This window comes from Phyllobates terribilis, unplaced genomic scaffold (genome assembly GCF_046119375.1).
Source record: "Phyllobates terribilis strain yellow unplaced genomic scaffold, ASM4611937v1 Scaffold_11__3_contigs__length_659146591, whole genome shotgun sequence".
NCBI lineage: Eukaryota > Metazoa > Chordata > Amphibia > Anura > Dendrobatidae > Phyllobates > Phyllobates terribilis.
Window position 1 is genome coordinate 33,428,580 of NW_027362771.1, and position 72,089 is coordinate 33,500,668.

The following is a 72,089-nucleotide window of genomic DNA, read 5'->3' on the forward strand; positions in this document are numbered from 1 at the left end:
TAAATCCTCAAATAAAGAGAGAGTACATATTGTGAGTTTGTAAAGACAAATGCAGACACTATTTTTTAGAACAGCCTAATGTTAATTTTGTTATTTTCTGTGAAGTAGTTAAAAATTACATTTCTCTTGATGTTTTGAATTAGAAAACAGTGTGCAATGTTCCCAATCCATGGAAATAAAAACTAGTATAAAGATTTTGTGCTTAACTCATGATTTTGAAAACACTGCTATTACTTTGAACATTACTGTACCAGAAAAATTATTGCCTTTTGATTTTTTTTTCTCTTCACCAATCAAGTTTATGAATTTTATATTTTGATAAACTAGATTTTTACAAATGCGCCGATAATAAAGACATTAAAAATTATCTTATTAATGAAGGTAAAAGATTGAGCGATTTACATTTTTTTAAACTTTTCATTTTTTTTTAACTTTATTTTTTATTCTCATTAAAGGACTTGAGCCTGCGATCATCTGATCACTTATGCTACAGTGCCTTGTGAAAGTATTTGGCCCCCATGAACTTTTCTACCTTTTGCCACATTTCTGGCTTCAAACATAAAGATATAAAATTCTAATATATTTGTGAAGAATCAACAAGTGGGACACAATCGTGAAGTGGAACGAAATTTATTGGATATTTTAAACTTTAACAAACTAAAAACTGAAAAGTGGGGCGTACAATATTATTCGGCCCCCTTGAGTTAATACTTTGTAGCGCCACCTTTTGCTGCAATTACAGCTGCAAGTCGCTTGGGGTATGTCTCTATCAGTTTTGCACATCGAGAGGCTGAAATTCTTGCCCATTCTTCCTTGCAAAACAGCTCGAGCTCATTGAGGTTGGATGGAGGGCGTTTGTGAACAGCAGTTTTCAGCTCTTTCCACAGATTCGCGATTGGATTCAGGTCTGGACTTTGACTTGGCCATTCTAACACCTGGATACGTTTATTTTTGAATCATTCCATTGTAGATTTTGCTTTATGTTTGGGATCATTGTCTTGTGGGAAGATAAATCTCCGTCCCAGTCTCAGGTCTTTTGCAGACTCCAACAGGTTTTCTTCCAGAATGGTCCTGTATTTGGCTCCGTCCATCTTCCCATCAATTTTAACCATCTTCCCTGTCCCTACTGAAGAAAAGCAGGCCCAAACCATGATGCTGCCACCACGTTTGACAGTGGGGATGGTGTGTTGAGGGTGATGAGCTGTGTTGCTTTTACGCCAAAAATATAGTTTTGCATTGTGGCCATAAAGTTTGATAATGGTTTCATGCGACCAGAGCACCTTATTCCACATGTTTGGTGTGTCTCCCAGGTGGCTTGTGGCAAACTTCAAACAAGACTTTTTATGGATATCTTTGAGAAATGGCTTTCTTCTTGCCACTCTTCCATAAAGGCTAGATTTGTGCAGTGTACGACTGATTGTTGTCCTATGGACAGACTCTCCCACCTCAGCTGTAGATCTCTGCAGTTCATCCAGAGTGATCATGGGCCTTTTGGCTGCATCTCTGATCAGTCTTCTCCTTGTTCGAGATGAAAAGTTTAGAGGGACGGCCAGGTCTTGGTAGATTTGCAGTGGTCTGACACTCCTTCCATTTCAATATGATCGCTTGTACAGTGCTCCTTGAGATGTTTAAAACTTGGGAAATCTTTTTGTATCCAAACCCGGCTTTAAACTTCGCCACAACAGTATCTCGGACCTGCCTGGTGTGTTCCTTGGTCTTCATGATGCTCTCTGAACTTAAAACAGAACCCTGAGACTATCACAGAGCAGGTGCATTTATACGAGACTTGATTACACACAGGTGGATTCTATTTATCATTACCAGTCATTTAGGACAACATTGGATCATTCAGAGATCCTCACTGAACTTCTGCACTGAAAGTAAAGGGGCCAAATAATATTGCACGCCCCACTTTTCAGTTTAAAAATATCCAATAAATTTCGCTCCACTTCACGACTGTGTCCCACTTGTTGTTGATTCTTCCCCCCAAAAATTTGAATTTTATATCTTTATGTTTGAAGCCAGAAATGTGGCAAAAGGTAAAAAAGTACAAAGGGGGCCAAATACTTTCACAAGGCACTGTATATACTGCAATATCAAAATATTGCGGTATATAAGAAAAATCACGATCTCCCATGAAGCTCAGTCTGTGGCACATGAGAGTCTAGATGGTAGCGTTGGCAGCCTTCACATATAACGATTTAATGCCCTTAACATAAATACAGATTGTAGTGACACTTAACTTGTCAGTTATGGATTTGTACATGAGAACATGATCAGAACTAAGAATGGTAAATGAATAGAGAACCAGAGCCAATCACCAGAACAACCATCAGTAAATGAATACATCACCCAAACCACCAACAGTACATGAATACAATACTAGAACCATCATCAACATGGCTTCGTTGAAAAGAACAGTGTCATTATAATGCCTCTGAATAAAAATAAAAAATATCTGCCCTTACTGTGCTGCTGAATAAATAATTGCTACTCACTGTGCTCCTTGCACAAAATATGTGCCCACATTGCCTCTATACCATCTCTCCTTATAACTGCCTTCCCTATAAAATATTGCCTACACGCTTTCCACCTTTACAAATTTAAACCTTCACCCCATACACCTACAAAATACATCTGCCACGCTGCTTCTCCTTTATTAACTATAATTGTTACACTATGAATATTATGTTATTGTTGTTATTATGAAGTATAATTGCCACAATGTCCGCCTTTATGAGCGGTCCATTCATATGAACTATGGCCTCCACACCGTTTCCACTTCACATTGTTCCTATCTCCACACTGTCTCCCCCACAGTGCCTCCTCTTCTCACTGTGCTCTCACATTGGGCCCCCTATGTTGTCCCCTCTTCACAATGTCAACCATATGTACACTAACATCCCAACACTTCTACGAAAAAGCCCCCTATAATCTCAACTTCATGGAGCACTTAAAGGGGTTTTCCCATGAACAAAAGTTCATTTTTAACAATAGATCTTGGAATAATAATTTCCACAATTGGATGTGTTTAAATAAAATGTTCCTGTGCTGAGATAATCTTATACATGTGCCCCTGCTGTGTACTGTGTAATGGCTGTGTCTGACTGTGTACAGAACACGGTTTGATCATACCACACCACATCTCCTGGGCAGGGGAAGAAGCAAAAGAGTATTCAGACATTACAACAGAGGATCACAGCGGATTCTTTTTGTGAGATAAAACATTTCCCTACCTATTTTTAAGCAATGTTTTACTTCAAAGAGAGAATAATTTGCAATTCCGTGCTGTAATGTCTGTATACTTTTTTTTCTTCCCTGTCCAATTGGGAACAGCAACACCGTCTTTGTTGGAATAATGCAGCGACAGGAGTAGAGTATATATTGCTTTTATTTTAATTAGAGTCCTGAATTTATTAAGCTGAGGATATTCAGTAGTGGACCACTCTCTTGCCTTGTCATATTTCTATTGTGCAACAAAATGTCATAGTCAAGAATACCCTAGCCAGTCCAGTTACTTGATGTTTTTTTCTCATGATTAGTTGTATCAGTTGCTTTAGAAAACACCTGATTTACAAATGCCACATTAGGCCACATTCACACGTTCAGCATTTGGTCAGTATTTCACATCAGTATTTCTAAGCCAAAACCAGGAGTGAGTGAAAAATGTAGAAGTGTTTCTATTATACTTTTCCTCTGATTGTTCCAGTCCTGGTTTTGGCTTACAAATACTTCTGCAAAATACTGACCAAATACTGAACGTGTGAATGTGGACTTACGAGGGATTCCATGTTTGTTGGTTGGATTGTTTATGATTGCATGAAAATGATTGCTGTCAGCCATTTAACCAGGAAAGATGCTGCCAACAGTGTATATATAGTGTATAGAAACCAATTATAGCAGGCTATGTGAATGACTTGTATGCAGTCGATTGTCGCTTGATTATGGGCGGGAAAACAGCTCATCTAACTTTTAGTTTTTATGGTGGTGTGTTTTCTTACAAATCAAGTCCAGTGGTGTAAGATATACCAAATTAAAAATTAAATGTAGTGCCTCCTGAGACTGTCCCTATGAAAGAATCAGAAATAGACTCCATCCGTGAGCTGGAGAATTCTGCACTGATTTACACCCTGTGCAGCATTGATTATGCTGGGTCAGAGTTCGCCATGCCATCAGTTTCTAAATGTGTAAATTAATGTTCACCTTCTGATCTGTGTTGTATGTTCTGCTTTGACTAAAATATGGCTATAAGAGATTCCCAAATCGTTGCATTCTTGTTTTCCTTATATTTTACACAACGTCCCACTTTTTTGGAATTGGAGTTGTATGAAACAATGTATATTTATTATGTCTAATAAAATATATTGTTGCTTCTTGTTATTGACCTTCTAATCTTACAGAAATGGCAATACTCTAGCCTTGGTTCTTTAAAGATTTCCTCCCAAGGGGTTTTCCTCTTCTGAGCAATGATTCTTTGTGAATCGGGAGGTTTGCCTTTTATTCGTGTGTTTTTCATAGAAGTTGGTCGGATTATACATTTCAGGCACTAAATGAAATGACAGGAATATGACTTGCAAAAAAATTTGGTATAAGAAAGTTTCTGTGCCTTGGTTTCACAATTATTGGTTTGTTTGATTTTACTTGGGAATCCATATCAAACACATATGACCTAGTAAGGTTTACATGGAAGATAATCATGAAATGAGTGGTCTTAAAGGAAACTTGTCACCAGAAATAACACTGTTAACTTGCAGATAAACGGTTAATCTGCAGGTTAACAGTGTTATTATGCTGCCCAGCGTCTACATGCAGCGGTGAGAAAATGAACTTAAATCCTCCCCACCAGCATTCGGTTTCAGCCATGGAGACGGGGGCGGCCCTGGTTCAGTCATCAATGAGAGAATACAGAGCAGCCGCTATAACTACTCCCCCACACTAACTGACAATCCCGCTGGATTGGGGCTCAGCTGTCAGTCAGGGCCGGAGGCACGGTTACAAAAGGCACTGAACCAGCACTGCCCCCGCCTCCATGATTGAAACTAAATGCGGGCAGGGAGAATAGAGCTCATTTTCTCTCCACTGCATTCGGCAGCATGCAGGCGCCGGGCAGCATAATAACCGCATATCTGCAAGTTAAGTGTCATTTTTTGTGACAGGTTCCCTTTAAGAACGCTCATTCACAATAGTTTGTCAGTATAAATGCAGCTTAACACACTGTTCAAATTAGCATTGTGGTTTTCGTCTATACCAGAAACAACAAATCCGTGCCAGAGCCACCGCAGAGCAAATACCAGCTACATTAACTTACAGACGGTTGGGTTCCATCAAAGTGTCCATAGTTTCCTAGGAGAAATCTCCCATGTGCAGCAGCTATTTTTTGTTTGACAGTGAAAACACTATTTTAGGAGACAGTGGCCCGGACACATCAAGCCTGGAGTTTTGCACACTTGTCCTGAGGACGTGTGCTCTGGAGTAATGTGCGCCTCTTAATGAATTTAGAGCATCTTTCAGCTGCCGTGCACTAAAGACACATATATACTAGCCAGCGACTAGCCAGTACAGTTCTGTTATGATTCTTTGGGTGCGGTTGGCCATGTGGACCTTTCAAAAAGTTGTCATAACTGGCATAAAAACCGCCCAACGTTGCAAATTTTCTGTGCAACTGCAAGTTGTGTTTACATTTTGCGACATTTCAAGTAGTTTTATACCAGAAAACTGACTATAAACAGGTTCATGATTCGGGGCCACTGTGTATTGTATTATTATTTGAAGGGCACAAGATATTGCACCATCTATAATATAACGGTAGATGAGTCCCTCTGTCCGAAGCCTCTATAGACTGCACAAGCGCGACGCGTCTGCGCAGTCTGGCTCCAGACAATAGAACGCATCCAGCTGTTACAGGTAAGAGAAGTATATGGTAACAGAGATCGCGGTACGCGTAGACACTGAATGCATACCGAGAGCTCCGGCGCCATAAGTACATACCTGACCCGAAGAAATGTTGCCGCGGTACCTCTGTTTTGGCCGGAGTCCGGGGGAGGAGTAAGGCATCGGAACCGGCACATGCGCATAGCGCGCTATCCGGCGCCATTTTAGTGAAGACACATTGGCGCCGGACAGCGTGGTATGGGCACACGTGTACTCTGGCGCCACACTTCTCCCCGGCCTCCGGATGGGGGCAGCACATACCAATAAAAATGCTCGACACCCAGGCATAGAACAGGTTCAGTAGCTAGCTACAGTGGTGGCCAAAAGTATTGGCACCCCTGCAATTCTGTCAGATATTACTCCGTTTCTTCTTGAAAATGAATGCAATCACAAATTCTTTGGTATTATTATCTTCATTTAATTTGCTTGCAAGGAAAAACCACAAAAGAGAATGAAGCAAAAATCACATCATTGATCATTTCACACACAACTCCAAAAATGGGCCAGACAAAAGTATTGGCACCCTCAGCCTAATACTTGGTTGCACAATCTTTAGCCAAAATAACTGCGAACAACCGCTTCCGGTAACCATCAATGAGTTTCTTACAATGCTCTGCTGGAATTGTAGACCATTCTTCTTTGGCAAACTGCTCCAGGTCCCTGATATTTGAAGGGTGCCTTCTCCAAACTGCCATTTTGAGATCTCTCCACAGGTGTTCTATGGGATTCAGGTCTGGACTCGTTGCTGGCCACCTTAGAAGTCTCCAGTGCTTTCTCTCAAACGATTTTATAGTGCTTTTGGAAGTGTGTTTTGGGTCATTGTCCTGCTGGAAGACCCATGACCTCTGAGGGAGACCCAGCTTTCTCACACTGGGTCCTACATTATGCTGCAAAATTTGTTGGTAGTCTTCAGACTTCATAATGCCATGCACACGGTCAAGCAGTCCAGTGCCAGAGGCAGCAAAGCAACCCCAAAACATCAGGGAACCTCCGCCATGTTTGACTGTAGGGACCGTGTTCTTTTCTTTGAATACCTCTTTTTTTTTATTCCTGTACACTCTATGTTGATGCTTTTTCCCAAAAAGCTCTACTTTTGTCTCATCTGACCAGAGAACATTCTTCCAAAACGTTTTAGGCTTTCTCGGGTAAGTTTTGGCAAACTCCAGCCTGGCTTTTTTATGTCTCGGGGTAAGAAGTGGGGTCTTCCTGGGTATCCTACCATACAGTCCCTTTTCATTCAGACGCCGACAGATAGTACGGGTTGACACTGTTGTACCCTCGGACTGCAGGGCAGCTTGAACTTGTTTGGATGTTAGTCGAGGTTCTTTATCCACCATCTGCACAATCTTGCGTTGAAATCTCTCGTCAATTTTTCTTTTCCGTCCACATCTAGGGAGGTTAGCCACAGTGCCATGGGCTTTTAACTTCTTGATGACACTGCGCACGGAAGACACAGGAACATTCAGGCCTTTGTGAGGAATCATGAGCAATCTCAAGGCTACAAGTCCATCTCCAATTTGGGTTCTCAAGTCCTCAGACAGTTCTTTGGTCTTTCTTTTCTCCGTGCTCAATGTGGTACACACAAGGACACAGGACAGAGGTTGAGTCCAGTTTAATCCATGTTAACTGGCTGCAAGTGTGATTTAGTTATTGCCAACACCTGTTAGGTGCCACAGGTAAGTTACAGGTGCTGTTAATTACACGAATTAGAGAAGCATCACATGATTTTTCAAACAGTGCCAATACTTTTGTCCACCCCCTTTTTTAGGTTTGGTGTGGAATTATATCCAATTTGGCTTTAGGACAATTCTTTTTGTGTTTTTTCATTGAAGACAAATTAAATGAAGATAATGATACCAAAGAATTTGTGATTGCAATCATTTTCAGGAAGAAACTGAGTATTATCTGACAGAATTGCAGGGGTGCCAATACTTTTGGCCACCACTGTTATATATAAAGTACAGAGTTTGTGGTCACAATCTGTTATATGTTAAAGCGTTAGTAAAAGATTGGCCATAATTATTTTCAGTTTGCTGCTGTAAAATACATAATGGCAGGAATATTTTAATCCAGGCACAAACAATGGAGGTGGCGCTATAGAAAGAGCCACGTTTCCGTAACTCCACTCCCGGTTGTTTCCATAGCCCCATCTCCAGTGATCAGCATCTGAATGGAGTGATTTTTGTCCAAGCTTGAAATGAACCACTAAGGTTTTAAAAAAAAAAAAAAAACACAAGCTCATCAGGTTCAGCCTTTTGCAATATGGATACAAAGAAGGCAAATACCTTTATGTAGCATAAATAAAGTTCCACAGCTTACGGGAAAAAAATATTTACCAAATCCAAATGTCAAATTAGATATCTGGATCAACAACCCATTTCCAGAAATTTGATAACCATCACTTTTAATATTTCTAAAATCATACAATGCATCCAGGCTGCTTTTAAACTGTTTTACTAAATTCAACTCATGAAGAATGTTCCATGGACTTACTGCTCTTACAGTAAAGAATCCCTGTCTATGCAGGTAGTAGAATCCCATTAAGCCATGTTATATTTCCAGTGTGGTAGTTTGATCTTGTCTATTGTACCACAATTACCATTTACAGAGATATTTAAAGAGACAATGCACAAACTGCCCACACAGTATAACAAAAATCTTGGCTAGAAAGTTCTATACTAATATTGTGAAATAGACAATGATTCTAATAATCTAAGAAGACTGTCCCAAATTACAGGGCTCTGCAAGGACCAGTCAGAATGGAACGGTGTCCAGCTATTATTGTCTGTAGGGCTGCTGAAGGGGGTGCGAGGTTATGGCTGGCAGTCTGATAGACAATAAACAGCAAAGTGACACGTATGTGCTCCCACCACTCCTTTCTGTCATTTTAAAGACCAAACGGACAGAACACTTGCAATCACAGTATTATCAACTATCCTAGCTGGTAATCGGCAGAGATGAGATAAACCATTTAGTTTAAAGCACTAGTCCAGTGTTTTTTTTTTTTATTACAGCGCTGGAGTGGTGCCACCTATCTAAGTTCCCTGCACGTAGTATTATACTTACCAGTCGCCGTCTTCATCTTTAGTCCGCGCCGTTTCGGTCAGTCTCCAGCAGTTTGTGACCTGCCGGATTGCTCCAGTGCTTGCTGGAGCGATTTTAAAGTCACTTCTCAATTTACCGTATTTTTTGACTTATATGACAATTTTTTTCACACAAATTTGGGAGGAAAATGGGGATGCGTCTCATAATCTGAAGGTAGCTTAGCGGGTAAGTGGAGCAGTTGCGGTGGAGCGGGCTCACATCAGGCAGGGTCGCAGCTTCAGGATGGCGGCGGCAGGAGTGAGACAATCTCAATCTGCGCCTCCGGCAGCCATTTTCCCGAAGCCCACCACAGGGAAGCCAATGGGAAGGGGACTCCAATCACCGCCGACCTCTTACGAGAGCCCAGGGCCCGCAGCCTTGTACCGCAGCATCACCCCACTCCTGCCGCCACCGGCCTCCTGAAGCAGTGACCCTGCCTCCTGTGACCCTGGATCACCGTCCCCCAAGCTACCGTAAAATGGGACTATAAAATGCACCACCATTTTATTTTAAAAAAAACTTTCTTATTTTCCTTCCCAAAGTTTGGGGCACAACTTATGGTCCGGTGCGTCTTATAGTCAGCAAAATACGGTAAGTCTACCAGAGCCAGAACGAGGCTCACTTACATTGAAAGCTTGTGACCGTTACCTCTGACTTCCAGTTAGTCAGGAGCTGCACTTACAAGATGGCGGTGTGGGACTGACATGGAGTAGTGAAAAATGAAAGACGGCGACTGGTAAGTATAATACTGGGGGCAGGGAACATAGATTAGTAGCACCCCTCCAGTGTTGAAATAAAAAAAAAAAAAAAAACGCTGGAGTGGTGCCATAAATTATACAGAAAAAAGAGGACCATAACATCAGCACAAATTTGATGACTTTCTTCGGTAAAAACATTAGACAAGGCAATGATGGATGAACATGACAGCACCTAAAAAAGCGTCAAACAAGATTATCTACTGCCATGCCAGTTTTTGGAAAGATATATTTTCTACTCCTTTTATATTTTCAGAGATAAAGGGTTTCACAGAAACCTGAGATTTTGCCCCCCTGTAGAGTAGAGGCAAAGAATTAGCATATTGCAGTCACGGTTTTGAATCCAACCCAGTTCCACATGTAAAGTTCTTCCTTTAAAAGTCCATGGAACTGGTGGCCAAGTAGTCCTTCCTTCCAATGGTGCTGACTTGTTTAGTCTGCATAGCCTCCAACTTAGGACAGTCTGTAATACGATGGCCCAAACCTCCACAAAATGCACAGCCTCGTTCACCTAGGAAAAGAGAAGACACAATTACAACCTAACCACATCACAGATCACACAGCACCTCACTGTCCTGACTGGGAAACCAGGACGGTCCATTATCTAGTCCTTGTATTTACAAGACAGTCCTGAAAAACCTAAACACTTTTTCCAGTCCTTTCTGAGTAGGCACAGAGCTCCAACATACCACATTCACATCTTCTATGACACCACCCTTTATCATAATGGGTTCATATCCTCAGGGCACTCATTAAGAGGAATCAGTTACAAACCTTAATCTTTAAAATTCAGTTCCTCTCATTTGTGTGAAAATCCCTAAACAATGAGTTACAAGTAGACACAACTAACCCATAAAATGACAGGGAGAGGCTTTGTATTACTCACCTCCAATGTCCAGCATGGTCTCGTCACTGCTATTGAGTACCTGCAAGACGGGGGGCACTCGTTGCTTCGCCTCCATAAGTAGAGCTTTCAAGTCCATTAATACAGACTCATCTGTGGGAGAAGGAAGGTTTATTACAGAAATCAGGCAGCATGGCCATACACTAATGCCACATACTATATCAAATCTGCATGAACACCTACCACATGCCTTGTTAATGAAAGTGGTAGCGATTCCTGTGTTACCAGATCGTCCTGTACGTCCTATTCTGTGAACTAGATATGAAGAGATGTAGTTAGCTGAAGCTGCCACATATCAGTGGAGAATCAGTATCACAGGGACAGACCACATAAAGCCCCATACACATGAGAAAGCATGACTGTCTTATCAGGATGGAAGATTTGAGAGATCACCTGAATTATGTGCGAAATACGATGTGTGCGATTCATAGATCCTAAAATACACAGTAATCACTAGATATCCAAAACTCACCATAGTTCTCAATTTCTTCAGGCATATCATAGTTGACAACATGCTGGATAGCAGGAAAGTCTAAACCTTTGGAAGCAACATCTGTAGCGACCAAGACATCTTTTTTTTCTTCCCTGAAAGCCTCAATAGCTTTGGTTCGCTCCTCCTGGTCTAGAAAAGAATAAAACACAGTTAACACATAAATGACCCCACAGTCCAGCACGAGAGCCGGACCCCTAAACACCTGTGGAAAGGCTGTAGAGCAGACCTGGGCAGAGAGCGGCCTGCGGACCACATCCGGCCCTCTGGCTGTTTCAGTCAAGCCCACACTTTGCCCAGGTCTGCTCTACAGCCTTTCCACAGGTATTTAGGGGGTATTCATGCAGTTTGCGGTAATGCACAACATTTAATCGAGAGATTGATAACACAGGTTATGATTCAGTTATAACTCCAGCTTTCTTTTTTACCTGGAGACTTTAGATAGCAGAAGATAATGATGTGTAGATTCCTGGAAGCTTAAGTGATATGATATATGCTTCTATTAATTAGAGAAAATGAGAGAACCAAGCCACATGCCTAACTAATGACCAAAAAATAATAATTCATTCCTCCATTTGAGGTCCATGTGCTTATACTTACGGGCAGTTTAAGCAAGGTACAGCAAAAGATTTTACTAACCTTTGCCTCCGTGTATAGCTACTGCCTCCACTCCCTTTAATAGGAGATACTCATGGATGGCATCTACATCAGCTTTCTTTTCTGCAAAGATCAGCACCTGGCACAAAGATGTACAAATTACATGAGAAGGAAAGTTAGAGAAACAATCTATGGCCATACTCAACCTTGTTACACTAACATTGTAGCCGTTGATAACCTTTCTATCTAGTGATTTGAGAAACTGCAACTACTTGTTAAAAAAAGAGGCATAAAATAAGGCATCCCATCTCTAAAGACAATTGATGACTGTCAAATTGGTCATTCTAAAGACCTTATTGACTTCTAGCATGTTAATAAAATAACATTTTTAACAAATGAAAAAATTTTTCATTATTACTGATCAGGGGTGCAGCTAGGCTCATGGTGCCTTCTGCAAAATCTTGCCCCCCCTCACCCAGATCAACTTCTCAGCAGAGCACTAGGCTGCTGCCCTCCTGTAACCAAATTACATTGGTGTTTCACTTAAACCCCCTTCACACCTGAGCCTGTTTTCACCTTCATGACCAGGCCAATTTTTACAGTTCTGACCAGTGTCACTTTATAAGGTAATAACTGTGGAACCCTTCAATCGATCCCACTGAATCTAAGACTTTTTTTCATGACATATTGTACTTCATGAGAGTGCTAAAAATTTCTTAGATATGACTTGCCTTAACTTGTGCAAAAAAAATGGAAATTAGGCAAAAAGGTTTAAAATTTTGCAATTTTCAAACTTTTAATTAAAATGCCCTTAAATCAGGGAGAGATGTCACACAAAATAATAAATAACATTTCACATGTGTACTTTACATCAGCACAATTTTTGAAACACAACAACAAAAAAAAAAAAGTTAGGAAGTTCTAAGGGTTAAAAGTTGACTAGCCATTTCTAATTTTTCCAACAAAATTTTCAAAACTTTTTTTTTGGGGGGACCACATCACATTTGAAGTGACTTTGAGGGGTCTATTTGACAGAAAATAACCAAAAGTAAGACCATTCTAAAAACTGCACCCCTCAAGGTGCTCAAAACCACATTTAAGAAGTTTATTAACCCTTTAGGTGCTTCACAGGAATTTAATAGAATGTGGAAGGAAAAAAATTAACATTTAACTTTTTTCACAAATTTTTACAAGGGTAACAGGAGAAATTACACAAAAAATGTTGGGGTCTATTTTCTCCTGAGCATGCCAATACCCCATTTGCGGGGGAAAACCACTGTTGGGGCGCACAGCAGGGCTCGGAAGGAGCACCATTTGGCTTTTTGAATGCAAAATTTGCTGGAATTATCAGCAGTCGCCATGTTGCATTTGGATAGCCCCTGATGTGCCTAACAGTGGAAACCCCACAAGTGACAACATCTTGGAAACTAGACCCTTCAGGGAACTTATCTAGATGTGTGGCGAGCACTTTGAATCCCCAGTTGTTTCACAGAAGTTAATAACGTAGAGCCGTGAAAATAATATATATAAAATATATACATATATATATATATAATTTTCCCACAAAAATGTTTTTAGCCCCATTTTTTTTTATTTTTACAAGGGTAACAGGAGAAAATGGACCACAAAATCTGTTGTGCAATTTCTCCTGTGTATGCAGATACCCCATATGTGGTCGAAAGATCCTAGTTACTTACCGGTAACGGGATTTTACAGAGCCCATGACAGCACCACCTGAGAGAGGGTATCCGCCCACCAAGGACAGGAACCTACTGAATAAAAAGGCGGTACCTCTCCTCCGCATCAGTTTTTTGTTTCAGAGCATGAGAGGGCCTCCGAAGACAGGTTAATACATAACCACCACCTCAACATATGTACTAAACACCTTAAAAAAAGTGCACACCACAGTGATAAAGGGGAGGGAATTAATAGGGTGCTGTCATGGGCTCTGTAAAATCCCGTTACCGGTAAGTAACTAGGATCTTTTCCCCTTCTCCCATGACAGCACCACCTGAGAGATTTATAGAGATTAAATACCAGAGGGAGGGATCACCGCTTGCAACACCCTTCTACCAAAGGACAGATCAGTAGAAGAGGAAAGGTCAAGACGGTAATGTTTGTAAAATGTAGCAGGGGATGACCAAGTTGCCGCCTTACATATAATGTCGATGGGCACATCCGCCTTCTCAGCCCAGGAAGCAGCTACCGCTCTGGTGGAATGGGCCTTCAGGTTCTCAGGAACCGGCAGATTGCTAGAAGAGTAGGCTAAGGTAATAGTATCCCTGACCCATCTAGCTATGGTCCCCCTTGTAACCTTAAGTCCTTTCCTAGCCCCCTGAAAGGATATAAATAAAGCGTCACTCTTTCTCCAGGCTTTTGTCACTTCCAAATACTGGACTAACACCCTCCTAACATCTAAGGTGTGAAGCTTATATTCCTCAGAATCCCTAGGATTAGGATAGAAGGAAGGGAGAGTGATTACTTGAGTCCTATGGAACTTGGAGGCTACCTTTGGAAGATAGGCCGGGTCTGGTCTTAAGATTACTCTATCCATACATACTTGAGTGAATGGATGGTTAATGGATAGTGCGTGTAAGTCACTGACTCTACGAGCTGATGTCAGGGCCACCAATAGCGCAGTCTTTAAAGTTAAGATTTTTTCTGAAACCTTCTCTAAGGGCTCGAAGGGAGGTTTGGTTAATGCTTCCAGAACTAAATTAAGGTCCCAAGGAGGCATTCTTGGAACAGGAATAGGTCTGGATCTATGACAGGCTTTAATAAATCTAATGATCCATCTATTTGCTGCCAAGTCATAATTATACAGTGCCCCCAGAGCAGATACCTGTACCTTAAGAGTACTGGTGGCTAGTCCCATGTTTAACCCCTTCTGGAGGAATTCTAGTATGGCCTCAATAGGAACCCTCCCTTTGGCAGACTGACCCGAGGTAGACAAGAACTTAGCCCAGGTTCTACCATAGATTCTAGTTGTTATCGGCTTTCTACTTGCTAGAAGGGTAGTAACAAGATCTGGAGAAAACCCCCTTTGCGTCAATAGCGACCTCTCAAAATCCAAGCCGTCAAATGCAGGCCCGCTCTTTGGGGATGACAGACTGGGCCCTGCCTGAGGAGATCCGGGATGTCCGGAAGAACCCATGGATCTGCTTGGGACATTCTCTTCATCCAAGTGAACCATGGTCTCTTGGGCCAGAACGGGGCAATCAATATAACCCTCGCCCGTTCCTCTCGGATCTTCCTCAGGATAGTAGGGATCAGTACTAAAGGGGGAAAGGCATAAGCTAGAGTGAAATCCCACTGAATCTGCAGCGCGTCCACCGCAAACGCCCCCTCTTTTGGATTCAGGGAGCAAAAGGTTTCGGTCTTCCGATTGTGTCTGTTTGCAAACAGATCTATCTGGGGCTGTCCCCACCGATCCACAATCTGCTGAAAAACAGCTGGATTCAACTCCCACTCTCCTTGTTTCAAGATGTGACGACTCAAGAAATCGGCCTTTATGTTCTCTTCCCCTTTTATATGCAGTGCCGAGAGCGTAACCAGCCGACTCTCGGCAAACCTGAAGATCTGATCCGCTATTAACATCAGAGGGAGAGACCTGGTACCCCCCTGATGATTGATGTAGGCGACTGTTGATCTGTTGTCTGACATTATCCTGACGTGAGGACCCTGAAGAACAGAACTGAATTCTTTTAGCGCGTTTCTGGCTGCTAACAGCTCTTTCATGTTGGAAGAGAGGCTTGTCTCGCTGTCCGACCAGAGGCCTTGTACAGAACGATACCTTAGGTGAGCTCCCCAACCTTCCGCACTTGCGTCTGTTGTAATTGTATCCGACACCTGGAAGGTCCAAGGAACCCCCAAAGATAGGTTGACCGGAGATGTCCACCAGTCCAGGGAGTTGATCACAACATCTGGAAGAGATATTTTCCCATTCAGGCGACCTTTGAGCCGCCTGTCCGCTGCCAGAATCTCCTGTTGAAGACATCTGGAATGGTGCTGGGCCCACTGAACCGCCGGAATGCAAGACGTCATTGTACCCAACAGAGACATTGCACTCCTCAGGGTGATGGTCGGATTGCTGACAATCTGAGATGTTAGGGATCTGATCTTCAGTTTCTTTTCCTCTGGCAGAAGACAGGTTTGGTTTTCCGAGTCCAGAATGAGACCCAGGAAAGACTGAACCCTCTTTGGTTCCAGCCTTGACTTCTCCAGATTTAACAGCCAACCTAGGCGTCTTAGACTGGCCATGACGTCCGCCAGGGCTAGAGCACAGAGTTGACTTGATCTGCCCACTACTAAGAAGTCGTCCAGATAAGGGATGACTAAAATATCTCTTTCCCTCAAGTGCGCTGTGACCTCCAGAATGATTTTTGTGAAGACTCTCGGCGCCATGGAAATGCCAAAGGGAAGAGCTGCGAACTGAAAATGCCTTACGTGCCTGCCGAATTGTACAGCTACTCTTAGAAACTGTTGATGATCTGGCAAAATCAGGACGTGGTAGTAGGCGTCCTTCAGATCGAGGACGCACATAAAACAGTCCGGAAATAACATCTTTATGGCTGATTTTATTGTTTCCATCTTGAAAGGCCTGTAGATTAAATGGTCGTTCAGTCTCTTTAAGTTCGCAATGGTCCTGAAGGAGCCGTCCGGCTTCTTTATTAAGAAGAGGGTCGAATAGAATCCTCTTCCTTGCTCGGGTGCAGGTGTTTCCACCAGAACTCCTTTCCTGAGCAGAGAGAGAACTTCCTGCTGTAAGGCTATCTGTTCCACTAAACCTCTGGGGGCTGATATTTTGACAGTGTTCTTGGGCCTGCTCTTGAACTCTAGTGTGAGCCCCCTCCAGATTATCCCTAAGATCCAAGAATTGGATGAAATTTTCTTCCAGGCAGGCAGGAAGTGGGACAATCTTCCTCCCACCTGGGGGGAACTGTCACTTAGGGGCTTTCTTATTCTCGGAGGAGGGACCCCCAAACATGAAGCCTCTGCTATACGGCTTTCGGTCTTTCCAGCTACCTTGGTCTCTGGGAGCTTTACTGCGGCTGTATTTTCTCTTCCGAAAGGAACTGTTAAATCGGGAACCAGACACCGTGAGAAATCCATGTTTTTTGTCTGCGGCTTTATCTAGGATGTCATCTAGACCTTTGCCGAACAAGAAGTCCCCCTCACAAGGGATTGAGCACAGTTTAGACTTTGACTGCACATCTCCTGGCCAGCTCTTGAGCCATAGCGCCCTACGGGCTGCATTAGAGAGGTTTGCAGACCGGGCAGCCAGCCTAACTGAATCTACCGATGCATCTGCCAGGAATGCAGCCGCTCCCTGCACAAGAGGAAGGTCTGATAGAATTTTCTCCCTGGACACATTCCCCCTGATCTGGTCTTCCAATTGTTGAAGCCAGATCATCATAGATCTAGCAGTGCAGGTCGCTGCTACTGCCGGTTTAAGGGCCCCTGCTGACGACTCCCAGGTTTGCTTAAGGAAGGACTCCGCTTTTTTATCCAGCGGGTCTTTTAAGGCTCCTAAATCCTCAAAGGGCAGAGTGGATTTTTTTGAAGATTTTGAAATGGCCACGTCAATCTTAGGGGTTTTGTCCCATTTAGCCGCATCCTCATCCTCAAAGGGGTACCTCTGCTTGGAGGATGACGGCAGCTGACCCTTCCTCTCCGGTTTCTTCCATTCCCTTTCTATCAGAGATTTAATCCTGTCATTGACCGGGAATGAGCGTCTCCTCCTTTGGTCTAAGCCCCCGAACATAACATCCTGGACTGTTCTGGGCACTTTGGTATCGGTAATACCCATAGTCCCTCTGACGGCTTTAACTAGTCTCTCAGTATTATCAACCGAAAAACAAGGTCTGCCCCCCCCATTATCATCCGAAGACTCCGATGACGATGAGGAGTGATTAGAGGAGGAAGGCAGTTCTCTCGTAAAACGGGACTCCACTGATTCCTCTGATTCTGAAGAAACTAGTTTTTGCTTCTTCTTTTTTAGTGAGGTTAAGCCTCTTAAAGGCTCTCTGACCTCTGTCTGGATTAGATCCTTTAATTCTAAAGAAAACCTGGGGGACTCCTCTGCAATGGTTTTCTGAATACAGTCTGAGCATAGGTTTTTGGCATAGGAGGTGGGAAGACCGATTTTGCATAAAGCACACTCCCTGTTTTTATTTTTAGCACTACACTTCTTCGCCTCCTGCCCCAAGAAATAAAAGGAGAAGAAGGAGGAAAAAAAAAGAGAGAGAGAGAGAGAGAGAGAGAGAGAGAGAGAGAGAGAGAGAGAGAGAGAGAGAGAGAGAGAGAGAGAGAGAGAGAGAGAGAGAGAGAGAGAGAGAGAGAGAGAGAGAGAGAGAGAGAGAGAGAGAGAGAGAGAGAGAGAGAGAGAGAGAGAGAGAGAGAGAGAGAGAGAGAACTGATGCGGAGGAGAGGTACCGCCTTTTTATTCAGTAGGTTCCTGTCCTTGGTGGGCGGATACCCTCTCTCAGGTGGTGCTGTCATGGGAGAAGGGGAAAAACTTGTTTAGGCGCATGCCAGGGCTCTGAAGGGAAGGAGTGAAGTTTTGGAAAGCAGACTTTGATGGAATGGTCTGCGGGTGTCATGTCGCGTTTGGAGAGTCCCAGATATGCCTAAAGAGTGGAAAACCCCCACAAGTGACCCCATTTTAGAAGTTAGACCCCTCAAGGAATTTATTTAGAGGTGTGGTGAGCCCCTTGAAACCACAGGTGCTTCACAGAATTTTACAACGTAAATATGTAAAAAAAAAAATAAAAAAAAATTCCCACAAATGTGTTGTTTTAGTCTCAATTTTTTTCATTTTCACAAGCATAACAGGAGAAAATGGACCCCAAAATCTGTTCTGCAATTTCGCTTGTGTACACCAATACCCCATATGTAGTCGAAAATTGCTTTTGGAGGCACAGTGCAAAGCTCAGAAGGGAAGAAGCACCACACTGGAATTCAGATTTTGCTGGACTGGTTTGAGGGTGCCATGTCACATTGGCAGAGCCCCTGAGGAGCAAGTACATAAGAATCCCCCGTCTCACATAGCGAGATCGCTGCTGAGTCACGAGTCACGGTTTTGGTGACGCAACAGCGACCTCACCAGCGATATCGCCATGTGTGACACTTTGCAGCGATCAGGCCCCTGCTGTGAAGTCGCTGATCGCTACAGAATGTCCTGGACCTTTTTTGGTCTTTGCCCTCCCGCTGGTCAGCACACATCGCTGTGTGTGACCAGCGGGACCAGCGATCAGGCTGGTAACCATAATAAACAGCGGGTTACTAGGGGCGCACGCGCACTTAGTAACCCGATGTTTATCATGGTTACCAGCCTGCTCCTGCTTCAGCAGGCTGGTAACCAGGAGCAGGACATCGTGGAAAGATTCTTTCCACGATGTCGCTGCTCCCCTGATCGCTGGTGAGCCTGCCTGTTTGACAGCTCACCAGCGACCAAGCAACAATCCCTGACAGGTCGTGTCGTTGTCGGGATCGCTGTAGCGTCGCTATGTGTGACGGGGCCTTTACAGACCCCATTTTACAAACTACACTTCTCAATGAATTAATCTATGGTGCAGTGATCATATTGACACCACAGGTGGGTCACAGAATTTTATACCATTGGGCAGCGAAGAAAAAAAATTTAAATTTTTACCACCAAAATTTTGTTTTAGTCCCAGGATTTTACATTTTTACAATGCGAAATAGGTAAAAATGGCAACAGTGTTGCTTGATAGTCCTGTTTATTCGGGATTACACATGCAGAGTGGTGGTGCAGGTTCTGGGGTGCGGGGGTGAGAGGACATGAGAGGGGTGAGAGCATTATCTGTTCCATTTCTACAGCTTTGATGGCTCAGGTTTTACTATATATAGAATTTGCACCACCTGGCTCGCATGCACACGGCTAGTGCCCTGTCTACGTGGTTTTCAGCCTTACACACTTTCATATGTTGAGTGCAGTGACCAGTGCTCGACATCTGAATGCTGCACATTGTGACTGGTGCCTCACTATTTCTCTTTATATGCTGGGCACCATAATTCATCCCACAATTTCTGCTGAATGTAGAAATACCCCATATGTGGCTGTACAGTACTGCTTAGCCACACGACGAGACTCTGGAGGGACGGAGTGCTATTTGCCTCCTGGAGCGCTATTTGCCTCCTGGAGCGCACATTTTCCATATACAGAGTCCCTAAGTGCTAGAATAGCAGAATTCCCCCCTTAAGTGACTAAATTTTGTAAATCATACCCCTTTGGGAATTTGTCTACAAATGTAGTGACAATTTTGACTTCATGGGTCTTTTCCAGAAACAAGCAGCAGTGGATGTTGAAAATTGCAAACTGCCGTGGTAGTGACCAGAACGTTGTAGGGTCATTCCATGTCAAGTGATCCAAATCTGAATATTTTTTTTTTTTACCCGATGTCTTTGGATTTTATTTTTCTTTGATTTTTTTTTTTTTAAGTGCTACTTTAGTGAATTACAAAAAAAAAGTTTTGCTTTTTTTTTTTTTTTTTTTTTTTTTATTATATATATTTCTAAAGGTTTGAAAAAGTCTGAATTTTGGGATTGTATGAGGTTACATTTCTTTATCATATCCTGGGTTAAAAATAAGATAAAGAGATGGGAGAGGCACCGTTTTGTTTAGAACGGTACAGGCTTTAATTTGATATGTCACAAGATTAGGTTAGCTGATATTTTGCTTTTGAGAAGTCAAATTCAAAATTTTGATGCGCAATTTTGAAAAAAAAAACCTGTTAAAAATTACGTGTTACTTGAGTTCTTGGTTACATTTGTACAAGGATTCAAGTTGGGCTCTGCTTGGGATCAGATTTTTAAGTGTTATTTTCTAAATACAGTCTCATCCTAATTATATGTTAAATACTAAAGTAAAAGCAGCAATATTAAATGTACATGTATCAATTTTTTATCATTATTATTAAGACACTAGACATGTCCTTTTTCAAGTTTTTAAACAAAACGAACTAGTCTGGACAATTAACAGTAAGTCTTTAAACTGAGCTTTTTTCATCAATTTGTCCCTTCTACTCGGCGAGATTTAATCTGGTCCACAATCTCTTATAACAATGGCTGTTTCCTTTTGTGTCAGTATGTCCGGCTGTTATGGCGTTTGGGCCCACCCGAGTTATGTCTGATTTTTGTTTACTTTTAATATGTATGGTTTTCTTGGATACACCTAAAGGATGGGGATGGAACAGAAAGATGCAAAAAAGTCACTTCTTCACAGGTCACACAACCAGTTATGTTATCCATTGCCAATCTTGTGCCATCTTCAATCACTTCATGGACTTCAGTGCCGTTGCTCAATGAAAAAATCCTTGTTTTTATTTCTGTTTCATTCAATTGAATGAAAATGTGGTGTTGCCGAGTCCCTTTAATGGGTTCTCCTTGGTCTCGCTCGCTTTTAAAATAATGCTTCACTACTGTCGGTATTAACCCCATAATTTTCCCCATTAAGGTATTTATTCATTTGTTCCTTTGTTATTTTAGTTATTGCTATATTCCGCACCCCTTCTGGGGTGTGCTTGTGTTACTCCCCTTTCTAGAATCTGCTCAGGTTGTCTGTTATTGGGCAGATCTGGGAGAGGTGACTGGATTGGTGGAGAGCAGTCTGAGCGGGAAGATTTTTGAGTGTGTATAAAGTTCATCTCACGGTCCAGTTAGCTGATCATTGTGTGAAAATGCAGCTGAAGCATCCCTCCACCCTCCCAATAGCTAAAAAAAAAAAAAAAGGTTTATTTGGAAAACATAGACCCTACACTTTTAGACCACAAGCTGAACAGATCTGAATTCAAGATTATCGCTGTTTATATAAGTTTTTTTTTGTTTTGTTTTTTTTGTTATAAGTATGATCCTATTGAGAGCCCAACTTGAATTTTGGTACAGATGTGACTAGGAGTATAGGAGGCACATGTGAATTTTTTTCAAATTCATATTGATTTTTGGAAATGCGTTTTGAAATTTTGAGTTTGATTCCACATGGGTAAAATATTAACAGATACTTTTGTTAAATATATGTTGAAAGCCTGTACAGTTGAATGGTGTTTTTCCCATTTCTCTACCTTGTTTCTTGCCTGAGTTATGCGGAGACACGTAAAAGGCATGCAACACAGAAATTCACATTTTTTCACAACTTTGAAAATTAATTAAAAAAAAAAAAAACACTAAAATTTATAGAATTTTTCTCTTTCTTTACATTTTGCATCCTCTAACACAATATTATCAAAGAACAAATTCTCAAAAGAATTAAAAATATAGTGGTAATATTCACTTGACATGGAATGACCCTATAGTGACCAGTACGTTGTAGCGACCAGCTCATGCTTCTGGAGACACGCACCTATAAATTAGACGGGCTCTCGTTGCTATTGGAATGCCAAACATGTGGACGCCAACTGCGGTTTAGGCACACTGGGGCTCAGAAGGGAGAGGGGCATTTGGATTTTTGAGCACAAAATTTGATGAATTTGTTTGGCAAGGAGCCATTTCACTTTTCCAGAGCCTTTGTGCTACCTGTAACGTGGAAGCCCCTATATTTCTATTGACCGATGATGGACCCGAGTGGGGACTTGCTTTTTTTTGTGTACTGATTTGAAACTTTTGTTAGGAACATTTTACATAACATCTTGGATCACATTTACCCGGCGCGCTACGCTGAGCACTTATATTTATTTATTTTACTCATTTATATAGCGCCATTAATTCCACAGCGCTTTACAGACATTATCAGCACTGTCCCCATTGGGGCTCACAATCTAAATTCCCTATCAGTAGGTCTTTGGAATGTGGTAGGAAACCGGAGAACAAGGAGGAAACCCACACAAACATGGGGAGAACATACAAACTCCTTGCAGATGTTGTCCTTGGTGGGATTTGAACTTACCGTATTTTTCGGACTATTTGATGCACCCAAATGGAAAATAGGAAAAAAAATGTTTTATAAGATAGGGGTCCATCTTCTAGTCCGAATAGGTATCTTACCTAAGGGGGCGGTGGAGCGGGGGTCACAGGAGGCAGAGTCCTTCAGGAAGCCGGGCCTGGTGGCTGGCGCTGGGGGCCTGGTACCGGGGCCAGTGCCTTGCTGTGAGTGGCATGGCAGAGCGTCTTCCGGTGCGCGCAGTCATCTTTCTGAAGCTGTGATCTACAGAAAAATGGCTGCCAGCGTGGCAGAGCGCATGCGGCCATTTTCCTGTAGATCACAGCTTCAGAAAGATGGCCGTGCGCATCGGAAGCCGCTCACAGCAAGACACCGGCCCCCGGCAAGGTACCGGCCCCCAGGGAGATACTGGCCCCCCCTCACCTCCTCTTCTGCTGACGCTGCCGCCGCCACCTTCCTGATGGCCCTGCGATCCCACTCCACCACAACGGTAAGTTACTTTCGGACCATAAGACGCACCCCCCATTTTCCTCCAAAATTTGGGAGAAAAAAGTGCGTCTTATAGTCTGAAAAATACGGTATATCGGGGTTTCCATCTAAATCTCCAAGTGACATGATTCAGATGAGCCCCCAAGGTATCTATTCAATATAATGAGGCAGCAGAGTTACTCTATTGTCCGACTCGCCTCTGTTCAGTGTCCATTTTTTTTCAGAAGTGCACAAAACTGTGGAGGATGGCGCTTTTATGCACACCTAAAAAGACTGACACTGCCAGATCACAGGCCAGACGACGTCCACAGTGTCTCCATCTGCCTCATTGTAGGGAATGTTCCCCCGGGGATCTGTCTGAATCACATATTTCAGAGATTTACACGGAAACCCCGGTGTAATCGCTCAAGGCAGGATAAATAAGAGCAGAGTCTTAGGCCACGGCCCCAAAATCAGTATTTGGTCAGTATTTTTTCTGGGAAGCCAAAACCAGGTGAGGAACAAATCAGATAAAAGGTATAATAGAAACAAGTCATCAATTGTGCATTTACAGAAAACCACTTCTGGTTTTGGCTCCCACTCCTAAGAAAAAAAAAAATACTGACCAAAACTGAAAGTGGGGCCATGGCCTTACTGCGATCTTTTGGGAGGCAGAATGAACAAAACAACAGCAGGTCAAAAATTGGTTTTATTTATTTTTTACGCCGTCCCCTGTGCGGTATAAGTGATTTAGACGACTTTATTCTTCGGGTCGGTGCGATTACAAAGACACCAGATTTATATCAGGTTTTTATGTTTGCCAGCTGTCACACACTAAGAGACACTTTTTATTGTAAAAACTAGTTTTTGCATTGCCATATTTAGACATCTATAATTTTTCTAGATTTCTGCAGACAGTCATGTGAGGGCTTGTTTTTTGTGGGAATTTTTTTAAATATTTTTAATTTTTACTGTGTTCCTTTAAGGGACTGACTTTTTTCAGCCTGATCACTCATGAAGCATAGGAATGAAGGAGCATTCCTATGCCTTATAAATGATCAGTGCTGCACGGACAGACAAATTTGCTACATGATGCTTTGAGCATGATCTAGCAAGTTTGCTAGCTCTGGTGACCCAGATGTTGCATGGTCACCATGCCAACGATCAGGTCCCCGCTATGACGTCGGAGGGGGGGTGGGGGGCGAGGAAACCAAGGGCAGAGGGGTTACCTCCCTCTGCCTGCTAGCTAGGGATCAGGTGTTATGTCACCTGATCCCTACAGCCAATGAGCAGCCGTTTCACAGTCCTCCTCCTTCGGACAAATTACAGTTATGTTTGAAGGAGGGGATAGTGGAGCATCTACTGATTGGCCACAGGGATCGGGTGACATCAGGTCACACGAGCCCCAGAAGAGCAAGTGCTGACACCACTGGAACAGCGCAGGAGGTGAGAATAGCTGTTATTATTTCAATCCAGGGAACTATGGTGATTGAGAAAAGGTTGTCTGAGTAGTGGACAACCCGTTTAAAGGGGTTCTCAGGAGAGACATTTATGGCCTATTCATAGGATATGGTCTAGAAAAAAAGAAAATCTGTAGGATATGCCATAAATATCTCTGGACAATACTTTTACATGACCCATCGATTAGTGTGATAAACAGCGTTCCCTCGACGCCTTTAAAGCTAGCGAGAGGGGCGAGTTCGAAGACCTGGGAGCTGTACAGTTCAGATTCCTGCTTCCTCCCTGCAGTGCTGCGCAGGCCTTTCAATGATCGAGCAGAGAGGTTCATCAAAACGCTCTGCTCAATCATTAGAGCCCAGAAAGCTGATTTTCCCAGTGGCAATAACAAAAAAACAAAACAGTTGTGGTGAGGGAGGCATGTTGGCCACCTGTCTTAGCTCCCTAGTTGCAGTTGAAGAGACCCCAGTAAAAACACATCAATGCTTCTAATGGATTTTCAATACAAATATAATTTCTAAGCTTGCCCTTTTTCATCTCTTTTGTAATAACTTGTGCGTGCACAGCCTAGTGCGAGTTAGTGTACCAATTACAAGGAACAACTGATATACTGTAGGTAGTGAGCTATTCTCTCTGGTACCTACAGAAGCCTGTACTCACTAAGGCATGGCTCAAAAGACAAAGAAAAAGGTGCAGAACGAAGTAAGAAAAATCTTTTCTTTCTTACTTCTGGAGTGGAATCTTATTTGTGCACCCTCTAAGAGAGTGTCACGTAGCCCTTTTTTTACTTTAAGTAATGATTATAGGCATCAGACAAGATATATCAACGTGTCCTTTAGAAAACATTAAGAGTTACTCACAGGAGGTGGAGTCTTCTGCAGACACTCCAGTAAATAAACCATCTTGGCCTCCTCCTTGACATATTCAACTTCCTGAAAGGGGTACAAACCAGAACATCAGTGACAAAGACTTCCATGACACTTACTTATCAAAAGATTACTACTGGACTAGACATACCAGCAACAACTTAGGCCTTGTGCACACAGCAGCTCTATTTGCAAAAGCTTACAGGGACACCCAGCAGTACTGTAACAGGTCATAAGCTGTGGCACCTTACGGCTCATTTACCGGATGTACAGCAGCCATGTTTCATGGACTGTTTTACACTTGCAATTAACGGCCCGACTTCAGGGCATAACGTGGAATATAAAAGCTGGCTGCTATTAGCTTGTGATTATGGTGTGAATACGCTCTAAGGCTATGTGCCCACGATGCAGAAATGAAGCAGAAAATTTCTGCATCTCCCTGGCAGAAAAAAAACGCATGCAGATTGTACATGCGTTTTTCCTGCAGAATACATGCGGATCCACATGCGTTTCCGCATGCAGATTGACAAGCGCTTTCCAGGCGATAGCATCACTTGGAAAGTGCTTGACAACTAGGTCACACTGTATAAATCCATGCAAACGGCATTGATTTATACAGTGTGAACCGTAAAAATTAAAACAAATAAAGCTATACTCACCCCCGAGGCCCCGGCGTGGCTGCAGCGCTGCTTCCTGGCTGGTTCCCGGCTGCCGGCATCTCGCGAGACAGAGCGGTGAAGGGCCTGCGGTCACATGACTGTGACGTCACCGCAGGTCCTCAAACGATGCCGGCATTCAGAGAGAAGCCGCCAGACAGGTGAATATAAACTTTGTTATTTTATTCTTTTTTTACAGGTACAATGGTACCCAGGTCTGGATGAGAGTCTCCTCTCCTCCAGAACTGGGTGCCATCCGCACATAGAGACGCATAGAAGCCGCTTGTAAAAATGTACAGTCGCGGTTTCTATGCGTCTCAATGCAAGTCAATGGCGGGAGTTCCGCTGCGCTTCCGCAAAATTAAATGACATGCTGCGGATTTTTGTACGCAGCATAAACGCTGCGGAAAAATCCGCAGCATGTGCATAGAACATGCGGAATCCCCTTGGGGACCATGGGGTGCGGATTACCTAGCGTTTCACAAGCGTTTCCGCTGCGGAAATTCCGCAGCATAAACGCTTGAAAAACGCTACGTGGGCACACAGCCTAATACGAAGTTATCTATCCCTACGCATAGTTCACAACATCCAATAGGAAAATAAACATGTTGCACACTATCATAAGCAAAGAAAAAACAAAACACCTCTGTCTGACCAAATTGGTTTGGTTTCAATGGCGAAAAACAGACCTCTTCTTTCTAATACTGGACAACCTTGTAACATAATACTACAGTTTTTATTCTGCTATTAAATGTAGAAATTACAAGTGTAGAAACAGAATAATAAGGTAACATTAGGTAGAGTTTTACACCAAAAGATACCCTTTCAGCCACCACACTAAGTATTGTGTCGGATGTTGGTTTTGCATCCCACTCAGTTGATAATGCAAGCTAGACTACGTAGATACCTTCATGGCACAGGGTAAGCGCGCACATTGTGTATCTATAGTGGATTTTCAGAAAACCCAGTTTATACTGGTACCATTAGGAAATCTCATCCATACCATTTATAAAGAACAGAAGTGCATCATCAAACCCTCTGGGCAGCTCTCAGACCCCTCACTGCCCTATTGTGCCCGCCTTGTCCCTATGAAGATCCTCCATGGGAGAAATACATAAATCTGCCTTTGTTGCCACCAATCACAGCTTACAAAACATTGAATATATAGTGTACATATTTTAGATTCAGATTTAAGGCTGCAAAAACCACAAAGGAACACAAGAGGAAAGAGAAAAGAAATGCTTGTGAAACAAACCAGAGTACTTATTAAACCAATTCCTTAAAGAAGCCCCCTTTACTCTGATGACAGCTTTACATCCCCATAGCATGCGCTCAATTAGCCTCCAATGAACAGGTAGGTATGCAGAAATAAAGAGTACATTTGTGGAATTACACCCTTGTCTTCCAGATGTATTGTTGGTACACAGACCAATACAGTGCTGAATCCTATTCCACAACTGTTCTAAGCCAGAATATGGCAAGCACCACTCAACTAAGTAAAGAGAAACGACAGTCCATTATTACTTTAAAGACATGAAGATATCATCAAGGTGTTAGCAATTATGTGAATTGGCTGACCTTCAAGTGCAGTCATTAAAACCATCAATCACTATGATGAAACTGGCTCCCAGGAGGCCTAGGAAAGGAATTACCTCTGCTGCTTTGTTTTTGTGAGAAGCAGGAAAGATGACTAGATGTACATGTGTAATGCCCACCGTGAAGCATGGAGGAGGAGGTGTGATGGTGCTTTTCTGGTGACACTGTTAGTGATTTAATTCAAATTCAAGGCCAACTTACCCAGAATGGCAGTACAGCATTCTGCAATGACATGACATCCCATCTGGTTATCAGTTAGTGGGACCATTATTTGTGTTACAAAAGGACAAGGACCCAAAAAACACACCTACAGGCTAAGTAAGGGGCTATATGACCAATAAGTAGAGGAATGGAATGATGTGCCAGATGACATGGCCTACACAATCACCTGAGCTCTGAGTTGGACCATAGAGTGAAGGCAAAGGAGGCAGCAAATGCTCGGCACCTCTGGAAACTCCTTCAAGACTGCTGGAAAGCCATTGCAGGCGACTCCCTGATTAAGCTGCTTGAGAGAATGTCTAGGGTATGTAAAAATGTCATCAGAGGAACAATAGGGTACTTTGAAGAATCTAAGGTTTAATACATATTCTAGTTTGTTTCACATGCGATTCTTTACTCTTTGCTTACAGGTGTTCCCTTGTGGTTTTGTTGCCTTCAGTCTGAATCTACAATGTGGACATTCCAATAAGAACAAGGAAAACTGTTGCATGAATAGGTGTGTCCAAACTTTTGACCAATACTGTGCATTGTCAATAAAAACAGCAATTCTGGAGCATCTATTCTTAGAACTCCAAGTTATGCCATTAATCTTTGAAATGTATGAGCAAATTGAAAACTGCATCTTATTGTTCCTCTTGTTCAATGGGTATGTCCCTGCACAGTCTGATACTGGAAGGAGTGCTTGGACACTGTCACCATGTGTAGGGACAGACACCCAACTAGTAGAGCTGGGCACACACACGAGCTTGCTGCCGGAAATACTTTCATTTGGCAGACATCATTCTCTTAAGACTTGTATTTACAGCAAAGAGAGAGGAGAAAGCCGCTGCTAGGTATCTCGGACAACAACTTGTCAGCCGTAAAAAAAAAAAAAAAAAAAAAAGGAGGAGGAGAGTTGAACGAGCCCCCAAACACATCGCTGAAATTGGTGGGTTGGCAAAACTTTGACTAATGTGTATGAGGGACTTAACGCCTAGAAGTCAATTTATTCATATGCCGAGGACCCCTACTATAAGTCATAGCACAGAATCATTTGTGGCACACCTGAAGGATGCAGGCATTCAACTGCATAGATACCATGCAAAGTTACACATACTCACATTCTAGGATTATAATTTACAATTGTGTGTCCCACTCTCATATGAAAAGTCAAGCTCAATATTCAAGTATTCAAAGCAAAAATAAATGCCCAGTAACACCTATCAATCAAGTACTCCGATCGCTCACCTGTATGACATCCAAACTGGCAGCGCCAGCTCGCCCAACGTTGATAGTTATTGGCTTCACTAGAGCACTTTTAGCAAAGTTCTGGATCTTCTTGGGCATAGTGGCACTAAAAAGTAGAGTTTGTCGCTGACCCTAAAGAAATAAGGATCAATCAAGTACAGTTCTTAACAGACAAATACATCTCATAAATGAAACTATTAAAATTACCAGACCTCACGTCTTCTAACATCGCACCCTCTAACCACCTCCATTTATAAATTACTAATTACCATAATTAATGCAAGCTTCAGAATAAATGAAAATGCTGCACGCTGGTCTCGGTTATCAATATGTTAATAAAAAATATTGAAAATTGGCTTAGTGATATGCTTTGAGACATTACAGAAAATCTCGCACTTTATGAAAATTTAATATATTTTCGCTTTGAGGATGTTTTCAATCAAAAAATGTACCTTAAAGTAAGAAAATATTGTCCTAATGTCTTCTTCAAAGCCCATGTCAATCATACGATCAGCCTCGTCCAAGGCAAGATACCTGCAGATATCCAAGCTCACCATCTTTTTCTGAAGCAGGTCCATGAGCCGTCCTGGGGTGGCCACCATCATGTGCACACCCCTGCAGGAAGAATATGTTATTTTATATACATGTACACTTACACACTATGTGCAAAAACAAAAATATATTATATATTAAATATATATATATATATATATATATATATATATATATATATATATATATATATATATATATATATATATATATATATATATATATATATATATATATATATATATATATATACACACACACACTAAATGTTTTATTTGAAATTCATTTACAGAAAGAAGTCTGCACAAAGTAGAGTCTGATGACCTATAAAGGAGGACCAAACAGATAGATATCTCTGGTCAAGAACAATTAGACTGAATGAAATAAGGAAAAGAATGACCACTTCTGACTTCACACCCTTTAAGTAGGCAGCCTGCATTGTGAGTAGTCTGTTAAAGGAATAAATTTCATACTATCAAGCAAAAAACTAGACAAGTGATCTGCTGACATTTCAGACAATAGCGGGTTCAGGCCTTTGCTCATTATTATAGTAAAGTACTCATGATTAAAATGTATGTATGTACAGTCATGGCCAAAAGTATTGAGAATGAGACAAATAGTAATTTTTCCAAAGTTTACTGCTTCATTTTTTGTAATGGCAATTTGCATATACTCCTGAATGTCAAAGAGTGATCAGCTTAACAGAAATTACTGTACTTGCAAAGTCAATATTTGCCCAGAAAATGAACTTTAACCCCCAAAACACATTTCAACATCATTGCAGTCCTGCCTTAAAAGGAGCAGCTAACATCGTTTTAGTGATTGATCCATTAACACAGGTGTGGGTGTTGATGAGGACAGGGCTGGCGATCAATCAGTCATGATTAAGTAAGAATGACATCACTGGACACTTTAAAAGGAGGCTGGTTCTTGGTATCATTGTTTCTCTTCAGTTAACCATGGTTATCTCTAAAGAAACACGTGCAGCCATCATTGCACTGCACAAAAATGGCCTAACAGGGAAGAGTATCGCAGCTACAAAGATTGCACCTCAGTCAACAATCTATCGCATCATCAAGAACTTCAAGGAGAGAGCTTCCATTGTTGTCAAAAAGGCTCCAGGGCGCCCAAGAAAGACCAGCAAGCGCCAGGACCGTATCTTAAAACTGTTTCAGCTGCGGGATCGGACTACCAGCAGTGCCGAGCTTGCTCAGGAATGGCAGCAGGCTGGTGTGAGTGCTTCTGCACGCACTGTGAGGCGGAGACTCTTTGAGCAAGGGCTGGATTCAAGGAGGGCAGCAAAGAAGCCACTTCTCTCCAGAAAAAACATCAGGGACCGACTGATATTCTGCAAAAGGTACAGGGAGTGGACTGCTGAGGACTGGGGCAAAGTCATTTTCTCTGAATAATCCCCTTTTCGATTGTTTGGGACATCTGGAAAACAGCTTATTCGGAGAAGAAGAGGTGAGCGCTACCACCAGTCTTGTCTCATGCCAACTGTAAAGCATCCTGAAACCATTCATGTGTGGGGTTGCTTCTCAGCCAAGGGAATCGGCTCACTCACAGTCTTGCCTAGAAACACAGCCATGAATAAAGAATGGTACCAGAATGTCCTCCAAGAGCAACTTCTCCCAACCGTCCAAGAGCAGTTTGGCGCCCAACAATGCCTTTTCCAGCATGATGGAGCACCTTGCCATCAAGCAAAGGTGATAACTAAATGGCTCATGGAACAAAACATAGAGATTTTGGGTCCATGGCCTGGAAACTCCTCAGATCTTAATCCCATTGAGAACTTGTGGTCAATCATCAAGAGACGGGTGGACAAACAAAAACCAACAAATTCTGGCAAAATGCAAGCATTGATTATGCAAGAATGGACTGCTATCAGTCAGGATTTGGTCCAAAAGTTGATTGAGAGCATGCCAGGGAGAATTACAGAGGTCTTGAAGAAGAAGGAGCAACTCTGCAAATGTTGACTTGCTTCATTAACTCATTCTAACTGTCAATATAACCTATTGGTACTCATAATATGATTGCAATTATATTTCTGTATGTGATATAAACATCAGACAAACACTAATAAAAACCAGAGGCCAGCAGATCATGTGAAAATAGCATTTTGGTGTCATTCTCAATACTTTTGGCCATGACTGTATGTATGTATGTATGTAAAATACCAGTATTCATATAGTTAGGACAACCAATCTCTCCAAACCAATAACCCTTGCACAAAGCAAAGCTTGGCCTGGTGTATAGCCGCACCATTTGCACAGTCTCATACAGGCGGAGCAGATCCATATAATGCTGACAATTAAGATCATTAGACCAGAGGATGAGCCAAGAAATGCATACATATTGCACTTCTGTCACACGGTCCTTGGTGTAAGGATTAGACTATGTAATAGAGAATTAACCTAGATTTACCAGTCTTTACTTCTGGTGCTATTTTCATGATGTTCCAGCTTTTAGAGAGTAATTTTTATTAGAGATGAGTGAATCGTTTTGCAGTAACTTGGTCCAGATGTCACATCAGTACTCTGAAGCCACAGGATGGGAGCCCTGTAAACCGCCCCCCTAGATGCCAGAATACTCGTGCCTCCTCTGAATTGTAGATCTGGTGCGACATCATAATTGCAGCGTTCTGCACACATACGAACATGTCGGCCATATGAATCAGAAGAGACACCTGGGATAATGACAGGTAGGAGGCGGTTTGCAGGGCTCCCATCCAGTGGTCTTAGAATACTGATGTGGCCAATGGACCAGGCTCCTGCAAATTGATTCACTTATCTTTAGTTCTTATCCTTTATTTAATGAGTCTTTTACTTGGTTTTGTGTGGTTTTTTTTTTGCTTTGCTATCATGGGCATGGTTTCCACCATCTGGATGTACTAGACTAATTCATCATTTGCGACTTTTTAAAATGTCGCAAAATGTTTGCACAATTGTCCTCCAGTACCCTACTGAAGGACATGATCTGACAATTGTTTTTTCTTTTTGTTTTTATCCTTCAATTTGTATCAATTCATCAAACATTGTGCGCCCATTTTCATTAATTTGCCACAAAATCTGCCAGCGCAAAAAGATAGATAAGATTGAAAAAAAAAAAAAACCCACACAAATATGGATCTGGAGCCAAGAGCCTCCAGACATGTTAAATAAATGTCCTGATTTCATATAGGGACCTCCTGATTCTCCCACAAAGGACATAATAATCCTGACTGTTGAACATCAATGGCCTATCCTTTTTTTTGGCAGCCGCTGCAAAAATGTCTGGTTGTGGGTCTCGCATTCAAAACACAGGAGCGCGTGGCCATTATTTCTTGTCAATGGCGGAGTCTGTATAAATAGCTGTCAGCTGAACGATCATTTGACCAACAGCTATTGAATGTGTATGGGTGCCTTAACCCCTTTACAACCCAAGGTGGTTTGCACGTTAATGACCAGGCCAATTTTTACAATTCTGACCACTGTCACTTTATGAGGTAATTACTCTGGAACACTTCAACGGATCCCCCTGATTCTGAGATTGTTTTTTCATGACATATTGTACTTCATGATTGTGGTAAAATTTCTTCGATATCACTTGCGTTTATTTGTGAAAAAAAAGGAAATTTGGCAAAAATTGTGAAAATTTAGCAATTTTCAAAATTTGAATTTTTATGCCCTTAAATCAGAGACATATGTCACACAAAAGAGTTAATAAATAACATTTCCCACATGTCTACTTTACATCAGCACAATTTTGGAACCAACTTTTTTTTTTGTTAGGGAGCTATAGGGTTAAAAGTTGACCAGCGATTTCTCATTTTTCCAACAAAATTTACAAAACCATTTTTTTAGGGACCACATCACATTTGAAGTCACTTTGAGAGGTGAAAAAAAGTATTTTTTTTTCCACTTTTTCATTTTTATGAATCAATTTGTGAAGCACCTGAGGGTTCCAAGTGCTCACTATGCATCTAGATAGGTGCCTTGGGGGGTCTAGTTTCCAAAATGGGGTCACTTGTGGGGGAGCTCCACTGTTTAGGCACATCAGGGGCTCTCCAAAAGCAACATGGTGTCCGCTAACAAATTGAATGGAAAATCGTCTCAAATTGTTAGCGGACACCATGTTGCGTTTGGAGAGCCCCTGATGTGCCTAAACAGTGGAGCTCCCCCACAAGTGACCCCATTTTGGAAACTATACCCCTCAAGGATTTTATTAAGGGGTATAGCGAACATTTTGAACCCAGAGGTACGACACAGAATTTGATAACATTAGGTCATCATATTGAATAAGTTGTCATTACTCTTGAGCGCAAGTGCTCGCTACTTGAGTTTGCATCGGGTACTCAGGTATGCACCATGTATCACGGGTGCTCAAGTGAAATGCTCGAGTCCCCGCCCGCATGTTTCAGGGTTATTAGACACCCCCCAAAAAACATGCGGGGATCGCTCGTGCATGGCAGGCAATCCCCGCGTTTTTTTTGGCCGCGAAGCATATGGGGCGGAGACTCGAGCACCCGCGATACTAAGTGCATACCCGAGCACCCGATGTAAACTCAAGTAGCGAGCACTTGCGCTCAACACTAGTCGCCATATCATCTTTTTTTTTTTTTTTTACAGTGGAAAAAAAAAACAAACAACCCCAACCCTAACATTAGCGTTTATTTTTTACGCCGTTCCTCATGCGGTATAAGTGATGAGATTACTTTATTCTTCGGGTCGGTGCGATTACAGCGATACCAGAATCATATCGGGTTTTTATGATGGACAGCTGTCACACACTAAAAGACACATATTTTGTAAAACCTAGTTTTTGCATCGCCATATTTTGGCTGACAGTCATGCGATGGCTTGTTTCTTGCGGGATGAGTTGACGTTTTTATTGGTGCCATTTTCAGGCACGTGACATTTTTTGATCGCTTTCTATTCCTATTTTTGGGAGGCAAAATAAACAAAAACCAACAATTCAGGAATTGTGTTTTTTTACATTTTTTTATTCTGTTCCGCGTGTGGTAAAATTGATAAGGCAGCTTTATGCTTCGGGTCAGTACGTTTACAGCGGTACCACATTTATATAGTTTTTTTATGTTTTGGCGCTTTTACACAATAAAAGCTATTTTATAGAAAAAATTATTTTTTTGCATCGCTTTATTCTGAGAGCTATAACTTTTTGATTTTTTGGATGATGGAGCTGTATGGCGGCTTGTTTTTTGCGGGATGAGATGACGTTTTCAGCGGTACCATTTTTATTTATATTCGTCTTTTTGATTGCGTGTTATTCCATTTTTTGTTTGGGGGTATGATGATAAAGCATTGTCTTTTTTTTTTTTTTTTTTTACCGTGTTCACAGAAGGGGTTAACTAGTGGAACAATTTTCTAGGTCAGGTCATTACGGACGCGGCGATACCAAATATGTGTACTTTTGTTTTTGTTTTTTTTTCATAATAATATTTATTGATGGGCACATTATATTTTTATTTTTAGTGGATTATTTTATTATTATTTTTTTTTTTTAATATTTTTACAATTTTTTTTTTATGAGTTTTTTCCACTTTCAGACAGTTTTTTACTTTGTCCCACTATGGGACTTTCACTTTTTTTATTCTGATCGCCTGCATGGCACAGGAATGCAGCACCATCCCTGTGCCATGCAGGCTGTCAGCGCTGGACAGGGAGAAGATTGTTTGGACATGCGCAGTGCATCTCCAAACTATCTTCCTGCTGTCTGGTGACCCGGATGTTGTCATGACGACATCGGGTCGTCATGGCAACACCCGGGAAGCCGCGGCAGACAGCGCTGGAAGCCGGAAGAGGAGGTGAGTATACCGATCACTTCCCCTTGCCTCCGCAATGCTGCGATCGACTTCGATCGCAGCATTGCGGGGGTTAATGTGCTGGGAGTGGTGCAGGACCGCTCCCTGCACATTGTCACAGCTGACACCCGATACTATCAGCTGACACCCGGCGGCGATCGCGATCGCCATGACGTACTAATACGGGTCAGGCTCTTAAAGCCCAGGGCACAGACGCGTATTAGTACGTTATGGGCTTTAAAGGGGTTAAGGCTTTGATTACACTAGGGTTGGGGCTTTAGTTTATAATGTCCGCCATGATGTGGTGATCCTTTTTCCCAAATGATCTAAAAAGACGCTGATGTATCCCATTTACTTTCCTGGGGTCTGTCAGTGTTTTTTTTTCTTTTTTTAATGGCAAGAACAGAGCTGTTTTTATAGCCACGCGCTATTCTGCACATAAAACTACTAACCTTGGTTAGACATAGGTGAATGGAGTCTAATGAGCATGCTGTCAAGGACCCGATCTATTTGGGTCTTAAAGTAGACATTTTTTTTTTTTAATAATTCTAATCCCGCTTACAAATGCTGCTCTAATAAGCTTTGCTACTGCCTATGCGTGCAGAGCGATGTACCGACTCACTAGAAAGTCTAGGAGTCTGTACACAGAGTGGAGTGTGGGCTCAAACGTTTTCTCCTCTATGCACTCGCTCAGCGATTCTGCTTGATAATCTGCAGCATTTCAAAACGTTATTTTAAGAAATTGGTGGGGGTCTCAAGACCTAGACCGCCACCACTGGAAGCAAGTGTAGGGCAGTGGATAAAATATTATCTATTTTATACACTGCATATTAGAGACATTATATAACTAACTGTAGGTATAGGATCAATTTTTATTCTCCCAAATGTAAGTTTAATAGAAGATTATGTCTGGACTTTTCTTTGCAAGAGCTACATGTTCATATAAATAGTTTAGGGGTTAAATTGTGATGACAGATTTGCTTTAAGGTCTAAAAGGTAATCTGTTCAGAATTTCAATATATAGGCAACATTAGAAAGCAGAACTTACTGCTTTATAGTTTCCATCTGCTCCTTGACAGACATACCACCAATGCACAGTGCTGTACGCAGGGTTGGAAAGTTGTCTTCTTGCAGCAGCCGGCAGTAGTAGTCAATGATGCTGTGTGTCTGACGGGCCAATTCTCTCTGTGAGCAAAATAGTCAACAGTGCTCAGTAAATGAACACTATAGGGGAAATCCATAGAAATAGCTTCTAATACAATAACACGTTGGGTCAGACTCATTAACTGAAACCATCATCAAGTATTCATCATGTCTTAGATTTAAATTGTAGACTGATGTCTACTCTCAGTGCAGTTTATTTCCTACACAAATCATCACATGTGAGGAATAGATAACCCCTATCACCACGCACATTCAGCTAAGCTGCCAAACAACTCAGGTGCAACCAAAGAAAAATATACACAAGAGTGTGCTAGTCCGCATGACATTGTTTAAATGTACAGGTTCTGTGAAAATGGATTTGATTTGCCATTTATAGGTATTATTCTTTTTTTAAATTGGCAAAATGAATACATTTCTATTCCCTAGCACCAACCATTAGCAAGACAGACAATTACAATAAGAGGAGCACATGCTGAGCACTAAAGATACATACTGATGGGCAAATAATAAGTCCATATGGTCCTTCCCTCTTTGTAAATGGCAACCTCTTTTCTTGCTCCAGGCAGAACATGATAACTGGTAATGTAAAAACCAGAGTTTTTCCTGATCCTGTGAATGCTATCCCAATCATATCCCTTCCAGACAAGCTGTAAGAGAAAGAGAGAGGATCTCGGTCAAAAAAGTATCAGACAGAATTTTCTTACAATTGATATACCACAGCTCTCTGGGAAAATATGTATTAAACTGTAGTACTCACATTGTTGGGATGCCTTGAATTTGGATAGGTGTAGGATGCAGAATTCCCTTCTTCTTCAGTCCGCGTAGAATAGCTGTCATTAAAATCACAAACTGTAAATAGTACCTTGACCAAGCATCCATATTTACTAGGTCACAGAATATTTCCACACTTTTCCTGCTATATAACAAGCCTGACATTACCAATTTGTCATTCATTTGGCATTATACCACCACACATGCTGCAAAATGCAGAAAGAGTATTAAAGCAGCTGGGAAGTGGCATGATGAAGAATGGAAACATTTTAATGTTAGGTATCTTTACTATATCACCCACAAAAACAAATCCAGCAGCCATGCAATACAGCCTTGTCTCTGCTCAGTGGAAAGTTATAAAGAAGGGACTTAGCACATAGTAAGTATCAGGGCGATATGATTTAGGGCATGAGCTGTCAGTCATGGGTAAATTACACAAGCTACATATTTGGATATAAACCACAATTTTGAAAATGTCTAAAATTTCAATAAACGATAATTATAACAAATGTTAAACACAAGTATTACAGAAATATACAAGTATCTGTAGCCTATATTCACCTGCGGGAAACTTCATCTCCTTGAAGCTCTTTATGGGAGGAGGAATGCCATCCCCTTCAACCAAGATGTGGTATTTTCTTCGGACACGCTCATGCCGAGCTTGTGACATCCCAAGAATATTTCGTGGAGCTCTCCAGCTTACAAAAGAAAGACTATGGTTACCAGCTACAGACTAAACATAATTTATAGCTATACATTACCGTATTTTTCTGACTATAAGACGCACCTAGGTTTTAGAGGAGGAAAATAGAAAAAAAATGTGGTCATGATGCCCTGTTAAGGGGAAGGGGGTATGCTGCTGACACTATTATAGGGGTAATGTCCCCCAATTCTGCTAATATCCCCCATCCTGGTATATATGGCCCCCCATCACCATCCTGGTATGAATGGCCGCCCTCATCCCTCTTCCTGGTATGTATGGCCCCCCTCATTCCTCTTCCTAGTATGTATGGCACCCTTCATCCCTTATCCCCATCACGCTGCACACAAAAAAATAAACAATTATACTCACCTCCTCTCTGCTCCAGCGCTGCGTCCTGCTCTGCTGCCAACAGGGACGTCACTGTGAGCCGTGCATGGCGTTACTGCCATGCGCCCTCACGCTCTGAGACGCTGTGCAGGAATAGCTACTGCTCCCCACGCCGGGACTGTGTGCATGGGGAGCAGCGACCAATAAAATATTTATATATATATATATAAATATAATACTCTGCTCAAAAAAATAAAGGGAACACTTAAACAACAGAATATAACTCCAAGTCAATAACACTTCTGTGAAATCTACCTGTCCAGTTATGAAGCAACACTGATTGTCAATCAATTTCTCCTGCTGTTGTGCAATTGGAACAGACAACTGGTAGAACTGATAGGCAATAAGCAAGATACCCCCTATAAAGGAGTGGTTCTGCAGGTGGTGACCACAGACAATTTCTCTTTTCTCATCCTTTTTGTTTTTGGCTGTTTTGGTCACTTTTTCATATTGCCATTGCTCTCACCCCTAGAGGTACAGTAGCATGAGACGGTGTCTACAGTACAACCCACAGACGTTGCTCAAGTAGTGCAGTTCATCCAGGAGGGGCACATCAGTGCGAGCTGAGGCAAGAAGGGTAGCTGTGTCTGTCAGCACAGTGTCCAGAGCATGGAGCAGACACCAGGAGATGTGGAAGGAGCCATAGGAGGGCAACAACCCAGCAGGAGGACCGTTACCTCCTCCTTTGTGCAAGGAGGAACAGGAGGAGCACTGCCAGAGCCCTGCAAAATGACCTCCAGCAGGCCACAAATGCGCATGTGTCTGCACAAACTGTTAGAAACCGACTCCATGAGGGTGGTATGAGGGCCCGACGTCCACAGATGGGGGTTGTGCTCACAGCTCAACACCGTGCAGGTGTTGCCACAGAATACCAGGATTGGCAAAGTCACCACTGGCGCCCTGTGCTCTTCACAGATGAAAGCAGGTTCACACTGAGCACATGTGACAGACGTGACAAGTCTGGAGACACCGTGGAGAGCGATCTGCTGTCTGAAACATCCTTCAGCATGACCGGTTTGGCAGTGGGTCAGTAATGGTGTGGGGTGGCATTTCTTTGGAGGGTCGCACAGCCCTTCATGTGCTCGCCACAGGTAGCCTGACTGCCATTAGGTACCGAGATGAGATCCTCAGACCCCTTGTGAGACCATATACTGGTGTGGTTGGCCCTGGGTTCCTCCTAATGCAGGACAATGCCAGACCTCATGTGGCTGGAGTGTGTCAGCAGTTCCTGCAAGATGAAGGCATTGAAGCTATGGACTGGCCCGTCCGTTCCCCAGACCTGAATCCGATTGAGCACTTCAGGGACATCATGTCTCGCTCCATCCACCAACGTCACGTTGCACCACAGACTGTCCAGGAGTTGGTGGATGCTTTAGTCCAGGTCTGGGAGGAGATCCCACAGGAGACTATCCGCAACCTCATCAGGAGCATGCCCAGGCGTTGTAGGGAGCTCATACAGGCACGTGGAGGCCACACACAATACTGAGCCTCATTTTGACTTGTTTTAAGGACATTACATCAAAGCTGGATCAGCCCGTAGTGTGTTTTTCCACTTTAATTTTAGGGGTGACTGCAAATCCAGGCCTCCATTGGTTAATAAATTTGATTTTCATTGATGATTTTTGTGCGATTTTGTTGTCAGCACATTCAACTTTGTACAGAACAAAGTATTCAATAAGAATATTTCATTCAGATCTAGGATGTGTTATTTGAGTGTTCCCTTTATTTTTTTGAGGTGTGTGTGTGTGTGTGTGTGTGTGTTATATAATTTATTTATATTACATTATACACATACGTCTTATAGTCCGAAAAATATGGTAGATAAATATACCCAGAAGAAATAAAGGATTGTATGAAGCTCACAGGAATTGGCACATAGAAAAACACATCACATATCCTCAGGTATAATAGAATTTTTTAAATATTTTATGAATTTAATAATAAAACACAAATATTTGAATCGGTTTACATTGAAAGATGAAACAATATGGAGTTCAAGCTTGAAACCCCTTTAGTTTTGTTCTGCGATGTCACTTTTTCCACCTGAGTTACAGTCTAGTTAGCTTATGTACATGAACTCCACAGGCAGAGCCAAACAGCAGAATGGGGTTACCTGTGATTTCACTCATTACAATAAGCAGTTAGATTCAAAGCTTAAGGCCATGTGCCCATGATGCAGAAATGCTCCGGATTTTTCCTGAGTGTTTCTGCATCTCCCTGGCAGAAAAAAACGCATGCGGATTGTACATGCGGATTGTACATGCGTTTTTCAGGCCAAGGACAAGCGGATGTCACACATTTTGTACATGCAATTTTGCATGCGGGTTATCCAGCGCTTTTCCAAGCGATTTTAGCATAATTTGGAAAAGTGATTGACAACTTGGTCACACTATATAAATCCCTGCAACCAGAATGGATTTGTATAGTGTGACCAAGTTAATAGTTAAAAAAAAAGAATAAAAATGGTAAAAAACAAAAAACAATTATACTCACCTTCCGATGGCCCCCGGTCTCCTTCTCCAATGCGCCCGGTGTCTTGGGCGGCTCGTGGTGGTGTAAAAGGACCTTCCATGACGTCATTTAGTCATGTGACAGGTCATGCGACCACCAACGTCAGCGGTCGTGTGACCTGTCACATGACTAAATGACGTCATTGAAGGTCCTTTTACACCATTGCGAGCCGCCGGGGAGCCAGGACGCATCATACAGGAGACCGTGGGCCATCAGAAGGCGAGTATAATGTTTATTTTTTAACAGGTACTATGGTACCCGGGTCTGGATGAGAGTCTCCTCTTCTCCAGACCCGGGTACCATCCGCACATTGAATCGCAGAATATCCGCATGTGCACATGTAGTGATGCGGATATTAAGCGATTCAATGCAAGTCAATGGCGGCGAAAATGCCGCGATTACGCAAAATTAATGGTAGTGCTGCAGATTTTTCCGCAATGATAATCCGCAGCGGAAATTTCCGCAGCATGTGCACAGCACATGCGGATTATCATTGGGGAACATTGCAGACCTACCAAGCGTTTAAGCGTTTCCGCGGCGGAATTGCCGCTGCGAAAACGCTTAAAAAACGCATCGTGGGCACGCACCCTAAGAGTTCATTCATATGTACAGCCAATAGTGCAGGAGACAGTCATTACAACACACAAAAAATATTGAAGCGGATATAGATCTAAATCGCTACCTCAATTCTGTAGGGTGCTTGATGCAAACTTGGCGTGGCCAACAGGCTCAGTGCACCATTCCACCTGCTAATTTTGCATGCCCCCACCTCTATCACTGGCGACTGACAGCAGTGGCCTGACTGGAGTGAGCAATGTCTGCAAAAAAAGGTCCGGCAGGCCAGTGCTGTCTGTCATCAGTGGGGCAGGCAAAGACACGAGGATGAGAAAGAAACTCTTCATCTCTCCCTCCATCCTCCCCATTCATCTCACCTCTTCCTCCGAATTATTCCTCAACATTCAATCCTGGATCTCCAAACACAGACAGCCACCCCATGCTCTCTCCTGCTCCCACTTTCTCTGCTCCTCCTCACTGGTGGAGATATCTCTCCAAATCCTGGTCCTCCTCGCCATATCCCCACAGTTACTTCTACCTCCTATCCACGACCTTCCACAAACTGTCGCAACCCTTCTAACCTCATACCCATCCAACTAATCCCGACTCCGTTAGTTGCTCTAACAGGAGCTCTATGGAACGCTCGCTCTGTCTGCAACAATCTTTCCTTCATCCACGATCTTTTCATTACAAACAAACTTTCCTTCCTCGCCATCACTGAAACCTGGCTCACCCCCTCTGACACAGCCTCCCCAGCTGCACTTTCATATGGCGGATTCCACCTTTCCCAAACCCCCCGCCCCAACGGCAAACATGGCGGAGGCGTAGGTTTTCTCCTATCAGAACACTGCGCTTTCACGCAAATCCCACTGCCACCCTCCGTTACACTCCCCTCTTTTGAAGTGCACTGTGTGCGCATCTATTCCCCCTCCAACCTCCAACTGGCCGTCGTTTACCGACCACCAGGGCAAGCCACCACCTTCTTAGACCACTTCACCACCTGGCTGCTTCACTTCCTCTCCACTGACATCCCCACTATCATAATGGGCGACTTCAACATCCCCATTAACACTTCCCACTCGACTGTCTCTAAGTTCCTATCTCTCACTTCCTCCTTCGGACTCACTCAAAGGTCTTCCACACCCACTCACAAAGATGGCCACACACTGGGCCTCATCTTCACCCGCCTCTGTTCCCTATCTAACCTCTCTAACTCACCACTCCCTCTTTCTGACCATAACCTCCTCACATTCTCTACCCTCTCCTCTCCAGGTGCACAATCCCCACTCCACAAACTTACACACCCTCGCAGAAATCTCAAACACCTTGACCTACACTCACTCTCTGAATCCCTCCTCCCTCTTACAGACAAATTCCTTACACGATGCAGACGTTGCTGCTTCCTCATATAACACCACAATAGCTGCAGCTCTAGACTCGATCGCTCCTCTCACACACACCACATCTCGCACATTCAACAGGCAACCCTGGCACACTAAACTTACTAAAGAACTGCGCCGGGCCTCCAGGGTTGCGGAGCAGAGATGGAAAAGGTCTCACTCCATCGAGCACTTCATCGCATTCAAGCAATCCCTCACTAATTTCAAGGCCGCACTCACTACAGCAAAACAAACCTACTTCTCATCTCCTCCCTATCTCACAACCCTAAACAGCTATTTAACACTTTCAACTCTCTCCTTCGTCCCCCAGCACCTCCTCTCTCTTCTCTCATCTCAGCCGACGACCTTGCCTCATTCTTCAAACAGAAGATTGACACCATCAGACAAAACTTTTGCCTAAAGTCCACACAACCCCTCCTCATATCTACTCAACCCTCCTCCTCCAAACCCCACTTCTCCACCATTACAGAAGGTCAAGTCTCCTCTTTACTCTCCAAATCACACCTCACCACCAGCAAACTTGACCCAATCCCATCCCACCTCATCACTAACCTTACCACAGTGTTCATCCCAACCCTAACCCACCTCTTCAATCGGTCACTAACAACCGGTGTCTTCCCCTAATGTTTCAAACATGCCGCAATCACACCCATCCTCAAAAAGCCCTCCCTTGACCCTTCCTCTCTGACTAGCTACCGCCCCATATCACTCCTCCCCTTGGCCTCAAAACTACTAGAACAACATGTCCACCTTGAACTGTCCTCCCACTTCTCCTCCTGCTCCCTCTTCGACCACCTGCAATCTGGCTTCCGACCGCATCACTCGACTGAAACTGCCCTGACCAAAGTCACCAACGACCTACTAAATGCCAAATCCAAGCGACACTACTCCATCCTCCTCCTTCTGGACCTGTCATCTGCCTTTGACACAGTGGACCATTCCCTCTTACTCCAGATTCTCTTATCTCTTGGCATCACGGACTTGGCTCTATCTTGGATCTCCTCATACTTGACAGGACATTCAGCGTCTCCCACTCACGCACCACCTACTCATCTCGCCCCCTATCTGTCGGTGTCCCCCAAGGTTCAGTTCTAGGACCTCTGCTCTTCTCCATCTACACCTTTGGCCTGGGACAGCTCATAGAGTCTCACGGTTTTCAGTATCACCTCTATGCTGACGACACACAGATCTACCTCTCTGGACCCGATAGCTCCTCCCTATTAACCAAAATCCCACAATGTCTGACCGCCATCTCATCCTTCTTCTCTGACAGATTTCTAAAACTCAACATGGATAAAACAGAGTTCATCACCTTTCCACCATCTCATTCAACCCTCCCAACTGACCTAGCTATCAACGTCAATGGCTGTTCACTCTCCCCAGTCCCACAAGCTCGCTTCCTTGGAGTAACCCTGGACTCTGATCTCTCCTTCAAGCCACATATCCAAGCCCTTTCCACTTCCTGCCGACTCCAACTCAAAAACATCTCCCGGATCCGTGCATTCCTCAGCAAAGACTCTGCAAAAACACTAGTGCATGCCCTCATCATATCCCGCCTCGACTACTGCAACCTCCTGCTCCGTGGCCTCCCTTACAACACTCTTGCACCTCTCCATTCTATCCTAAACTCTGCTGCTCGACTACTCCACCTGTCCCCCAGCTATTCCCCGGCCTCTCCTCTCTGTCAATCTCTTCACTGGCTCCCCATTGCCCAGAGAATTCAGTTCAAAACTCTAACCATGGCATACAAAGCCATCCACAACCTGTCTCCCCCATACATCTGTGACCTAGTCTCCCGGTACTTACCTGCACGCAACCTTCGATCCTCACAAGATCTCCTTCTCTACTCCCCTCTTCTCACAATCCTATACAAGATTTCTCCCGTGCATCCCCCCTACTCTGGAACTCTCTACCATAACACATCAGACACTCGCCGACTGTGGAAACCTTCAAAAGAAACCTGAAGACCTACCTCTTCCGACAAGCCTACAACCTGCAGTAACCACCGCTGCACGACCAGCTCTACCCTCACCTAATGTATCCTCACCCATCTCTTCTAGAATGTGAGCCCTCGCAGGCAGGGTCCTCGCTCCACCACACCGCTGCACGACCAGCTCTACCCTCACCTAATGTATCCTCACCCATCCCCTGTAGGCTGTGAGCCCTCGCAGGCAGGGTCCTCGCTCCTCCTGTACCAGTCGCTGACTCGTTTTGTTAAGATTATGTAAATGCTTTTGTTATGTATATCCCTATCACATGTAAAGCGCCATGGAATAAATGGCGCTATAATAATAAATAATAATAATAATAATGAGACAGGCAGAGGCGTGCAAATTAAGTAGACACAAAGTACTAAGCCACTTGACCATGCCAAGGGTGTACCAGGGACTTTAATTAGCATATTTGATCAAAGTTCAGTTTTAGGCGAACAGAAGCAGCTATTAGGGCACTAAAGATGCGACACAAGTGTGTGTGTTATGTCCACAACATAGTGAATTGCCCGACTGAACATCGATCTTGATGAGGTGTGCTGGAGACAGTTGCTCCTAATTTATGAAGGAGTCCCACACCTGAAATCTTACTCCAGTCAGGTACTAGAGTAAGATTTCTGGCATAGGAAACACCACAGCTAGTCATGAATTAGACAAGCTGTGGTGTCCCACCCCCATCCCTCCCCAGCTCCATTTTGGCAGAGCTGCGAGAAACTGTTGTAAAAACATTAAAAGTCACAACATTTTGGTGCAACTTCATATTGCACCTAAATGTTATGACTTTTCAAAGATTTTACACCACAATTCTGTGTTAAAGCTTTGATAAATCGGGCCATATGTGTTTAATTTATGTTGTCAGTTTTGACTGACAGACTCCATTTAAAAACTAAAAAAAAAAAAAAAAAAAAGGGATTTCTCCACGCACATTTGTGGCATTGCACTTTACAAATGTGGGCTTACCTGGTTTTTATCGGGTCGTCATATGTAATACCTTTGGCCATTTCTTTCACAGACATCAAAGCTTTATGGAAAAAAAAAACAATGAAATTAAAATATGGGAAGATTACGGTACACTAAATGTAATTATTTAATCCAAACTTTTTCTGGTTGTCATCAAGTAAATATAATTACCTAAGACATGTAAATCATCGACTAGATATGGAAAATGTTCAACACTATCATTCACAAAAGTTCCAGCTAGGAATGAGCATTTTACGATTATTTTTTAGTGTTTTTTTTTTTTTTTTTATGATGGAGGGATAAAAATATGCATTGAGGCCATGAATATACCCGCATATTAGATGATTCAGGTTTGTGCTTACCTCTTCCTTCTGTCACACTCTCCAAGATCTTCTCTTCTTCTTTCAGCTGCTTTTCCTTTGCAGATTCTTTTCTTGCTGTCAAATAAATATATGCATGAGTATAACTTCCTATGTAGATGCTGCCATCTACTATACAACAAATATGACATTATGTGGCTTTAAAGTGTTCACATTTCTTTTACATCAGACAAAAAGACTCTGGCGTGTTATGCCTTATCGGCATGAAACACCACAGGGCAGCACGGTGGCTCAGTGGTTAGCACTGTTACTTTGCAGTGCTAGGGTGCTGGGATCAAATCTCTCCAAGGACAACATCTACAAGGAGTTTGTATGGGTTTCCGCCCACACTCCGAAGACATATTTATAGGGAATAGACTGAGCCGCAATGGGGAAAGTGATGATGATGATGTATGTAAAGTGCTGTTTTACTATAAGTAGCAATAGAAGCAAATAAAATAAATAAATATGCATAGTATAGCTGTCTATGTAACTCTGCCACCAGATATGCCTAATGTAAGATCCGGCAAAGAAGCAAACCATACAGTGACATTTTAGAGCAGACCAGTCACCTGAACACTCTGCTCTATGTAAGGTCAGCTCTTTCTATTCAGCCAGATTGGCATAAAAATTTATTCATAAGGAGAACCCTCTCACCAGTGATAGATGGGTGGCCGCTTTAAAGCAAATAAGCAAATACATAGTAGGATGTCAATCACTGTATGGAAGGTGGAGGAGCTGAACAGAAGCACTCTCTACATGGATACAACACACTCGTCTATATTCTTGCATGGCTTCTGTTAGCCAAATGGCACACTATTATTCAGTGCTGTTTGGCTTCATAGCATATCTGACTTATCCCTCTAATTGGTATTCGTAAAGCAGAATATTCAGGTGTTCAAGTACTGTAGGTGTGCTACAAATATTCAGTGGATTAAACTGAAGAAGTAAATAATGGAGGCAATAGTAAAAGGTTACACACACACACACCTTCGGCTTTCTCCTTTAAGTGTTGATGCTGATCCAAGAGACTGACGTTAGATCGAGGGCCCAGAGGAATGTCATCTTCATCCGCCCGATGCTCGCTGCCACTGTCCTTCTGCTCCTCTTCTATCACTCCTTTCTTACGCATCTGCAGACGCTTTTGAAGCTGCAAGTTGTAAGAAAAATGCTTTTAGAAGGTAGGATTCACACATCCTTTTTTGAGGTTGGAGTACATACTAGTCATGGGTCTCCTGACACAAATACTATAGCTTCATATATGCCCTTAAGGCTATGGAGTTCAAGTCAGGAGACCCGTGGCCGGTCCATGAACCACAAAACACGTATGTGTGACTCCAGCCTAAAGCGAACTTCTCAGCTTCATTATGTTGCCTTGCCTGCATGCAACATGAAGTGATCGTGTAAGGCCACAGTCACACGTTCAGTACTTGGGCAGAATGTCACATCAGTATCTGTAAGCCAAAACCAGGAGTGGGTAATAATACAGAAGTGGTTTCTATTATACTTTTCCTCTGATTGTCCCACTCCTGGCTTTGGCAGACAAATACGGATGTAAAATACTGTAGTAAAGCAGTGGACAATCCATTTAAAGGGGTTTTCCCACAAATATATTTAATTTTAATCAATAGACTTTGGAATAATAATAATTTCCACATTGTCAGATCACGCCACATCACCTGGGCAGGGGGGGGGGGGGGGTGGCACGCAAAACAGTATACAGACATTACAGCAGGGGCTCACAGCTGATTCATTCTTTGAAGTAAAATATTGTTTAGAAACAGGCAGGGAAATGTTTTTGCCTCACAAAAAGAATCAGCTTTGCTCCCATACTGTCCTGTCTGTATACTCTTTCTTCATTCCGTGCCCAGGAGCTGTGGTATGATCAGACCATGTTCCTGTACGGTCAGACACAGCCAGTACACAGTACACAGCAGGGGCACATGTATAAGATTATCTCAGCACAGGAACATTTTATTCAAACATATCCAATTGTGGAAATTATTATTCCAAGATCTATTGATTAAAATGCAATTTGTTCATGGGAAAACCCCTTTAACTGTTTAGATGCTATGGTCAATACTGAGCATGACATATAAGGGGTTGTCCACATAGTAGAGAACCTCTTTAGAGACCAATTGCATAGGTCTCCAATGGATGCATGATGCCCAAAGCTATTAGTAGCAGCACATATACCTGTAATCCCCTTTTTCAGCCTTAGGCTATGTTCAAACATTGCATTTTTGGTGCCTTTTTATGCAAATTTTCAGCTGCGTTTTACAGTACCAACAAAGTCTACGGGATTTCAGAAATCTCATGCACACAGCTTGGTTTTTTTCCTGACTGTTTTGTCAAAGAGCTGAATTTTTTGCAAAATGCAGCATGTCACTTCTTTCAGCACTTTTTCAACTATTATAAGCAATGGGTAGTGCAAAAACATAGCAAAAAATGCTGGTATCAGGATTTGCTGCGTTTTTGGTGCCGAAGGCTGAGGAAGTTGAAATAGGTATTTTTTTTCTTTGTCACTAAACTTTATCAGTATGCACAAGAGACAAATGTATAGTGACAAAAACTGCACCAAAAAACAAGGAAAACCTGCTTTCTTGAGGCAGAAATGAGAGCAGGTTTTGCTGCAGAAAAAAAAAAAACATACCAAGAACAGAATGTGTGAATATAGCCTTTAGAGGGTTGTTCATTGTTGAGAAGAAAACCTGCAGTCCCAATGAGCGACTGCAGACTTCAGTATGACAGCTTGTTAGCGGACGGTCACATAAGTGTGCGACTTGCATACTTGAGCTCACCTGCCGACTAGACATGCTCATCCTCTCACTTCAAGTGCACTGAGCAAGGCTGAGCACGTCTAGTCGGCATGTGAGCAGAAGAATGCAAATGGCAACCTTGGGGGCTCATGATCGCCACAGGCAATGCTGGAAGATCCTGACAGCTTACATGCCACACGCTGTCAGCAGTCTGTAGTCACACACAGGGCTGCAGACTTTCATCCCAAGCCTGAACAACCCCTCTAACAGCCGCAATGAATGCAAAGCACGGTGCTTGTCATGGGGTAGGGGGACCAGTATCCATACAAATACACTAAGATAATGGGAATATGCTGCATACATCGGACTGTTCCCACCACTGAGGCACCATCATGATTACTGAGGTACAAAACGGAATAAAATGGTGACGATTACAGAAAAAAGTCACCTAAAAACAAACATAAACCCTGAGCAGTTACCAGTTGCTGCTTGCGCTGCTTCAGCGGTATATAAGGCACATAGTCGTCGTCTGACAGCGCGTCCTCCTCATGGTCACCAGCCCTCTGCAATGACACAACTTCATTATTCCCCAATCGCAACAAAGGGTTAAACGGATAGAAAAGCTTCTGCTATACTGCACAGGGGTGCAGAGAAAGGAAGGCTCTGATTGGCTACACGTGTAGGTCCGGGCACACAGCAGAGCCGCTCACTCACCTTCCTGTCGTCGCCGCTTTCCATGACAGCCAGTCGTCTCGCAGACGCAGCAAAGACGGTAAATGCGGCCTCACAACTGCCCGTATCCGCCGGGTAATCACAGGCGTCTACCAAATGCACACGAACGAGGAAGGGGCGTAAACCATCGTTCAGAGAGGGTCGTTTCCTATTGGCCCAGAGGACGGTGATGTATAGACTAAGCGACGAGCGTCGCCGATGACGTCACTGGCAGCCTCCACGGCCATTGAGAACAGTGGATGCTAGAATGTATGGGTGTTTGGTCGGTATGACGTCACTTCTGTCACGTGATTGCTCGCATTGGGCGACGCGTTGGTCATCCATCCAGGTGGGAGAATTGTGAAGAATGTTCCATCTTTTGCTTTCGTTCAGTGAGAAGTTGCAGGCGAAAAGAGCCGAAGGGTAGTGTGATGTCTGTGGTGGGATTTGGGGATGTTTGTCCTGGGAGGTCCATAATGTTGGGGTGATGTCTGTAGTGGGAGCCTGGAGGTGCGTAATGTTTGGGGGGTGGGGGGTGTATAATGTTTGGGGGGATGTCTGGTGAGCTCTGGGCTGCATAATATTGGAGTGATGTCTGGTGCATGACTGGTGGAAGCTGGAGGCTACATAATGTTGGGGGGGGGGGTGTCTGCTGTGGAAGTTGGATAATGTTGGGGGGGGTCTGTGGTGGGAGCTGGGAGGTGCATAATGTTGAGGGGGGATGTCTGGTGAGATCTGAGGGTTGCATAATGCTGGGGGATGTCTGTGGTGGGAGCTGGGAGGTGCATAATGTTGAGGGGGATGTCTGTGGGGGGAGCTGGGGGTGCATAATGTTGAGGGGGTGGGTGACTTGTGGGATCTGGAGGCTGCAGAATGTTGGGGGGGATGTCTGTGGTGGAAGCTGGGAGGTGCATAATGTTGGGGGGGGGTGACTGGTAGGAGCTGGAGGCTGCATAATGTTGGGGACGTTTGTGGTGGAAGCTGGGAGGTGCATAATGTTGGGGCATGTCTGGTGGAAGCTGGGACGTGCATAATGTTGGGGGGGTGTCTGGTGGGAGGTGCATAATGTTGGGGGGATATCTGTAGTAAGATCTGGGGGTGCATAATGTTGGACGGATGTCTGGTGGGAGCTGGGAGGTGCATAATGATGGGGGGGATGTCTGGTGGAAGGTGCATAATGTTGGGGGGAGGAGACTGGTGGGAGCTGGAGTCTGCATAATATTGGAGGGGATGTCTGTGGTGGGAGCTGGGGGCTACATAATGTTGGGGGATGTCTGTGGTGGGAGCTGGGGGCTACATAATGTTGGGGGATGTCTGTGGTGGGAGCTGAGGGCTACATAATGTTGGGGGATGTCTGTGGTGGGAGCTGGGGGCTGCATAATGTTGGGGTATTTCTGTGGTGGAAGCTGGGAGGTGCATCATGTTGGGGGAATGTCTGTGGTGGAAGCTGGGAGGTGCATCATGTTGGGGGAATGTCTGTGGTGGAAGCTGGGAGGTGCATCATGTTGGGGGAATGTCTGTGATGGAAGCTGGGAGGTGCATCATGTTGGGGGAATGTCTGTGGTGGGAGCTGGGAGGTGCATCATGTTGGGGGAATGTCTGTGATGGAAGCTGGGAGGTGCATCATGTTGGGGGAATGTCTGTGGTGGGAGCTGGGAGGTGCATCATGTTGGGGGAATGTCTGTGGTGGAAGCTGGGAGGTGCATCATGTTGGGGGAATGTCTGTGACGGAAGCTGGGAGGTGCATCATGTTGGGGGAATGTCTGTGATGGAAGCTGGGAGGTGCATCATGTTGGGGGAATGTCTGTGGTGGGAGCTGGGAGGTGCATCATGTTGGGGGAATGTCTGTGGTGGGAGCTGGGAGGTGCATCATGTTGGGGGAATGTCTGTGGTGGGAGCTGGGAGGTGCATCATGTTGGGGGGAAAGTCTGGTGGAAGCTGGGAGGTGCATCATGTTGGGGGAATGTCTGTGGTGGGGGCTGAATAATGTTGGGGGATGTCTGTGCTGGGAGCTGGGAGGTGCATAATGTTGGGGGGATGTCTGGTGGGAGCTTGCAGGTGCATAATGTTGGGGTGATTTTGGAGGGAGCTGGAAGGTGCATAATGTTGGGGGGGGTGTCTGGTGAAAGCTGGGACGTGCATAATGTTGGGGGGGTGTCTGGTGAAATCTGGAGGTGCATATTGTTGGGAGGGATGTCTGTGGTGGGGGCAGGGGCGTGCACAATGTTGGGAGGGATGTCTGTGGTGGGGGCAGGGGCGTGCATAATGTTGGGAGGGATGTCTGTGGTGGGGGCAGGGGCGTGCATAATGTTGGGAGGGATGTCTGTGGTGGGATCAGGGGCGTGCATAATGTTGGGAGGGATGTCTGTGGTGGGAGTAGTGGCGTGCAAAATGTTGGGAGGGATGTCTGTGGTGGGGTGCACGGACGTCCACCCGCTGCCATTACAACAGCATACTACATGCTCTTTCAACATACGGAGGGCAACTGCCACTGCCCATGTGCTGGCATCTCCCCACGGCCATGACAATTGGAGAACGTCTTTTTCCCCTCACACATGACAGCACCATGGCGAGAGAGTGGGATCTGCCCCTATTACTGGACAGGAAGCCAAGAGCACAATATAATAAGGCAACTCCCACTTCCTCCTTCTGTGTTTTCCTGTCCTCTGGCTGTAGGAGCCTTGAGCACACGGCGGGATTAGCTGTGAATCATGGTACACCATGGCGTGTTCGTGCTCTATAGCAACCTCTAGTAAGAAGGGCACTGAGTACAGGGGCCCAGTCGGGTGGTGAATTGCTAACATCAGTCCGAGAGGATCTATATTTAATGCTTCAGGACCTACCTATGTTCGGTGTCTGGGGCTTTGTGTTTCGGTAGCTCTGTGATTAGTGATTCTCACGTCTTGGTGTAGGCCAGGCGCGGGCCTGCAGCCTGTGTGTGGGGCAGGCCTTTTTATACATAGTTAAACAAAGGAACTACATATTGCGGCAAAGGGCGTATATATGATAACTTCATACTGCAGGGAGAGACATGTATTTTAGAACAACAAAGAAAGTGATAATACAACATGCCAATATCTGAGTAGATTTTCACCAAACTCCATTACAATTCATAAATCCCCATGTCCCTTTTAACTAATGTTGTTATTCCCATAACTTTTGACATATTGACAACTGTATTGTCCATGTCCTTGACACAGACACTACGTACTACCATATAACGCCACTCATTTTTCTCACATTAGCTGCTGCAATTAACCTTTGTGTATGCCAGCCATACTTGCTAATGGTACTGATTTCATTCTACGGCTCCATTCTGGGGAGAGCTCCCAGAACTGCATCTCATTAGCTGCAAAAGTTAGTTGATTAAGTTTGCCCAAGAAGACTGCTAGGTCCAGCATGGCTGTTCAGAATATTATGGCTGATCATTCTCTTACACAATGGTGTAAAATATACCAAACTAAAAATTAATGTAGTGCCTCCTGAGACTGTCCCTATGCAAGAATCAGAAATCGACTCCATCCGTGAGCTGGATTAGAATTCTGCACTGATTTACACCCTGTGCAGCATTGATTATGCTGGGTCAGAGTTTGCCATGCCATCAGTTTCTAAATGTGTAATTTTTTCAAATTAACGTTCACCTTCTGATCTGTATTCTATGGTGACTAAAATATGGCAATAAGAGATTCCCAAATCATTGCATTCTTGTTTTCCTTAAATCTTACACAACGTCCCACTTCTTTGGAATTGGAGTTGTATGAAACAATGCACTATTTCTAATAAAATATATTGTTGTTTCTTGTTATTGACCTTCTAATCTTACAGAAATGGCAATACTCTAGCCTTGGTTCCCTAGAGGTTTCCTCCCAAGGGGTTTTCCTCTTCTGAGTGATACAAGATGATTCTTTGTGAATCGGAGGTTTTGACATTTTTAGGGTCTTTTCCATTGAAGTTGGTCGGATTATACATTTCAGGCTCTAAATGAAATGACAGAAATGTGACTTGCAATAAAATTTGGTATAACAAAGTTTCTGTGCTTTTGTTTCACAATTATTTGTTTGATTTTGCTTGGGAATCCGTATCCAACACATATGACCTAGTAAGGTTTACACTGAAAGATAATTATGAATTGAGTGGTCTTAAGAACGCTCATTCACAATAGTTTGTCAGTATAAATGCAGCTTAACACACTGTTCACATTAGCATTGTGGTTTTCGTCTATACCAGAAACAACAAATCCGTGCCAGAGCCACCGCAGAGCAAATACCAGCTACATCAACTTACAGACGGATAGGTTGGCTTCCATCAAAGTGTCCATAGTTTCCTAGGAGAAATCTCCCATGTGCAGCAGCTATTTTTTGTTTGACAGTGAAAACACTATTTTAGGAGACACTGGCCCGGACACATCAAGCCTGGAGTTTTGCACACTTGTCCTGAGGACGTGTGCTCTGGAGTAATGTGCTCCTCTTAATGAATTTAGAGCATCTTTCAGCTGCCGTGCACTAAAGACACATATATACTAGCCAGCGACTAGCCAGTACAGTTCTGTTATGAGTCTTTGGGTGCGGTTGGCCATGTGGACCTTTCAAAAAGCTGTCATAACTGGCATAAAAACCGCCCAACGTTGCAAATTCTCTGTGCAGCTGCAAGTTGTGCTTACATTTTATGACATTTCAAGTAGTATTATGCTAGAAAACTGACTATAAACAGGTTCATGATTCGGGGCCACTGTGTATTGTAATATTACGAGATATTGCACCATTACATATAAAAGTACAGAGTTTGTGGTCACAATCTGCTGTTAGATGTTAAAGTGTTAGTAAAAGATAGGCCATAATTATTTTCAGTTTGCTGCTGTAAAATACATAATGGCAGGAATATTTTAATCCAGGCACAAACAATGGAGGTGGCGCTATAGAAAGAGCCACATTTCCGTAACTCCACTCCCGGTTGTTTCCATAGCCCCACCACCAGTGATCAGCATCTGAATGGAGTGATTTTTGTCCAAGCTTGAAATGAACCACTAAGGTTTAAAAAAAAAGACACAAGTTCATCAGGTTCAGCATATTGCAATATGGTGGAAGGCAAATACCTTCATGTAGCAAAAGTCAATTTCTACAGTTTACGGGAAAAAATCTTTACCAAATCTGGATCTGGATCAACAACCCATCTCCAGAAATTTGATACCCATATTTCTAAAATCTTACAATGCATCCAGGCTGCTTTTCAACTGTTTTACTAAATTATTTATTATTATAGTGCCATTTATTCCATGGCACTTTACATGTGAAAGGGGGTATAAATCTATTCATGAAGAACGTTACATGGACTCACTTCTATTACAGTAAAGAATCCCTGTCTATGCTGGTAGTACAATCCCATTAAGCCATGTTATATTTCCAGTGTGGTAGTTTGATCTTGTCTATTGTACCACAATTACCATTTACAGAGATATTTAAAGAGACAATGCACAAACTGCCCACGCAGTATAACAAAAATCTTGGCTAGAAAGTTCTATACGAATATTGTGAAATACACAATGATTCTAATAATCTAAGAAGACTGTCCCAAATTACAGGGCTCTGCAAGGACCAGTCAGAATGGAACGGTGTCCAGCTATTATTGTCTGTAGGGCTGCTGAAGGGGGTGCGAGGTTATGGCTGGCAGTCTGATAGACAGTAAAGAGCGAAGTGACGCGTATGTGCTCCCACCACTCCTTTCTGTTATTTTAGGGCCCAAACAGTCAGAACACCTGAGATCAGAGTATTATCAACTATCCTAGGTCGTAACATGCTCTGATGGGATAAACCATTTAGTTTAAAGCACCAGTCGAGCATTTTTTTTTTGTTTTATTACAGCGCTGGAGTGGTGCCACTTATCTAAGTTCCCTGCATTTAGTCTTACACTTACCAATCACAGTCTTCATCTTTTGTCAGCACCATTCCGGTCGGTCTCCCATAGTTTGTGACATGCCGGATTGCTCCAATTTTTGCTGGAGCGATTTGAAAGTTACTTCTCAATTTTTCGGATTATACAACACAATTTTTTCCCCTAAGGTAGTTTACCGGGGAGGGAGGGGAGTGGGGCAGCTGACTCACAGGAGACAGGGTTACTGCTTCAGGAGGCTGGCAACGGCTGGAGTTGATCTCAATCTGTGCCGCCCTTGACTGCCATTTTCCCTGAGCCCATCGCAAGAATATCAGTGGGAAGGGGACTCCACTCACTGCCAACATCTTATGAGAGCCCGCAGCCTCACACCGCCGGGACACCCCCTCCTCCCAGCCCAGCGCCCGCAGCATCACCCCACTCCTGCCACCGGCACTGGCCTGAAGCAGTGACCCTTCCTCCTGTGACCCCCAGACCACCGCTGCTGCCCCCTAAGCTACCATAAAATAGTAATATAAAACTCTAAACCATTTAATTAAAAAAAAAAAATTCCTATTTTCCTCTTCAAAGTTTGAGGTACGTGTTATGGTCCGGTGCGTCTTATAGTCTGCAAAATACAGTAAGTCTACCAGAGCCAGAACGAGGCTCATAGACTAACATTGAGAGCTTGTGACCGTTACCTCTGAATTCCAGTCAGTTACAAGATGGCAGTGTGGGACCAACATGGAGCTGGGAAGAAAAGACGGCGACTGGTAAATATATTACTGGGGGCAGGAACATAGATTAGTAGCACCACTCCAGCGCTGCAATAAAAAAAACACTGGAGTGGTGTTTTAAATTAGACCGAAAAAAGATGTGCATAAAATCGGCACAAATGTGATTCCTTACTTCGGTATAAACAGTAGACCAGGCAATGATGGATAAACATGACAGCACCTAAAAAAGCATCAAACAAGATTATCTACTGCCATGCCAGTTTTTGGAAAGATATATTTTCTACTCCTTTTATATTTTCACAGATAAAGGGTTTCACAGAAACCTGAGATTTTGCCCCCCTGTAGAGTAGAGGCAAAGAATTAGCATATTGCAGTCACGGTTTTGAATCCAACCCAGTTCCACATGTAAAGTTCTTCCTTTAAAAGTCCATGGAACTGGTGGCCAAGTAGTCCTTCCTTCCAATGGTGCTGACTTGTTTAGTCTGCATAGCCTCCAACTTAATACGATGGCCCAAACCTCCGCAAAATGCACAGCCTCGTCCACCTAGGAAAAGAGAAGACACAATTACAACCTAACCACATCACAGATCACACAGCACCTCACTGTCCTGACTGGGAAACCAGGACGGTCCATTATCTAGTCCTTGTATTTACAAGACAGTCCTGAAAAACCTAAACACTTTTTCCAGTCCTTTCTGAGTAGGGACACTGCTCCAACATACCGCATTCACATCTTCTACGACACCACCCTTTATCATAATGGGTTCATATCCTCAGGGCACTCATTAAGAGGAATCAGTTACAAATCTTAATCTTTAAAATTCAGTTCCTCTCATTTGTGTGAAAATCCCTAAACAATGAGTTACAAGTAGACACAACTAACCCATAAAATGACAGGGAGAGGCTTTGCATTACTCACCTCCAATGTCCAGCATGGTCTCGTCACTGCTATTGAGTACCTGAAAGACGGGGGCACTCGTTACTTCGCCTCCATAAGTAGAGCTTTCAAGTCCAACAGGCTAATCTGTGGGAGAGGGAAGGTTAATTACAGAAATCATGCAGCATGGCCATACACTAATGCCACATACTACAGGTGCATCTCAGTAAATTAAAATATCATAAAAAAGTTAATTTATTTCAGTTCTTCAATACAAAAAGTGAAACTCATATTATATAGAGTCATTACAAACAAACCGTGATCTATTGCAAGTGTTTATTTCTGTTAATGTTGATGATCATGACTTACAGTCAATGAAAACACAAAAGTCATTATCTCAGTAAATTAGAATACTTTATAACAGCTTGAAAAATGTTTTTAAAATCCAAAATGTTGCCCTACTGATATGTATGTTCAGTGAATGCAGTCAATACTTGGTCTGGGCTCCTTTTGCATCAATTACTGCATCAATGCGGCGTGGCATGGAGGCGATCAGCCTGTGGCAATGCTGAGGTTTTATGGAAGCCCAGGTTGCTTTGATAGCAGCCTTCAGCTCATCTGCATTGTTGGGTCTGGTTTCTCTCATCTTCCTCTTGATTCTCTATGGGGTTAAGGTCAGGCGACTTTCCTGGCCAATCAAGCACAGTGATACTGTTGCTTTTAAACCAGGTATTGGTACTTTTGGCAGTGTGGACAGGTGCCAAGTCCTGCTGGAGAATGAAATTTCCATCTCCAAAAAGCTTGTCGGCAGAGGGAAGTGACGCGCCCACTTGGCCTTGGGGTACAAATAGTAAAATACTCAGTATAAATAGTAAAAGGATTAAATCGGATAATATTGGACCGATAAAAAGTGAGGAAGGCAAAATCATAGAGAAAGATGAGGATAAAGCTAATCTATTAAATAATTTTTTTTCGACAACTTTCACAAAGGAAATAGAACTAACAGGAGAAATGAGAAGTGACAAGCTTAATCCTCCACTAAGTATGACAAATCTAACCCAAGTTGTACAGAAACGCCTCAGTAACATTAAAATAAACAAATCACCAGGACCTGATGGCATACACCCACGGGTACTAAGGGAACTAAGTAATGTGATAGACAGACCGTTATATCTTATATTTAATGACTCTGTTGAGACTGGGTCTGTGCCACTTGATTGGCGACAGGCGAATGTAGTGCCAATATTCAAAAAGGGAGCAAAAAGTGACGCCGGAAACTATCGGCCGGTGAGTCTGACGTCCGTTGTGGGCAAAATTTTTGAAAGCTTCATTAAAGAGGCAATTACGGAGCATCTTGATGCTAATAATCTTTTAATCCCGAACCAACATGGATTCATGAGGAATCGCTCCTGCCAAACAAACCTGATTGACTTCTACGAGGAGGTTAGCGAGTAGATCAGGGGGAACCAGTGGATGTCGTGTATCTCGACTTCTCAAAAGCGTTCGATAGCGTGCCACATAATAGGTTGGTATACAAAATGAGAATGATGGGGCTGGGGGAAAATGTCTGCAAGTGGGTAGCTAACTGGCTAAAGGATAGAAGGCAGAGGGTGGTTATAAATGGAATATACTCAGATTGGGTAAGCGTCACTAGTGGGGTACCACAGGGATCTGTACTAGGCCCAATGTTATTTAATATCTTTATTAACGACATAGTCAACGGGATAAATAGTAAAATATCAATATTTGCAGATGACACAAAGTTATGTAAAACAATTAATACAAAAGAGGACAGTGCAGACCTACAGAGGGATTTGGATAAGCTGGGTAGGTGGAGCATTAAATGGCAAATGAGGTTTAACGAGGAGAAATGTAAGGTCATACATATGGGAAGGAAAAATGGAAGTCACCAGTACTCACTGAATGGGAAATCATTGGGGAATTCAGAGATGGAGAAGGACTTGGGCATCTTGATTGATAGCAAACTAAATTGGAGTGCCCAAAGTCAGGCCGCTGCTGTAAGGGCAAACAGGGTAATGGGATGTATCAGAAGAGGTATAGCTGCAAAGGATGAGAACATTGTTCTTCCACTGTACAAAGCACTGGTCAGACCCCACTAGGAATACTGTGCTCAGTTATGGGCCCCAATATATAGAAAGGATATAAACGAGCTTGAAAAGGTACAAAGGAGGGCAACAAAATTAATAAAGGGAATGGAGGGACTGCAATACCCAGAGAGGTTGGCAAAACTAGGACTATTCAGCCTGGAAAAGAGAAGGTTGAGGGGGGACATAATAAATGTGTACAAATATGTTAGGGGACAGTATAGAGATCTTGCCAGGGATTTGTTCAAAAGGAGGGATATTACAGTAACAAGAGGGCATTCACTAAGACTGGAAGAGAAAAGGTTTCAGCACCAGCATAGGAAGGGGTTCTTTACGGTAAGTGCAGTGAGAATATGGAATTCACTGAGTGAGGAGACGGTAATGTCGGATTCACTACACCAGTTCAAGCAGGGACTGGATGCATTTCTAGATACCAGGCAGATTTCAGCATATACCGTACTTAAAAATAAAATAAAATAGTAGGTTGATACAGGGATTTATTCTGACTGCTGGTTTCAGAGTCGGGAGGGAATTTTTCCTCAGGTGAAGATTGGCTAAATCATTTGGGGTTTTTGCCCTCCTCTGGATCAACTTTACCAATTACAGAACTAACAGGTCGAACTTGATGGACGCAAGTCTTTATTCAGCTTTACAAACTATGTTACTATGTTACCCAGTGCCGGGCTGGGGGATGTCAGAGTGGCGGTGATCCGGTCCGTGACCCAGGATGGTCAATACAAAGGGGTTCGTGACGCCACCTGTGGTATGCGGCTAAGGGAGTCGCCGCTGCGGAGCCGGTCCTCTGGAGCTGATGTTGTGGCTCTCCACAGGTAGAGCTTAGCTCCAGGGCAGTGTAGATGTTATGGGTTATGCTGGGCGATGTAGTGCAGGGATTGATGGCGCAGCAATAATCAGTCCACAACTTAATGGCGGTTTCCTCTTAGCTTTACTGTTGGTGATTAGACAAGCCGAGACTAGGGTACTGGCTAGAAGTGGAAGTCCGGGCAGCCTGGAAGCAAGTAAAGAATCCTCCTTGCCAGGTGAAGTTGGAGGCCTTCCCTTTCCACTAAACTCTTTGGCCCTGCTGCTTGTAGCTGTGCGGTGGCCCTCGTCCCTGAGTGCAACGTTTCTGTGCTCACCCGTATGACTGGCAGCTCGGGCCTTGCTGGTGCGTCGCTCCCACGTGGCGGTGATAGGCCCTCTGTGCTGCTGAGCCTCCGGGCGTCTGAAGGGGCCAGGAGACCTGCAGTCTCCTGCCCTCCGGTTTCTTCTGCTGGGCCTTCGGTGCCCCACAGCCTCGGACTCCGGTGTCCGGTTCCTCTGTGCTGGTCCTTCTGGGGTGAACTGCCGCGCAGCTCCAGTCCCCAACTCCTCTCTCCTCGACGTTCTGACTTCAACTCCTCACACTAAGACTAACTAACACTGCCCCCAGATCCCAGTTGTCAAGGGGAGGAACTCCCCTTGCTGGTCTGGAGCCAGGAAAGTGTTGCATGCTTAGTAAAACCTGATTAGGGGACCCCTGCTTGCTTCCAGGCATCGCATCACCTCTTGTGAGGGAGGCAATGCCACTGTGGCAACCGGACCCCTGGGGTGGCTCAGAAGCATGAAGTCCTCTAATATTTCCTGGTAGATGACTGCTCTGACTTTAGTCTTGGTAAAACACAGTAGACCTACACTAGCAGATGACATGGCTCCCCAAACCATCACTGAATGTGGAAACTTCACACTAGACCTCAAGCAGCTTGGATTGTGTGCCTCTCCACTCTCCCTCCAGACTCTGGGATCTTGATTTCCAAATGAAAATTGGAACTCTGGGACCTTGTGGAGTGTGTCAATGACTGCCTTCTGGACATCTGTCAAGTCAGCAGTCTTCCCCATGATTGTGGAACCAACTGAAACAGACTAAGGGACCTTTTTAAATGCTTAGGAAGCCTTGCATGTTTTTTGTTAAAGGCAATCTGTCATCCCCTGGGACTTTTTAGACCGCTAATATGGGCATACAGGTTATAGAAATGTGAATCTATACTTACCTGTATGGCCCATATTAGCGCTCTGGTTTCTGTGTAATCACATTTTTATTAAATGATTTCTGCTAAGCTTGGCGTTCCCCGGACGCCAAGAATTCTTTGCCTTCTAGCCCTATTATCATACTTGCCCCACCTCCCCGGAACGTCACAGGGCCCTGTGACGTGCAGTTCCTGGCCGGATCCCGCGCCTGCACTGTTTCCCTTGTACGGACAGCGCTCTTCTCCCTGCCGTCTGTACAGCCTTGTGGAGCAGATATGATATACAGATGCATCTCAATAAATTAGAATAAAATCAAAAAGTTAATTTATTTCAGTTCTTCAATACAAAAAGTGAAACTCATATATTATATAGTCATTACAAACAGAGTGATCTATTTTAAATGTTTATTTCTGTTAATGTTGATGATTAGGGCTTACAGCCAATGAAAACACAAAATTAATTATCTCAGTAAGTTAGAATAATTAACAAAAAACACCTGCAAAGGCTTTCTAAGCATTTAAAAAGGTCCCTTAGTCTGTTTCAGTAGGCTCCACAATCATGGGGAAGACTGCTGACTTGACAGATGTCAAGAAGACAGTCATTGACACACTCCACAAAGAAAGTAAGCCACAAAAAGTCATTGCTAAAGAAGCTGGCTGTTCAAAGAGTACTGTATCCAAGCATATTGATGGAAAGTTGAGTGGAAGGAAAAAGTGTGGTAGGAAAAGGTGCACAAGTAACCGGGATAACCGCAGCCCTGAAAGGATTGTTAAGAAAAGGCCATTCAAAAATTTGGGGAAGATTCACAAGGAGTGGACTGCTGCTGCAGTCATTGCTTCAAGAGCCACCACATACAAACATATCCAGGACATGGGCTACAAGTGTCGCATTCCTTGTGTCAAGCCACTCATGACCAATAGACAACGCCAGAAGCGTCTTACCTGGGTCAAGGAGAAAAAGACCTGGACTGTTGCTCAGTGGTCCAAGGTGTTGTTTTCAGATGAAAGTAGATTCTGCATTTCATTTGGAAATCAAGGTCCCAGAGTCTGGAGGAAGAGTGGAGAGGCCACAATCCAAGCTGCTTGAGGTCTAGTGTGAAGTTTCCACAATCAGTGATGGTTCGGGGAGCTATGTCATTTGCTGGTGTAGGTCCACTGTGTTTTATCAAGACCAAAGTCAGCTTAGCCATCTACCAGGAAATTTTAGAGCACTTCATGCTTCCCTCTGCCGACAAGCTTTTTGGAGATGAAAATTTCATTCTCCAGCAGAACTTGGCACCAGTCCACGCTGCCAAAAGTACCAATACCTGAAAACAACAGTATCACTGTGCTTGATTATCCAAAAAACTCACCTGACCTTAACCTCAAAGAGAATCAGAGGTATTGTCAAGAGGAAGATGAGAGACACCAGAACCCAACAATGATGACGAGCTGAAGGCTGCTATCAAAGCAACCTGGGCTTCCATAACACCTCATCTGTGCCACAGGCTGATCGCCTCCATGCCACGCCGCATTGATGCAAAAGGAGCCCCAACCAAGTATTGAGTGCATTTACTGTCTAGTTTGGCCCAAATGGGTTCTGGGCAGTAGAACGGGTATCAAAGTGGGCAAATAGCAAATTTTCACAGATTTGAATAAGTAATTGATGTTTCTCAGGGGTTAAAATTATGTTGGGCCACTGTTCTCATGGCCCAAATGAGTTCTTGGCATCAGAACGGGTATCAAAGTGGGCAAACTACAAATTTTCACAGATTTGAATAAGTAACTGCTATTTTTCAGGGGTTAATTGACGTTGGGCCACAGATTCCATGCCACCATTACATACAGAGTGAAGGCCCGCATCTAATTCAGGTCATTCCATCCTGGCTCAAAGGAGTTCTGGGCATGAGGACAAGCACCAAAGTGGGCAAATATTCAAATCTGTAAAAATTGGCTAAGTAACTGGTGTTTTTCATGGGTTACATGACGTTGGGCCACTGATCTCACTCCACTATTACGTACATAGTGATGGCTCGCATCAAATTCAGGTCAGTCTAGTCTGGCCTAAATGGGTTCTGGGCATCAGAAAGGGCATCAAAGTGGGCAAATAGCCACTTTTCTCTATCGCTTCATTGGGGGACACAGGACCATGGACCATGGGTGTATGCTGCTGTCGCTAGGAGGTTGACACTATGCAAAAAAAGAAAAATGACTCCTCCGCAGTATGCACCCGCCTACAGGCACCAAGCTCACCAGTTTAAACTTAGTGTCTGTAGGACGTAGACCTGGATCCTACTGATCCAACCCTGTTGTGTTTTTTTAATGTTTGTTTTTTCTCTTTCAGATACAGCTCTTCAGGCTAACAGGGCACATTGCGTCCCCTGTTAACCCACTAGCGACCGAGAGAGCAATGTGGCTACCCCCACATCGCCCACTCTCGGACCCGCTGGGCAGGACTTATCCCCTGTCACCTTAGGGTGTCTCAGGGTGATCTCGGTGGCCAGTCCTAGCCTGTTCCCCACCCCAGCCCCCTCCTCGGAGCGGCCTGGGAAGGAGACGGTGGTCCCTACGGGTGACCTTCCCCCAGTTTTCTGGGGTTGACACAGTCTCCTGCACTGTCCAGGACCGGACAGTGCAGGAAGGAGGAAAAGCCAGGCTCCCCCCCTATCCAGGAAGGCATCCTGAGACCATCCTCAGGAGGTGAAAGGAACGGACGATTACCGGACCCACTAGGTACTTCCCTGCCTTTCAGCTGCAGGTACCAGCCCCCCTGTCCCCCCCCCCCCTCACCAAATAATAGCGCTTCCCTGGGCCACTTCCTCTTTTTTCTCCCCTATGCGCGGCAAATCTGCCACGCTTTTTCTCCGACGGGGGGGCGTGTCCTGTGGGCGGTCCCGCTCCAACGCCCATACGCCCCCTCCTATTTGACCAATCAGGGCCGAGGGGCATAGTGACGCTTCCGTCACGCCCTCGTGCCTTCCGCGGACCTATCATCGGGGGGCCTCTTAAGCCCGCCCCCTTCCCATCTGCTTATCGGAGCCTCGCACACTCCGTCATCAACGAGCGTCCCCTGCACCGACGCCATCGCTCTGCCGCACACAGCTCCCTACTCCGTCGGCACCTTCTGCGACCCGCTCCAACCTCACCTTCAGAGCCTTCAGGGGGACATGGGACCGCTTCTCTGCAGGATCGGGTAGGCTCTGTCCTGACACAAGACCCCCATCCCTCCCTGCTCCAGCGCTCCCCTCTGCAGTATCCCTGGTCAGGCACTTATGCCCAAACCCAGGGAGCCCTCAGTCCGTCCCTCTCACATTGTCACATACTACGCCTGTGCTCTTTGCGGTACCAAGTGGCCCACGGGTCTCACTACGGCCTTCTGCTCGACCTGCAAACCTCCCGCCATGCTGGCTCCCCAAGATCCCCCCGTCGCTCAGGACGTGGTAACCCCCTCCCCTCCGGAGTGGGCTGTTGCTATGTCACAGTCTGTCTCTGACCTCACCAAAGTTTCTCAATCTCTGGTGCAGGTCTTAGAACGCTTGCCAGAACGTTTGCCTATGTTATCCACGGCCACCAGCGCTCCGAACGTCCCCACAGACGATTCGCAGGCACCCCTGCCCCCTCCTCACAGGGGCAGACTGACGGCGCGTTCTCAGAAACGTATTCACGCAAGTGATGCTCCCTGCGTCTCACACCTCCTCCCCGGAGGTCGCCCCGGGATCTAACTCTGCTTCAGATTCAGAATCCTGCTCTGACACAGACCAGTATTCCAAGGTCCAGCACATGATAGACAGCCTTATAACAGCTGTCAATCAGACTCTGCATGTTACAGAAGACGAGAGCCCGTCCCGGGACTACTCAGTTTCCTTCAAAAAGATTAAGCGTCCCGCACGCACTTTTTCTAACCATGCCGAATTTGACAGCATTTTTCAAAAGCAGTGGGAGCATCCAGAAAAGCGCTTTACAGGAAAGAAACAGTTAAACGTCCTATACCCATTTAACCACGACCTTGTCAGCAAATGGATGGAGTCACCATCTGTGGATCCTCCCGTCTCTCGCCTTTCCCCCAAGACGGGACTGTCTCTTCCGGATGGTTCCTCCCTTAAGGATACCACGGAGAGACAAGTTGAGGACCTCTCTAAGTCAGCCTTTGAGGCTGCGGGCACCTCTCTTTGCCCTTCCTTCGCCTTAACTTGGGTATCAAAGGCGGTGTCCGCATGGGCCAAACAGCTCAGACTGGGCATCCTAGCAGGGGCCTCCCCGGACAATCTGGCCGATTTAGCTGATCAAATCGGCCACGCCTGGAAATATCTGCTTACGGCGTCCCTCGACTCCGCTGCATGCTCAGCCCGGGTTTCCAGTAATCTCGATGCCTTACATAGAATTCTTTGGCTTAAAGCCTGGAACGCCGACCCGGCTTCCAAAAGATCTCTAACTAATCTTCCTTTTCAAGGTTCCAGGCTGTTTGACTCCAAGCTAGATCAGATCATCTCTGATGCTACTGGGGGTAAGAGCACCTCCCTCCCCCAGCCCAGACCCAAACGCCCTTTTCCTAGGAGACGTCCCCTTCAGTTCCGGTCCTTTTGTCAGTTCGCTCAACCGAACCCCTCCTCTCAATAGGACCGTACTACAGCACAGCGGGACAGTCGTAAACCCTCCTTTAGGCCCACGCCTAACTGGCGCCCAAAGAGTCGCTCCTCCAAGTCCTCCAGATCACGATCTCGATCCAACAGGTTTTCCTCAACATGACGGGTCACTCCCACCTGGGACTTCTCCCAGGGTGGGCGGCCGTCTCCTTCTGTTCACAGATTCTTGGCTCCCGGCAATAGAGGATGCCTGGGTCAAAGAAATTGTGACTTCTGGCTACAAAATCGAGTTCGATTCCAGCCCACGATCACGTTTTCGCAGGTCCCGCCCCCCACAACCATCTCTGCTTCCCGGTTTCCTCCAAGCCATTCTGGAGATAAGGGCGATTTACCTGGCGTTGCGTCACTGGCAGAAGATCCTGGTAGGGTTCCCAGTCCGTGTACAATCGGACAATGCCACGGCAGTGGCATACATAAACCATCAGGGAGGAACGCGCAGCAAGCCCGTGCTAAAAGAGGTGGCAAGAGTGCTACTTTGGGCGGAGAAGATGGTCCTGGCAATGTCAGCAGTCCACATTCCAGGGGTCGACAACTGGGCAGCCGACTTTCTCAGTCGGCAGGGCCTCGCCTCAGGAGAATGGTCTCTCCATCCCGAGGTGTTTCGCCAAATCTGCTTACGGTGGGGCACGCCAGACGTCGACCTCATGGCGTCCCGGTTAAACCACAAGGTTCCGACCTTTGTAGCTCGGTCCCACGATCCGCTAGCAATCGCCCAGGACGCGCTAGTCATATCATGGTCACAGTTCCAACTGCCCTATCTCTTTCCACCTCTACCTTTGATCCCTCGAGTCATCAAGAAGGTCAAGACAGAGGGAGTACCAGTTCTCCTAGTCGCCCCAGATTGGCCCACACGCGTCTGGTACGCAGATCTGGTAAATCTGCTTGTCGACTCCCCCTGGAGACTACCAGACCGTCCGGACCTCCTCTCTCAGGGTCCTATTCTTCATCAGAGTTCATTCTCTGAATTTAATGGTATGGCCGTTGAGGCCGCGGTGTTGAAGACGGCGGGCTTTACTGACAATGTCATTCAGACCCAAATTAACGCCAGAAAACCCGCTACCTCTCGCATATACCACAGAACTTGGAGAGCCTTTTTTCGTCACTGCGAACAAGATCAGCTAACTCCTATGTCTTTTTCTTTGCCAGTCATTTTGGCCTTTCTTCAGTCTGGCCTAGAGGCGGGACTATCTCTCAGCACTCTCAAGGGCCAAGTTTCGGCCTTGTCCATTCTATTCCAACATAACTTAGCTAGCCGTCCTCAGGTCAGGACCTTTCTACAAGGGGTGGCCCACCTGGCGCCCCCCTATCGCCCTCCAGTGGAACCATGGGACCGTAATATGGTCCTAAGCATCCTACAACAGCCTCCATTTGAACCCATTCAGGACATTCCAGCCTCTCTCCTTTCCTGGAAGGTGGCTTTTCTGGTGGCTGTTACCTCTATTAGAAGGGTCGCAGAACTCGCAGCCCTCTCTTGTTGGTCGCCTTTTCTGGTATTCCATCAAGACAAAGTAGTGCTCAGGCCGGTGCCTTCTTTTTTGCCAAAGGTGGTTTCCGCTTTTCACATTAATGAGGACATCATTTTGCCTTCCTTTTGCCCTGCTCCAGTACATCCACGGGAGAAGTCCCTACACAAACTGGACCTGGTCAGAGCTCTACGTGTGTACCTTGCCAGAACGGCCTCCCTTCGGCGCTCGGATGCCCTTTTTGTCATCCCTGAGGGGCATCGCAAGGGTCTCCCTGCTTCCAAGTCAACCATCGCCCGTTGGATACGTTTGACCATCTTGGAGGCATATCGCATCTCGGGCAAACCTCCTCCTCCCGGAGTAAGGGCTCACTCCACCAGGGCGGTGGGGGCCTCTTGGGCGGTCCGCCATCAGGCTTCGGCTTCTCAAATCTGCAAGGCCGCAACGTGGTCTTCTCTTCACACCTTTTCAAGGTTTTACAAGGTCCACACTTATTCTTCGGCTGACGCCAGTCTTGGACGGAAGGTCCTGCAGGCAGCAGTTGCCGAAGTCTGACCTAGTCTGTGACTATCTTCTGTTCTCCCACCCAGGGGACTGCTTTGGGACGTCCCATGGTCCTGTGTCCGCCAATGAAGCGATAGAGAAAGAGGGATTTTTGGTACTCACCGTAAAATCTCTTTCTTCGAGCCTTCATTGGGGGACACAGCACCCTCCCTGTGTTTGGACATATGTCCTGTTGGCCCTGTTGGGCATCTCATTTAGTTTTTCACGGTTGTGCCCCGCTGGGCATTACATAGTTGGTTATTTTGTGCTTCTCCTACTGCTCTAGCCACTAACTGGTGAGCTTGGTGCCTGTAGGCGGGTGCATACTGCGAAGGAGGAGCCATTTTCCTTTTTTTTGCATAGTGTCAACCTCCTAGCGACAGCAGCATACACCCATGGTCCATGGTACTGTGTCCCCCAATGAAGGCTCCAAGAAAGAGATTTTACGGTGAGTACCAAAAATCCCTCTTTCATAGATTTGAATGAGTAACTGGTATTTTTCAAGGGTTAAATGACGTTGGGCCACTGATCTCATGCCACCATTACATACACAATGAAGGCTCACATCTAATTCATGTCACTCTATCCTGGCCCAAAGAAGTTCTGGGCATCAAAGTGAGCAAACAGCCAATTTTCACAGATTACAATAAGTAACTGGTGTTTTACACGGGTTAAATGACGTTGGGCTACTTATCTCATGCCACGATTACATACATAGTGATGGCCCGCATCAAATTCCGGTCACTCTATCCTGGTCCAAAGGAGTTATGGGCATCAATGTGGGCAAATAGCTAATTTTTACAGATTTAAATAAGTAACTGGTGTTTTTCACGGATTAAATGACATTGAGCCACTAATCTTATGCCACCATTACCTACATAGTGATGGCCTGCATCAAATTCAGGTCACTCTATCCTGGCACAAAGGGGTTCTGGGCATCAGAATTGGCATCAAAGTGGGAAAATAGCCCATTTTCACAGATTTGAATAAGTAACTGGTGTTTTTCACAGATTAAATGATGTTGGGCCACTAATCTCATGCCAGCATTACAAACATAGTGATGGCCCACATCAAATTCAGGTCACTGTATCCTGGCCCAAAAGGGTTTTGGGCATCAAAATTAGCATCATAGTGGGAAAATAGCCCATTTTCACAGATTTGAATAAGTAACTGGTGTTTTACACGGGTTAAATTACGTTGGGCCACGGATCTCATGCCACCATTACATACATAGTGATGGCCCGCATCAATTTAAGGTCACTCTATCCTGGCCCAAAGGGGTTGTGGGCATCGGAACGATCATCATATTGGGCAAATAGACACTTTTCACAGATTTGAATAAGTAACTGGTATTTTTCAGGGGTTAAATGACGTTGGGCCACAGATTTCATGCCACCATTACATATAGAGTGAAGGTCCACATCTAATTGAGGTCAGTCTAGTCTGGCCCAAAGAAGTTCTGGGCATCAGAACAGGCATCAAAGTGAGGAAATAGCCAATTTTCACAGATTTGAATAAGTAACTGCTGTTTTTCCAAGTTACATGACGTTGGGCCACTGATCTTATGCCACCATTACATAGATAGTGAAGGCCCGCATCAAATTCAGGTCACTCTATCCTGGCCCAAAAGGGATCTGGGAATCAGAACGAGCATCAAAGTGAGCAAATAGCCAATTTTCACAGATTACAATAAGTAACTGGTGTTTTACACGGGTTAAATGACATTTGGCTACTTATATCATGCCACTATTACATACATAGTGATGGCCCGCATGAAATTCAGGTCACTCTATCCTGGTCCAAAGGAGTTCTGGGCATCAAAGTGGGCAAATAGCCACTTTTCACAGATTTGAATATGTAATTGATATTTGTTAGGGGTTAAATGACGTTGGGCCTCTCATTTTATGGCCCAAATGAGCTCTGGGTATCAGAACGGGCATCAAAATGGGCCAATAGCAAATTTTCACAGATTTGGTTAAGTGTCTGGTGTTTTTCACAGGTTACATGACTTTGGGCCACTGATCACAATGTATGTAATGGTAGCATGAGAAGGCCTGCATCAAATTCAGTTCATTCCATCCTGGCCCAAATGGGTTCTGGGCATCAGAAAGGGCATCAAAGTGGGCAAATAGCCACTTTTCACAGATTTGAATAAGTAACTGGTATTTTTCAGGGGTTAAATAACATTGGGCCACTGATCTCATGCTACAATTATATACATAGTGGTGGCCCGCATCAATTTAAGCTCACTCCATCCTGGCTCAAATGTGTTATGGGCAGCAGAACGAGCATCATAGTGGGTAAATAGCCACTTTTCACAGATTTGCATAAGTAACTGGTATTTTTTAGGGGTTAAATGACGTTGGGCCACTGATCTCATGCCACCATTACATACACAATGAAGGCTCGCATCTAATTCATGTCACTCTATCCTGGCCCAAATAAGTTCTGGGCATCAGAACGGGCATCAAAGTGGGCAAATAGCCAATTTTCACAGTCTTGAATAAGTAACTGGTGTTTTACACGGGTTAAATGACGTTGGGCTACTGATCTCATGCCACGATTACATACATAGTACATAAAGATTCAGGTCCCTGTCTCCTGATCCAAATGTGTTCTTGGCATCAGAACGGGCATCAAAGAGGGCAAATAGCCAATTTTCACAGATTTGAATAAGTAACTGTTATTTGTTAGGAGTTAAATGACGTAGGGCCACTGATCTCACACCACCATTACATATATAATAATGGCCCACATTAAATTCAGGTCACTCTATCCTGGCCCAAAGGGTTTCTGGGCATCAGATCTGGTATCAAGGTGGACAAATAGCAAATTTTCACAGATTTGAATAAGTAATTGATGTTTTTCAGAGGTTAAATGATGTTGGGCCACTCATTTCATGGCCCAAATGAGTTCTGGGTATCAGAACGGGCATCAAAATGAGCAAATAGCAAAGTTTCACAGATTTGATTAAGTATCTGGTGTTTTTCACGGGTTACATGACATTGGGCCACTGATCTCATGCCACCATTACATACATAGTGATGGCCCACATCAAATTCAGGTCACTCTATCCTGGCCCAAAAGGGTTCTGGGAATCAGAACGAGCATCAAAGTGGGCAAATAGCCAATTTTCACAGATTAGAATTAGTAACTGGTGTTTTACACGGGTTAAATGACGTTTGGCTACTTATCTCATGCCACCATTACATACATAGTGATGGCCAGCATGAAATTCTGGTCACTCTATCCTGGTCCAAAGGAGTTCTGGACATCAGAATGGGCATCAATGTGGCAAATAGCCAATTTTCACAGATTAGAATAAGTAACTGGTGTTTTATACGGGTTAAATGATGTTGGGCCACGTATCTCATGTCACGATTACATACATAGTGATGGCACGCATCAATTTAAGGTCACTCTATCCTGGCCCAAAGGGGTTCTGGGCATCGGAACGAGCATCATAGTGGGCAAATAGCCACTTTTCACAGATTTGAATAAGTAACTGGTATTTTTCAGGGGTTAAATGACGTTGGGCCACTGATCTCATGCCACCATTACATACATAGTGATGGCCCGCATGAAATTCAGGTCACTCTATCCTGGTTCAAAGGAGTTCTGGGCATCAGAATGGGCATTAACGTGGGCAAATAGCAAATTTTCACAGATTTGAATAAGTAATTGGTGTTTTTCAGGAGTTAAATAATGTTGGGCCACTGATCTCATGGCCCAAAGGGGTACTCGGCATCAGAACGTATATCAAAGTGGGCAAATAACAAATTTTTACAGATTTAAATAAGTAACTGGTGTTTTTTACGGATTAAATGATGTTGGGCCACTGATCTCACTCCACCATTACACTGATAGTTATGGCCCGCCTCAAATTCAGGTCACTTTAGCTTGGCTCAAATGGGTTTTGGGCATCAGAAAGGGCATCAAAGTGGGCAGTAAATAGCCACTTTTCACAGATTTGAATAAATAACTGGTATTTTTCAGGGGTTAAATGACTTTGAGCCACTGATCTCACGCCACCATTAAATACATAGTAATGACCCATAATAAATTCAGGTCACTCTATCCTGGCCCAAAGGGGTACTTGG

The 72,089-nt window shown here is 44.2% G+C and overlaps 1 protein-coding gene across 1 annotated transcript; it reads right to left on the reverse strand.

Annotated features, from left to right (window-relative positions):
• Positions 1–8,028: 8,028 nt before the first annotated feature.
• On the reverse strand, positions 8,029–49,967 carry DDX41 (DEAD-box helicase 41). The gene is made up of 17 exons (XM_073651179.1): positions 49,775–49,967; positions 49,540–49,623; positions 47,292–47,451; positions 46,305–46,379; positions 45,943–46,003; positions 37,997–38,133; positions 37,422–37,494; positions 37,158–37,311; positions 36,549–36,685; positions 29,601–29,763; positions 29,149–29,280; positions 25,445–25,516; positions 11,804–11,900; positions 11,147–11,296; positions 10,858–10,929; positions 10,657–10,767; positions 8,029–10,281 (listed from the first exon to the last, which is right to left on the reverse strand). The coding sequence occupies exons 1-17, from the start codon at positions 49,796–49,798 to the stop codon at positions 10,145–10,147; spliced, it is 1,839 nt and encodes a 612-aa protein (XP_073507280.1). The 5' UTR covers positions 49,799–49,967; the 3' UTR covers positions 8,029–10,144.
• Positions 49,968–72,089: the final 22,122 nt, after the last annotated feature.

Coding starts and splice junctions, on each gene's coding strand:
- DDX41 (XM_073651179.1), bottom strand. CDS start 49,798: ATGGAAAGCGGCGACGACAGGAAG. Junction 46,380..47,291: donor CTTAAAGGAGAAAGCCGAAG/GTGTGTGTGTGT, acceptor TTTATTTGACAG/CAAGAAAAGAATCTGCAAAG. Junction 10,768..10,857: donor TTTCATTAACAAGGCATGTG/GTAGGTGTTCAT, acceptor CTTCTCCCACAG/ATGAGTCTGTATTAATGGAC.